Source organism: Bubalus bubalis, chromosome 1, assembly GCF_019923935.1.
Source record: "Bubalus bubalis isolate 160015118507 breed Murrah chromosome 1, NDDB_SH_1, whole genome shotgun sequence".
Lineage (NCBI taxonomy): Eukaryota > Metazoa > Chordata > Mammalia > Artiodactyla > Bovidae > Bubalus > Bubalus bubalis.
Window position 1 is genome coordinate 200742786 of NC_059157.1, and position 72089 is coordinate 200814874.

Consider the following 72089-nt stretch of genomic DNA (forward strand, 5'->3'; position numbering starts at 1 on the left):
TGGATCCCATAAATATACAGCCACAGGGGTCTTCTAAAGACAGGAATATGAGCTCTTCTATTCCTGGAGGTCTAGCTTCAACCCTGCCACAGAAAGCCCAGGCAACTTTCCACAGCCAAGTCCATGTCAATATCCCCCTAGGGACCTCTCCACCTCTCCCTAAAGAAAGCAACGATGGGAACAAAGTTCCATCAGGCCCCCTGCCAGAGGCCTCTACTCCCTGTGAGTCTATGCCTGTTTCCAGCCTCATCAGCCTTCAGACTTTAAGGACGCTCCATCTCCAATGCCTTTAACCTCACTTTCCTCCCATTCACACCTGTACAGTAACCTGGCCTTGATCACACACATGTAACTGCAGTCTTAATGGCATCTGTACATCTCCCACTTGCCTAAGTGTGACTTCTCTTTTCTCCTTGTCCTCTTTCCTTGACCAGCTTTTCACTTTGCATTGCACCTCATCTTCCAGTTGGGTCTTTCCTTCCAGCCCTCTTACAGGTCACAGGGTTTGCATTCAGTCTCCCATCTCTGACCTTCTGACGTGTCAAGAATTACCCAGGGTTTAGTCTCTGCCTCCCTTGGGGTCTCTTGGGATTCCCCAGCTGGCCTGGACCCCATCATCCCCACTGAAGAAGGGGCATAAAGGAGCACATTCACTGTTAACCCCAAACTCAAATTTTTGGACAAGTGTAGATGCTTCATGGCTTGTTTCTCTATCCTCATTCCTCAACCCTCAAGTCTGAGATCTGCTGTTTCAAGAGGAACATGTCTATGGTTGTATTCTGATTATATTGCTCTCCATCTCTGAATCACAACTTAAATCTGGGGCTTTTTTCACTACACAGCACTACATTACTCGTAGTCTGGAATGTACACTATTCATCTTCGTGTTTCCCTTATAGCTACTACAGAATGTTGGCAGAGCACTTGAAATTCATCCATCGGGTGCTGGATTTCTCCTGAATATCAACCTGCATGTTGCACAGTTTTACACCAGTAAATATAGGAGCCACCATCTTAACAAAACTTAGAAAAGTTAACTTGACTGCAGGATCTCCCTGAGACTTGAGTGTGGTGAAGTACTTGGCGTGTTCGCAGAGGAAGAGAAAGGATGTGCTCTTGAACGGAAGTCCCTTTTCCCTAGAAGGTCTTGACTGGTTAGTGCTAGTGCTCTGTGAAGCACACGTTTAGTGAGATATTATTCAACAAAATAAAGTTTCATATGTAGAGTAAGAAAAAGGCTTCCCTAATCTCTTCCTTCTTTATCCTCCCATTCCACCTTATTGATCTTCTACACATTTCCTCTTACTAACTCCACATCGAGAGCTGCCCAGGTGGCACAGGGAGAAAGAACCTGCCTGCCAGTGCAGGAGATGCAAGCGATGTGTGTTCCCTCCTTGGGTTGCAGAGATTCCCTGACGTATAAAATGGCAGCGTGTTTCAGTATTCCTGCCTGGAAAACTCCATGGTCAGAGGAGCCTGGCAGGCCACAGTCCATGGGGTTACAAAGAGTTGAATATGACTGAGCATCTGAGCAGGGCACTACGTTGAAGACTATGCTATTCAAACATATCCTACACTTTTCTCAACACCTGGGCTTTTCCCCCCTTTTTACCACCCTCCCATCCAAACTTCTCCAGTTGATTTTATCCATCATTGAAACCCACAGCCCTGCCCAAGAAATGTCTTCTTAACCATAAAGAGGACTTTATGGTTATTTGTAACTTTAAATGAAACTTCATGGTTACTCTGGCTTCTTGTTTAACTCAGTATGGCTTCCCTGTAGTCTCAGATTCTGTAAGTACCGTGTTATGACCTATATCTCGATCCGTTAGATACTGTGGGCCATGGGAACACCTTTCCACGATCAGGTTACAAATTCATTAAAGATTGCTGTCACATGTTGAGTCTCACCATGAACTGTGGCAGCCAGTCTTAGAGGCATTTCATTCATTCACCCTCTCATACTCCTCCTATCCTCAATCCATCATCCTGAGCGAGCACCAAAGCCTGTTCTGGGGCCAGGCTTTGGAAATAGAATGGCAAACAAGGTAGACGAAGCACATTCCCTGGTAGAATTTCTGTTCTAGTGGAGGAACGTGGATCATAAACATGAAAGGGATAAATAAGGCAATTTACAGGGCAATAATTCCCCAAGCAGATATGAAACGGTCAGAGGGACCAGGAAAAGCTGATTGGGGAAAAGAAGTTCGGTCCATATGCTTCTGTTTAGTAAATTAGAGACCACAGTAAAAGAGCTGGAGAAGGAAATGGCAATCCACTCCAGTGTTCTTGCCTGGAGAATCCCAGGGACGAGGGAGCCTGGTGGGTGCTGCCTATGGGGTCGCACAGAGTCGGACACGACTGAATCGACTTAGCAGCAGCAGTTGATACGTAGAAAATAAAACAGAATAATGGTCCAGAGGGCAGCAACTTGGGAGGGTATGAGTGCACTGAGTTAGAGTGGTCAAGAGCTTTTGTACATGCCAGTTCATTTCATGCTCAGAATAATACTCTGAGCCACTTCTTACTATTATCAGTGTGTGTGCTCAGTTGCTGGAGCCATGTCCAGCTCTTTGCAGTCCCGTGGACTGTAGCCCACCAGGCTCCTCTGTCCATGGGATATTCCAGGCAAGAACACCAGAGTGGGGTGCCATTTCCTCCTCTAGAGGTTCTTCCTGACCCAGGGATTGAGACCATAGCTACCACACCTCCGGCATTGGCAAGCGGATTCTTTATCACTAGGGCCCCCTGGGAAGCCCTGTTATCACCTTACACAGGAGCAAATTGAAGTTAAGCTCCACAGATTGACAAGGTCATTTAGATCTTAAGTATTTGGACAGGGTTAAGGTCTTTGATCACATAGGTTGTACATCACAAAACTCTCAAGAGAGGTATCCATGTCATAGTCTACATGAATGGTCTCTCTATTAGCTGGGATTTGATAGGTAGAACCACTAAGAGGGATGTGGGATAAGGGATCTGGTGAGAGATTGGATCTTGCATAATTATGAGAGCTGATAAAGAATCTCTGCAAAGTTGTCTCTTTGTCTGGTGTGGGAGGGAAGACAATATAAGTGACTAGGGCTCACAGTCCTAAGACAGTTTTATGTGAGTGGACGACAAATCGGAACCCAAGGAAAGCATGGGTCCCCCCAGCACAAACTGGATCGCACGAGGACAAATTGGAGCCCGTGTCTGTCTCCCTGCCCCCAGTCTTGAAAAAGCAAAGTGAAGGAGGAGCTGGTGCCCTTTCCCATGAGGCTATCCAGCACCGGGACCGTATCTTGAAGAAGCTGAAGGAGAGGGGAGGGATGGGGACTGTGGCCTGGCTACTGCTGATGCCCTTGAGGTGGGCCCTGAGGTCAGGGACGATGGCACAGGATGCAACGATGTGTGAGTGACGCCTGCTGCTTCCAAATCTTGCAGATTTCTCCTGTGCCCATCCCTTGCTAGAATCATACAAGGAACGGAATGACTGGAAATCTAGGTCAAGTTTAGCTAAAAGACACAGTGGCCCTGGGGTTTTCAATAGATGCACACTGTGCCCAGCCACACCCAGCATCCTTTGCAGCTGAGGTGGGCTTTCATCTAGACTGTGGGACTCCAAAAGTTGCAGGCTTTGACGGCATAGTCTTACCTCCATCAGATGAGATGCAGTGTGTCTCATATCCATCCATCTCATAATACCTACCACAGAAAGTAAGTGCTTACTAAATATTTAGTAAATAAATAATTCACACGGCATTGCATAAGCCTGACCTGAAAGTAACTACAGACAAAAAAATACTCTTACATTCTCTCAATTGCCTAGGCTGTAGCAAAGCACACAGGCTGGGAAACAAATAACCATTTTTGACCAGAGAAAAATAGAATGATCTGTTTGTCACTGACACACTTTGCTTTCCAGAGAGCAGGACTGTTTCCCGTTTCTCAGTGTAAGCATTTGTGTTCTGGCATCGCCAGACCAGCATTATCTGGAGACAGAAGCATCAGGATGAACCTGGACACTTGTTAGAAATTAACATTCTCTATTACTCACCTATGAAAAAGAACACATTTGAGTCAGTTCTAATGAGGTGGATGAAAGTGGAGTGAAGTAAGTCAGAAAGAGAAACACCAATACAGCATATTAACGCCTATATATGGAATTTAGAAAGATGGTAACAAAGACCCTATATGCGAGACAGTGAAAGAGACACAGATGTAAAGAACAGACTTTTGGACTCTATGGGAGAAGGCAAGGGTGGGATGATTTGAGAGAATAGCATTGGGACAGGGGAGCCTGGTGGGCTGCCGTCTATGGGGTAGCACAGAGTTGGACACAATTGAAGTGACTTAGTAGTAGTATGTATGTTACCATATGTGAAATAGATGACCAGTCCAAGTTTGATGCATGAAGCAGGGCACTCAAAGCCGGTGCTCTGGGACAACCCACAGGGATGGGATGAGGAGGGAGATGGGGTGAGTGGTTCAGGATCGGGGGACACATGTGTACCGTGGCTGATTCATGTCAATGGATGGCCAAAACCACCACAATATTGTAAAGGAATTAGCCTTCAATTAAAATAAATTATTTTTTTTAATAAGAAAGAAAGTGCAAAAAAAAAAAAAAAAGAAAAAGAAATTAACATTCTCATGTTTCACCCCAGATTCACTGAATTAGAAATTCTGGGGATGGGGCCCAGCAATCTGTGTTCAGAAAAGTCCACCCCCGCCCCAGCTCAACTCCAGGTGATTTTGAGGCATGCTCAAATTTGAGAATCACTGATCCAGAAATGTGAATTCCTGGGCAAGTGAGTAAAAGGAGAAGTGGAAGCAGGTTTCATTTGGTGAATCTACACATTCGGTGAGTCTACGAAATGATGCAAGAAACGACAAAGCTGTGATCGAGAGAATTCAGGTTAGGGAGGCCGAAGTGGGAAGGGCACGAAGCAGCCAGTAGGAGTGAGTGATGTTTGCAGCAAGCGACCCCGTGAAACTGCAAAGAAGAGACAGCGTCACTCGCAGGCAGCCTAGGGGACTTCTCCAGTGGGGTAGGGCCAGACCTCTCCACAGACGCTCCTGCTGGCTGACTTCCTGTTATGGGGCAATCTCCGGCAAAACTGAAGGGTGACACGTGGGTTCCCACCCTGTCACTCAGACACTCTGATGGAAAGGTTCATGAAACATCAATACAGCTGAATTGCCATCTCAAGCTCATGTATGATCACGTCTCTCCTTGGGAATATCCCTGTCTGTCCAGAGGAAAGCCAGTCCTTGTGGATTCAGTCATTATAAAGGCCAGGAGATGACTTGATTCTGATGAGGGCTGGTGTTCTCACCCACTTTCCCTCCATCTGTCTGAGGCTCCTCTTCAATCTAGTCTGAATTTCACGAGCTCTACATTCCTGCTCCATTTCCTCTGCATAGCCATGCACTTAGCTTTCCAACTCAGTGCGTGATATTGTGGGGGAATAATATTTTAAAATGTGAATCACTGTGGAGGTTTTTCACCCTCTGTTTCCTCTCTGCTCCTCTCCCCTATGATCAAAACCGAAGATCGAATTCTCTGTGGTTTTTCCGTCCCTCTACGCTAAGACTTTAGGGGACTTCAGCAAATGTATCAAAAGGCTGAAGAAGTAGGATTGAGCTGTAAACAAGTTGTCAGTGAAAAACATAAGGGGGAAGAAATAGAATTTTGACTGAGGACGGGAGAATCAAAAGGGAAGAACATGAGAGGGCTAGAATAGAGTTTCCATACAGTCTGGTAGTGAAAAAGGAGTTCAGAAAGAAAATGGCTTATCAGGGATGTCTAAGCCTATAGGAGCAGAGGAAGCTTCAAAGAAGGATGCTAGGCCTTGAACCTGAAAAAGATGAGGTAGAGAGCTTCAGGGACAGTGCTGACCTTGGTGTAACTCTGTGGACAAACGACCCATGACTCGTCCCATAGCATATTTTCCAAGCACCTTGTCACAGTGAAAATCCAATACTTTGGGCACGTGATGCAAAGAGCTGACTCATTGGAAAAGGCCCTGATGCTAGGAAAGATTGAAGGTGGGAGGAGAAGGGGATGACAGAGGATGAGATGGTTGGATGGCATCACCAACTCAATGGACATGAGTTTGAGTAAGCTCCAGGAGTTGGTGATGGACAGGGAGGCTTGGCATGCTGCAGTCCATGGAGTTGCAAAGAGTCAGACACGACTGAGCGACTGAACTGAACTGTTACTGTGTAAAATTTGAGAAGTGGAACATGGAAAATGGATATGGTCAAATTTTCCTCTGAAGCTATGAAATGGGTTGATTTATGGAAAAAGAATAGTAGTGTTTCTTGCATAATAATTATATGAAATTAATGCTTTCTTAAGTCTGCAGTTTTTTCTCACTATGATTATATCTTTTCAATTCCTTTATTTTGATAAATAATGTGCCATATACAGAAGACCTTTTATCTGGAAATAACTTAAACATTGCTAGCTTGGCTGCTTTTAGAGTTCATTTGCTAGCGACAGGGGGGAAAAGGAGGAAGAGGCATATTTAATCAAACACCGGATTCAGTCATTCTAACTGGGTACCTGGATTCTAAACTGGAAGGGCAGGCTAGCAGCGCCTCTGCAGTGCCCTAACTTGGGAGGTGCTCCTCCTTAGACGCGGAGAGGCAGGTGAGTGTAGATCACTACAGACAGAACGCAATAAAGAATGCTATTCTAGATAAATGAAATTAAGTCCAATCCACCAGAAAGAGAGAAGGAAGTGATTACATTTGTGTATTAGCGGATGTATCAGTCAAGCTCCTGACACAAAACAGATGGGCCATTTAAAGTAGAATAAATCTAGGAGGAAGATTTTTAACAAAAGTGTGGGTATAAGGAAATATGGAGCGACAAGACCTCACCCAGGACATGTAGGAAGCTGAGCTGTCCTCACCCAAAGTCCGAAGGAGACGGAGAGCTACCCGGAGTGGGGGTATCTGCAGAGTCAGAGGCCTCGCGAGGAACAGTGCTGTCCATCTGAGACAAAGCCGGGCGCGGGGTCACAGGAACAGCTTCACCCCGCTGACACCTTGCAGAGGTCCCCGCAGGCTGAACCCAGCCTGGTCACGGGACCCGAGGGCCCAGTTGAGGTACTCCATACTCGTTTGCCATGAAACCAAAGACATTTAAACTTTAACACTCCCAATTACATTCACTCCTTTTAAGGCCTAGTGCCTAATTTTATATTTTTAATTTGAATTATTTCTTTTAAAGGGACCACTCAGATTATATAAGCTTTGGACTCCACAAAATCTGGATTCACTTTTTATCCTGGGCTTCCCTGGTGGCTCAGATGGTGAAGAATCTGCCTGCAATGCAGGAGACCTGGGTTGGGAAGATCTCCTGGAGGAGGAAATGGCAACCCACTATAGTCTTCTGGTCTGGAGAATCCCATGGACAGAGGAGCCTGGCAGCCTACAGTCCATGAGGTCTCAAAGAGTTAGACATGATTGAGCAGCTAACAGCTTTTTTCTCTTTTTCACTCTTTATCCCAAGATCTGTTTTAACCTCCAAGCTCAGCTAGTTACTCAAGGTAGATAGATATGATATCTTTATATCCTAATTTACTCCTAACATGCTTTCAAATGCATTGTTCTTTAAAAAAAAAAAAAGCCATTAAAAATAAGTTCAAAGGAAGGAAAAACAAACAAAAAGAACAAACAACTTGGAGAGTCCTTGAGCATAGAGTGTTCCAGGCCCAGTGGGATTCCAAAATGAGGACAAGAAGCCTTGTCTAATCTGCACCAAGTGGTAATGTTTATATTTTATATTTATTTATTTTGTACGACAGTTCCTATTTCAGGTGAGTTACCTCAGGGAGAAAGTCCATTGCTAATGCTCCTTGTCTCCTACCATTTTTTTTTTCTTCTTTTCCCAGATTGTGAAATCTCAGTTGCTCTGGAGAGAAGATGGAACCAAATTAAAACTACAGTCATTAACACATCTAAATGCAAGCATCCTGCCTTACTGTGTGCATTCATTGGGAGTGAGCTCCAACAGATCCCAGAATTTGCCTCATTAATTAGGTGGAAGACTCACGCACCTCCTCGATACACCTTGGCATGGTGGGAGGAGCTGGGTCTCATGGCCCAGGTGGCCACGCTTCTAGGGGCTTCCTGTCCCTGTAATTTGTACACCCCCTGCAGCATGGGCCCTACTCCCATCTGTCATTAAAATAACCGTCTTCAGGCATCACAAGTGTGTACTTAAACTTAAATCCTATTTTAGAGGAAGAGCTCACATCTCTCAAAAAACTCCACTGGGAGTTAGGCAAGGCAGCTGAGATTGTCTCAGAAAAAGGAAGCCCATTCCGTTCTGTTTATTTTGTTTTGTTGCCCTGGGAAGCAACATCCTGGCACTTTTCTGGGCCATGTTGACTAATGAGAAGTTGTAGAGTTTGTGCACACGACCTGATGTTTTGTTTGGCAACCGCTGCCTGTGACTTCAGCCTCGGATTTTGGTGGTTGACTTTTCCCCTCAAGCTCCTGCAGGAGGGGGCTCTCCCTGAGACTCAAGCTGCACTCCACCCTCTCCGCCATTCTTCCCCAAGGAAGGAAAACTCATCTGATCCGTGAACTTGGGACAAAGACCTGGGAGCATTTGGAGCAGCGCCTTCCTCTTCCTCTCTCTTTTTTCTAAAATTGATTGTATCAAATTATAGCTCATGAATAATGTTATGCTAATTTCTACTATATAGCAAAGTGATCTGGTTGTACATATAAATACATTCTTTTTCACTATGGTTTATTACAAGATATTGAGTATAGCTCCCTGTGCTCTACAGCAGGACCCTGTTGTTCATCCATTTTACACATAATAGTTTGCATCTGCTAACCCCAAACTCCTTACTCTCCCCTCCTTGCCTCCTTCCCCTCCCACCCCCTTGGCAACCACCAGTCTGTTCTGTGTCCGTGAGTCTGATTCTGTTTCATAGACATGCTCATTTGTGTTGTACTTTAGACTCCACATATAAGAGATAACATATGGTATTTGTCATTCTCTTTTTTACTACTGCATTTAGTATGACAATCTCCAGGTCCATCCATGTTGCTGCAGAAGGCATTCTTTTGTTCTTTTTTATAGCTGAGTAATATTCCATTGCCTAACTGTATCGCATCTCCTTTACTCGTCTGTTGATGGACGTTTAGGTTGCTTCCTTGTCTTAGCTATTGTTAATAGTGCTGCATTGAGTACTGGGGGGCATGTCTCTTTTTGAATTACAGTTTTCTCTGTGTGTACCCCAGGAATGGGATTGCTGGATCATATTCATATAGGAACTCTATTTCTAGGTGTTTGAGGAGCCTCCCTACTGCTCCCCACCGCGGCTGCACCAACTTACGTCCCCAGCAGTGGCATAGGGCCGCCGGCTCAGTGGCATAGGGCTGCCGGCTCTCCTTTGCATCCTAGTCTGCAGCGGGCACCTGTGCTGTCTGCTCTCTGCCATCAGTGTCCCTGGGTCAGAGTGACCGTCTCGCCCTACTGATGGCTGGCTGTGTGAGGCGGGAATTGTCCCATAAGGACAGGCTGCCGGCAATTCCTCCTCTGCCTGCCTATTTTATCAACGAGAAGTGGCATACATTTCCTGACCCCTGAAGTTCAGCCTGGCCTTCTGACTTGCTTACACCATGAGAAGGAAGAGAAAGTGATGTTTTACGAGTTCTAGGTCTTACCCTGGAAAGGCCTGACAGCTTCCATTTCTCCCCCTCTTGGAATCTGGCCATGCTATGAAATCTCAGGCGTCCTGCTGCAGAGACAGAGAGTGTGGAGAGACAGCGCCACATGAGCTGAGGATCCACCTAGAGGAGAACCAAGGGCCACAGCCAGCTCCCGGCACCAGAGCCCGGGGCGCACCAGAGCTCTCGTGGGCCATCCAGCCCCCACGGCCGCCACCCAGCACGGCCACCACCTGAGCGCAGCCGTGAGGATGACTCCCAGCGACCCACACGTAGCAGCCGTGTCCTGTCAACCCGCAGACCATCAGAGGCAACAGAGCATTTCCGTGAGCGACGCTTTGGGGTACCTACACTAGCAGGAGATCATGTATCCCTTTCTGGTAATTTTAGGGTGGCTGCTGCTGCTGCTGAGGCACTCAGTCGTGTCCGACTCTGTGCGACCCCACAGACGGCGGCCCACCAGGCTCCCCCGTCCCTGGGATTCTCCAGGCAAGAACACTGGAGTGGGTTGCCATTTCCTTCTCCAATGCATGAAAGGGAAAAGTGACAGTGAAGTTGCTCAGTCGTGTCCGACTCTTAGCGACTCCATGGACTACAGCCCACCAGGCTCCTCCGTCCATGGGATTTTCCAGGCAAGAGGACTGGAGTTGGGTGCCATTGCCTTCTCCAATTTTAAGGTTGAAGACTTAGCAAACCCATTTGGACATATACTTAAATCTTAATTTGCAAACAGCTTTATGAATGATTAAGCTGACATCTTTTTAAATTTCCATGTTTTACTCTAGGGTTTGCTTGTCAATTGACTCTAAACTTTGGTGAGAAAGACAGCAGTACTGTATATTGACCGGTCAAGACTCCTCAACCATACTTTTGTATCTACCCAAAACCTTTGTCTCCTCCAAGAATCAGCCCAAAGGTCACCCTGAAGCGTCTTCATTGATTCCAGTGCTTCTCCTCTGTGTTTTCCCAGAGGACAACTTTATCACAACACAGACTTGCTACTTTGTTTTCCATGTTCCTCTGTGCTCACGGAAGTCAGAGGATATGTTTTATTTGAATTTACATCACCACCCTCAGCATCAACCCTAGCCCAAAGGTATGTTTTGGAAATGCTTATTGAATATAATACTTGAGAAACTTTACCTGACTTGCTCTAGTAAATTGCATGAAACTACTCTTCCCCAAATCTTTTTTTTTTCTAAAAAGTTTTCTTTCAAAGCTCTGGTCTACAGTTTCAAACTTATCTCTGCTACCTTTTTACGTATGTAGCTTTGGATAACCAATTTCCAGCTTTGAACTTCAATCTTTTCATTGTAAGATATAAATGACTGTTCATGAAGTTTCAGGAATGGATTTTTTGAACTGTTTTGTTGAGATAATTCACATATCATACAATTCACCTATCAAAAGTGTGCAATCAAGTGAAGTAAGTCAGATAAAGACAATAATCATATGATATGATTTATATGTGGGATCTAAAAAGTAATGCAAATTAGCTTAGTTATATAACAGAAATGTACTCACAGACATAGAAAACAAATTTATGGCTACCAAAGGGGAAAGGGTTGTGGAGGGATAAATCAGGATTTTTAGATTAACAGATACACACTACTGTATATAAAACAGATAAACTACAAGGCCCTACTGTATGGCACAGGGAACTATATTCAATATCTTGTAATAACCTATACTGGAAAAGAATCTGAAATATGTGTGTATATATATATATATATATATATTGGTTAATCAATTCATTGTACACCAAACACAGTGCAAATCATCTACACTTCAATTCTAAAATTTAAAATAATAAAAATGGACAGTCACCATGAGCTAATTTTTAAATACTCCCAATACCGATCAGCAGCCCCTTCCTGTTTCTGTCTGCCTCTTAACCCTAAACAAGTGCTAAGTGGCTTTTGGTCTCAGAGAGCTGTCCACTCTGGTACTTATCGTAAGTGGGTCACGCACCGCATGGCCCTGCGTGAGCACGCTCTTCCACGTGACCGCGCTGTCATCCGTGCTGTCCTATGTATCAGTGCTTTGCTCCTTCACGTTGATGAACAATACCCCATTGTTTGCTAACCACATTCTCGTTGGCCTTTCGTTAGGTGATGGATACTTGAGCTGTTTCTGCTTTTTGGTTTTAATGCTGCTATGCTGCTATGAATATTTGTGTATAAGCTTTTGTGTGTGCATAAAGTTTCATTTCTCTGAGATATATACCAAGGAGTAGAATTGGAATGCACAAGCATTCTAATTTCTCCACATTCCCATCGACACTTCTAATTGTCTACCTTTCTTGCTTGAGTCATCCTAACAGATGCAAAGTGGTATCTCATGGTTTTAATCTGTATTTTTCCAGAGAATAATAATGTTTAGCATTTTTCTTGTGCTTGTTTATCATTTATTTTTTTCCTTGGTGAAATGTCTATTCACATTCATTGTCCATTTTTTTTAAGTTGGGTCACTTGTCTTTTTATTGTTGAGCTATAAGGTTTCTTTACATCTTCTGAATTACATTTCTCTTATTAGATATATGATTTGAAATATTTCCATTTTGTGAGGTATCTTTGCACTTTATTGATGGTGCTTTTTGAGATGCAAAATTTTTTAATTTTGAGGAAGTGCAATTTACCTATTTTTCCTTCAGCCACTCATGGTTATGGGGTCTATCTAAGAGCAGCTTGCCTATTTTGCCCATGATGCATAGCTTTATGTGTTGCTCCTGAGGGTGCAACCTTGGAGATACACAGGTCACCCTGCTTTCCTCCCCTCTCCATCACCTCTAGGTTAACAGTAATTAGCCAGGCATCCCTGATGACCTCTTTCTGATCTCCCTGATAAGCTCCTGGCTGGTCTGCCTGTTTTGGTAATACACCCAATTGTTGAGTGTGTGTTAGTCACTCAGTCGTGTCCGACTCTTTGTGACCCCACGGATTATGGCCTGCCAGGCTCCTCTATCCATGGAATTTTCCAGGCAAGAATACTGGAGTGGGTTGCCTTTCTTGTTAGTCTTCACTAATTGCTAGTCATCTGCTCTATTGTTTTTAACAATGTCCAAGGCATAAGCTGCTACCTACTAAATGGAACCCTTTCCAGGGAAACTTTCTCCTCCCTTTGAATTGGTTATCACCAAAATCTCCATTGTCTTTGACCGTTCCCCACCCACAGCCCTATCTATTTGAAGTTGAACTTCCCTATGCTCAGTCCTGAATATTCATTGGAAGGACTGATGCTGAAGCTGAAGCTCCAATACTTTGGCCACCTGATGCAAAGAACTGACTCATTTGAAAAAGACCCTGATGCTGGGAAAGATTGAAGACAGGAGGAAAAGGGGACAACAGAGAATGGGATGGTTGGATGGCATCACCAACTCAATGGACATGGGTTTGGGTGAACTCCGGGAGTTGGTGATGGACAGGGAGGCCTGGCGTGCTGCAGTCCATGGGGTCGCAAAGAGTTGGATAAGACTGATCGACTGAACTGACTGATGCTCTGTTCCAAATAGAGGTGATCTCCTCACAGAGGGCTGTGGTGCACTCTCACAGCCTGCTTTTCTCCCTGGGAAGATCCTCAGGGTCGTTGTTCTGGAGCTGGAGCATGAGTGTTGTCCTCTCAGAACAGCACCCCTGCACCTGGAGTGGAGCACCGCATCCAGAAGGCAGCCCTATGAATGGGCTGAGATGAGGGCAGTAAGCATCTGATATTCTTGACCTCAAAACCTTGGATAGAGCTCCCACCCTACAAAGAAGCTCCAAACCTTGGGCCACACTGGAATAGAAATTCTGCCAGCGGGAACATGGGAGAGGAGAAATGCCAGTATCCTGTCTCTCCAAGAGGAAACCTTGGCCCTAGACTGAGCACCTGGAGGAGACAATGCCCTGAAAGGTTGCTTCTTCCACCAGAAGCAGAGCTTCCTCACTCTTAACCAGGTCAGAAAAGGAGTAAAGCTGGTTGTAGTTTGAATGCCACAGACTCTCACTACTCTTACCAAGACTTGGTAAAATTTTAAAAATAAATCTCTCTTCATTTGTTGCATGCCCTTAGGATAATTTCCAAAGGCTTTAAATATATTTTTCTTAATGCAATTTTCACCCGTTATGGTTGCTTTTGTGGAGGAAAGCATCTGCAGAGTTCTTCATACTGCCATTCCAACTCAGTAATGGATTTGTGTTCAGTTCTTTATGAGTTCAAAAAGCTTCCAGAGTCTTGTTCAAAATAGGAATTTTTCATGTTTGTAAACAAATCTGAATAGAAATGTATCAGCTTATTTTTCTTCCTAGTTGTATAATGAGTCAGAGTCGAGGGTATGAAATCTTCAAAATTAAGAATGGAAACTGACCAATGCAAATTGGGGAGTATCCAGAAATATTTAGAAGAATACCATTATCCTCACAGAAATGATCATGTAATTAATACTGCTACTGTAAAACCACAAAAAAACTGAATAATCTTGTGGTCCAGTCTAAATCTGAGATACAGTTTAAAAATTAGTCCAATGTATAATTTAAAGTGAAATTTGTTTTTTAAAGGCTTCTGTAAATCTGATAAAAAAGGATGCCATTTGATATCATTGTGTTTTTACGTTCTTATACCTTGACAATTCTTTCATGTAAGTCAGATTGTAAATCTTCTATTCTGTCTAAAAGCTCATTGAATTCCATCCCCCACCCTCCAGAAAACAACCTAAAGGGCTTTTCTCTTCTCTATTTTTTAAAAAATATTTGTATACATTCCTTTCTCTTCTACCATTAACCTTCTGCTTTTTCCAATGTCAATCACTCAAGCAATTGCCAGTGACTTGCTGTTCTCAAATGCAGTTATTTTCATGATTCTCTACAAGAAAGAGTCAGGATCCAAGCTGGCAGACACAGATTTCTCCTTAATAATGTAAAGGGATAAGAGGTTTTGGGTTCCTAGGCATTAATTTTATGCTTCCTGTTCACTAGAAAAAAAAAATTGTCAATGTTGAAATCCTTCTGAAGTGGTAAAAATGTCAATCATGGGAATGGTGGACTTTCGTCAACATGCAGTGTTGGCAAAAAACATTATCTGTTTTAACTAATCACTTATTTTATTCTCAACCACTTTGAGAAAACTAAGGCATTTAAGCAGACATTTTAATAATACCTATTTTGTAAAAATTAAATTGTATAGCTAGCATACAAACCACTTCTTTAATAGGTATTTAATTAATGTGGTTGTACTTCTATTCTCTGCCTACTCTTGGGGAGCAGAATTTATAAATACAAAGAATGGGAGAGTGTCATACCCTTTCTCAAGACTTCTATTGGCTCCTTTGGATCTGCCTGAAGATATTAAAATATGCCTAGAATGCTGGCAATGACTTTCTAGGAATTAGCAGGTGAGAAAAGAATCTGACAGTGGCTTAGGGTTCTTCACTAACATATTTACTGTACAGATGTACGTTGGTAGAATTCAAGCAAGAACTGATACAGTGTTCCACATTTGCATTAATTAACACAACGCTGGCAAGTGACACTGTGGATAATTTTAAAAATATTTTTAAACTCACTATTGTTTATGTTGACCTCTTGAAAATATAATATGGAAATATTTTCCTTACCAAAATAGTTTTTCTCTGTTTTATGAGCCTTCTGTCTTCTCATTGGAGGTTTTCTCCTAATTGTTTTCTATCTTGTAGAGTTAAAAATTGAGTAGAGAATAATTAAAGATAGACCAGTAGATAAATAGACTTATTTTGATGTTCCAAGGCACAAAGTTCATATAAAATACTAGAATCTAGAGGTAAGCACACTTGAGTTGGAGAATGTCTGTTCTTAAAATGTACACAGAATGGCGTTTGCTGGGAAAGTGAGTCTGGACTCTACAGGGCTAGGAGAGCATTCTGCCATCTGCAGACGTATTCTGCGTCATCAACACAGCTACCGTTTCTAGCACGTCATTGTCCGGTCTCACTAAGAAGGGCTACTGAGTGAGGAGAACTCAAGGGAAGCCGTTTTATCAAACACACAGTCTGTGTCTAGCTAGTTTAGCTAGGGTGGAGCTGTGGAAATTTTCTGGTTAAACTCCATTAAAGAAAGCAGTCGAACGTATATCCGTCTTTTTAACGTAGGAAGGCTCCTGCTTGACTTTGGTCATTGGCGATACGTAGTGCGAGTGGGGAATGGCATTGGCAGCTTTAAACCGCTGCGATTTCCCAGTCATCTGCTGTAGCGGTACTTGGCCTTTCTGACTAAGGCAGACTCTTTGCATTCAGTCATGGCAGGCACAGATAAATGCTGATTCAGTGCTTCAATCAACAAACTGTTTTTGAGTGCCTGTTATGGGGGAGAAGGTGTTGCACATTGGTGATGCAAAGATGCAAAATGTTGTAGCTGACCTCAAAGAACTCACAGAGTAATGAGAAAGGAAGAGGGGGGAGATGAGACAAAGGGACTGTCATGTAGTTGATGCTCTGATAAAGCAAAGCACAGCAGAATATCGTGGGGGAGCAAGAAGGAGGTAGGCTTAACACTTCTAACTACATGTAAAGAGGGGTTACCACAAAAGGAGGAGGAAGCAGCATGAGCACGAGGACCAAGCATAGCAGCGTCAGGGTGAAGCGCAAGCTTCCGTGTATGGAAGGACGCTAGTGGCTAGAGGGAAAGCCGTGAGAGGTGAGGCAAAGGCCGGATGGCGAACGACTGCCACGTGTGTTGGCACTTTCCCTTAAAGGCAATGGAAAATCAGGTTGTAGTTCTAAAATGGAGAAGAATGTAGCAATTTTCAGTTTAGAAGATCACACCCACCCTGCAGCTGTTGCTTTTGTGCCCAGCCCCACATCCCCTCAGCCCATCTGATTTTACTGCCCCTGAGATACCCTGCTCTGTGCTTTTCTGCCCACTTACCACCCCACGTGGGCACCATAGTGTTCACACTGTTCTGCCTCACAACTTTTTCTAAAACCATGCAACGTACAAGAGAGTTAATACTGAAACCAAGCAGGACCCTATGGGTCTCTTGGCCGTGAAAGCTGTTCTGAGTCCCCCATTTCTTGACTTCCCCTTCATTCCAAAAGGCAGGTTGAAACAGTTGTTGATGACGGAAGAGGGCAGATATGGAGACAAGGGGGGGATATCCAAGAAACGACAGTGCAGCCCAAGAGCAGGGCCCTGGGTCCACTCAAGAGACACAGATGACAATATTTTTGAGCTCTTCTGCTGAATGAAAGCCCCAACAACTGGAAGATGTCAACTACTTGATGAAGCACTCTTCACTCCAGAGAGAAGGTCACAATTTGATAACCCTGAGAGCCAGAGAAGCTCATCCAGAGACCATGTGAGGCCAGATTAAAGGGGTGCAGGCCCTGCACACCCCCCAGTCCTTCCCAGCAGCCCCACCCTTGAATCATTGCTGTACAACTCCTCACCAAGTCCCCCTTGACTGAGACACACAAGTTTTAAGGGACAAGTCCACTGTGTCCCTCTTTGCCTAGCAAAGCAATAAAGTGATTCCTTTTTACTTCACCCAAAACTCTGTCTTCAAGATTTGACTTGGCAGCAGGTACCACAGACATAGGCAAAATTAAAGACACAAATGGTATGGATCCAACAGAAGCAAAAGATATTAAGAAAGGTGACAAGAATACACAGAAGAACTGTACAAAAAAGATTTTCATGACCCTGCTAAGTCACTTCAGTCGTGTCCAACTCTGTGCGACCCCATAGATGGCAGCCCACCAGGCTCCCCTGTCCCTGGGATTCTCCAGGCAAGAACGCTGGAGTGGGTTGCCATTTCCTTCTCTGATGCATGAAAGTGAAAAGTGAAAGTGAAGTCACTCAGTCGTGTCCGACTCTTTGCAACCCCATGGATTGCAGCCCACCAGGCTCCTCCACCCATGGGATTTTCCAGGCAAGAGTACTGGAGTGGGGTGCCATTGCCTTCTCCATTTCATGACCCAGATAACCACAATGATGTGATCACTCACCTAGAGCCAGACATCCTGGAATGCGAAGTCAGGTGGGCCTTAGGAAGCATCACTAGGAACAAAGCTAGTAGAGGTCATGGAATTCCAGCTGAGCTATTTCAAATCCTAAATGATGATGGTGTTAAAATGCTTCACTCAATATGCCAGCAAATTTGGAAAACTCAGCAGTGGCCACAGGACTTGAAGAGGTCAGTGTTCATTTCAGTCCCAGGAAGGGCAATGCCAAAGAATGCTCAAATTACCACACAGTTGCACTCATTTTGTATGCTAGCAAAATAATCCTCAAAATCCTTCAGGCTAGGCTTCAACAGTATGTGAATCAAGAACTTCCAGATGTACAAGCTGGATTTAGAAAAGGCAGAGGAACCAGAGATCAAATTGCCAACATCTGTTGGATCGTAGAAAAAGCAAGAGAGTTCCAGAAAAACATCTACTTTTGCTTTATTGACTATGCCAAAGCCTTTGACTGTGTGGATCACAACAAACTGGGAAAATTCTTAAAGAGATGGGAATACCAGACCACCTTTTCTGCTTCCTGAGAAACCTGTATGTGGATCAAGAAGCAACAGTTAGAACCAGAAATGAAACAGTGGACTGGTTCAAAATTAGGAAGGGAGAGCATCAAGTTTGTATATTGTCACCCTGCTTATTTAAATTATATGCAGAGTACATCATGAGAAATGCCAGAGTGGATGACTCACAAGCTGAAATCAAGCTTGCCAGGAAAAATATCAATAACCTCAGACATGCAAATGACACCACTCCTATGGCAGAAAGGAAGAGGAATTAAAGAACCTCTTGATGAAGGTGAAAAAGGAGAGTAAAAAAGATAGCTTAAAACTCAATATTCAAAAAACGAAGATCATGGCATCTGGTCCCATCACTTTATGGCAAATAGATGGGAAACAGTGGAAACAGTGATAAACTTTATATTTTGGGCTCCAAAATCGCTGCAGATGGTGACTGCAGCCATGAAATTAAAAGACACTTTCTCCTTGGGAAAAAAGCTTTGACCAACCTTGACAGCATATTAAAAGGCAGAGCCATTACTTTGCCTACAAAGGTCCATCCAGTCAAAGCTATGGTTTTTCCAGTGGTCATGTAGAAATGTGAGAGTTGGACTATAAAGAAAGCTGAGCACCAAAGAATTGATGCTTTTGAACTGTGGTGTTGGAGAAGACTCTTGAGAGTCCCTTGGACTGCAAGGAGATCCAACCAGTCCATCCTAAAGGACATCAGTCCTGAATATTCCTTGGAAGGACTGGTGCTGAAGCTGAAACTCCAATACTTTGGCTGCCTGATGGGAAAAGCCAACTGACTGAGAAAGACCCTGATGCTGGGAAAGATTGAAGGGGGAGGAAAAGGAGACAACAGAGGATGAGATGATTGAATGGCATCACCAACTCAATGGACATGAGTTTGAACAAACTCCGGGAGTTGGTGAAGCACAGGAAGCCTGGTGTGCCGCAGTCCATGGGGTCACAAAGAGTCGAACATAACTGAGTTCGACTGAACAACAACAGCAACACAGAGGCTGAGTTTGTGGCATCAATATCCATTGTGTAACCCATACTGGGGCTTGATCCCATGCCTGGTAAGCCTTAATGAAGCTCAGGTTCTTGATGTCTCATCACAAAAGAATTCGGTGAGACACAAAGTGATAGGCGGGAAGTAGATTTATTTAGAGAAGCACACAGTCTACAGATAAAGTGTGGGTCATCTCAGAGGGCAGGAAGCACTGAAATAAGGCATGGTTAATTTTTATGGGCTTGTTTATTTCATAGGCTAATGAGTGTGAAAAATAGTCCAACTATTTCTGGGAAGGGGCAGGGATTTCCAGAAATTTGGCTACCACCCACCTTTTGGCCCTTTAGAGTTATCCTCAGAACTCTCATGGTGCTGGTGGGTGCCTTATTTAGATGTTAATGTTTTCTGCTGAGTATGTAATGAGGTGCAAGGTCCACTGGAAGTTAAATCTTTTACCATCTTTGCCCTAGTTGGTTCTAACCAGTTTCTGTCATGTCCTACAACTTTGTCCCACTTTTAAAGTTGTGCCCTGCCCACTTCCCTCCTGTTTCAAACTTATAGGAGACAATGGTTGGAAGAGAAATGTCCCAGCCTTTTACACTTTGGGCGAACGATTCTGAAGTTGCTTATTCTATATAGTTCCTGAGAGGTTCTGGGTTCCCACAGTGGTAACTAATTCAGTTCAGTACCTCCGTCATGTCTGACTGCGGCCCCATGGGCAGCAGCATGCCAGTAACACATCCTTGACTGATTCTTCCCTTCTTGCCCGTGTTGCTCTCCCCACATCACCATCATAGCTTCCTGGTGTCACCTCTGGATAAAGACACCAAATTTGCACCTCAGGCTCTGCTTTCTGGGAAATCCAAATTAAGATAAATAGCAAAGTCAAGTAAGATGTGTTATGTGTTAATTTTTTTTTTTAAGATAAAACGATGAATATCCAACAAACAGGAAATGAATGCTTGTCAAAGATTTTATTTAACTTATTAACTAATGAGGAAACTAATGATGAGCTAGTTGTAAGATGTTACAACTAGTTTAAAGGAGAATTCAAAACATTAAACAAAAACAGCTCAATATGTGTTCCTGAAGCTAATATACTGCAAAACTTGTGGCATTGCTTTTGTTTTTGGTTCATTTTTGGAGCAGAAAGGTCAACCGAGCCTTCACAAGGCAGGATAATTTGCATGTGTATGAACCGGATCCATTGATATTGCTCTCAGTTATCTATAAAGAGTTGTAAATAAGTCAAAGACAATGAAATGAAGAAATAACCCGGAAGCATGCCAAATGGGGCACTGGGTAAACTAATTTGTTCAAAGTCTTCTGCAACTTTTCTTAAAGATGAAAATAGGAAAAACCAGCAGAGAGCCCTGGGTAGGATCTAGTTGGACATCTACAGGGCAAATAAGCAGTGCCTTAACTAATTGAGAAACAGATAAACTTTCGAAAGGTAGAAAAAATGTCTTGTCAACTGTTTGGAGGTGGGGAATGTAGATTGGGAGGCTGAAAACTTGCACCATATTTGTGAAAGGTATTTAAACATTCTCACTTACTCAACCAAATTGAATAAATGGAAAATTATGTGAGTATAAAAAATGTCGAAAACTTTGGTGGGCAGGGGTAGCTGTCCCTAGCCAAATCTGGTGTTACCAACGTCTTACTGCTCTTCTTTAGATGAAGAAGTTAGGAAGTGGGAGGCTGCGTAGCTTAGTAGTTACGAGCATAGGTCTTGAAGTCAATCAAAAAAGTGTTGAGGTGTGATTTACCACTTCCTCTCTATCTATGTGTGTTTGAGAAGCTGTGTAGCCATTCTGAGATGCAGTAGCATTTTTTCCAAAGTTTATGTAAGAATTAACTGAAATATTGTTTGTAAAGATCTTATCTTGCTGCCAAGCAGGTAGCACGTAGCTATTTCTTCATACATACTACGATTATATAATCAAAATTGGAGGAATATTTTGGGCTCTGACTACAAGCACCAAAGGTCTGGAATCATACTGTTGCAGAATTAAAGTTATTAAGCCCTCTATGTGGATTTCCCAGGTGGCTCAGTGGTAAAGAATCTGCCTGACAGGAAGATTCATGGAGACGTTGGTTCAATCCCTGGGTTGGGAAAATCCCCTGGAGAAGGAAATGGCAGTCCACTCCAGTATTCTTTCCTGGGAAATCCCTTGGACAGAGGAGTCTTGCAGACTACAGTCCATGGGGTTACAGAATCGGACACAAGTTAACGACTAAATGGCAGCAGTGGATTTCCTATGTATAACCTGAACACTTTTATCTTTGAAAGTGTTTTGCTTTTCATAGTTAGAGATGATTTATATGAAGTTAGAACGTTTCTGAAAATAGGGAAAAGACCCATCACCACGATGCCCAGTTTAACATGAGTCATTCATGACTATACCAGCTCACAAACAGATGTCACTATCATTTTAAAATTCAAGCTGAAACGTTAGTGTCAAACTGATTAATCCAGTCATTCCTGATTCTATTCCTCCTTCCCCATATACCATGGCAGTTCAGTTTTGTGTTGGAAGAGTTGATGTGGTGAAAAGACTACACAGTATTGTGCAAGGGAAAAAAAATTTGGTACCTAAATTCATCTTAGTCAAAAATGCCATTCAGACTCGGAGTTTTGCATGGTCTGTCTCTCATGCATGTCTCTCTTTCTTCATAAGAATAACAAAATCTCCCAAGATATTACAAGCCTGACTCATCTTTGTCTTCTTCTAAGAATTATAAGATGTCATGACTGCTGATGTTGATGGCATGGGTGGCGGTGGTGGTGATGGTCATGGTAATGATGCCAATGCTGATGTTCACAACCATCATGGTGCCAACTCTGATGGAGGATTGTCATAACTTACGCTTATACATGGGCACTTGTTCCCTAGATAGGAAAAGGGTCGAGATTAACACATCTCTGACCGGACAGTCTAACTTGAGTATGCGATGGGGGTACGAGACTCCAGACAGGGGAGCCTCCATTCTCACCAAGGCATCTTATGACCTAGGTAGGACTCCGAACCAGCTGAGCCCCTGGATGAATGGAGAGGTTACTGGAGAGTCCAGATGATGGGAAGTCAGGAACCAGCAATGGTGGAAGGTCTTTCTCATGGTTTCATTGTTGGGAGGATAATAGAGCTTTTGGGTACAACGTGTGTGTGTGTGTGTGAGAGAGAGAGAGAGCACAACACTGATACTAAATAGAAATTTTTAGCTTATTTACAGCAAAATATAGAAATGCAGCAAAATATAGAAATGAATCTTGGGTTTGGACCAAGAATAGATGATGATGATAACAAAAAAGTAGGAGGTATGAACAGTCATAAAGGCTCTTTATGCCAGACCAGACCACCTGAACTGCCTCCTAAGAAATCTGTATGCAGGTCAAGAAGCAACAGGTAGAACAGGACGTGGAACAGCAGACTGGTTCCAAATTGAGAAAGGAGTACGTCAAGGCTGTATATTGTCACCCTGCTTATTTAGCTTATATGCAGAGCACATCATGCAAAATGCTGGGTGGGATGAAGCACAAGCTGGAATCAAGATTGCCAGGTGAAATATCAATAACCTCAGACATGCAGATGACACCACCCTTATGGCAGAAAGTGAAAAACTAAAGAGCCTCTTGATGAAAGTGAAAGAAGAGAGTGAAAAAGTTGGCTTAAAGCTCAACATTAAGAAAACTAAGATCATGGCATCTGGTCCCATCACTTCATGGCAAATAGATAGGGAAACAGTGGAAACAGTGGCTGACTTTACTTTTGGGGGGCTCCAAAATCATTGCAGATGGTGATAGCAGCCATGAAATTAAAAGGCACTTGCTCCTTGGAAGAAAAGCTATGATCAACCTAGATAGCATATTAAAAAGCAGAGACATTATTTTGCCAACACAGGTCCGTCTGGTCAAAGCTGTGGTTTTTCCAGTGGTCATGTACGGATGTGAGAGTTGGATTGTAAAGAAAGCTGAGTGCCGAAGAACTGATGCCTTTGAACTGTGGTGTTGGAAAAGACTCTTGAGAGTCCCTTGGACTGCAAGGAGATCCAACCAGTCCATCCTAAAGGAGATCAGTCTTGGGTGTTAATTGGAAGGACTGATGCTGAAGCTGAAACTCCAATACTTTGGCCACCTGATGCAAATAACTGACTCATTTGAAAAGATCCTGATGCTGGGAAAGATTGAAGGCAGGAGGAGAAGGGGTCGAAAGAGGATGAGATGGTTGGATGGCATCACAAACTCAATGGACATGAGTTGGAGTAAGCTCCAGGAGTTAGTGATGGACAGGGAGGCCTGGCATGCTGCAGTCCAAGGGGTGGCAATGAGTCAATACGAATGAGTGACTGAACTGAACTGATCCTGGGAAAACTTTACATTCTTAGAACAACCCCAAGATAGCTACTACAAAATACAAATACAAAAAATTGTTAAATATTGGAGAATTTAAGTAGGTCATGCAAGATGAAGAAGCAAAAGACTTACACAGCCAGGATTAAAGTGTGGCTCTGTTCGACCCCAAAGTGCCCCATTTAATAGTGATAGCAGACACTTTGATATCTGAACTCAATGCTGGGTGGAATTAAGGGGTGGAAACCCCAGAAGGCTAGCACTGAAAACTGAAAAAAGAGGCTCCTGAAGGAAAGTATTTCCCTCAGAGGTTTGTAATTCTGGGTCATAAAGCTCTTCCTAGGGGAGGAGAGGGTGAAGCACTTTCTTCTAATTAAGCCACGAGTCATTTGGAGGTGGGCACTCACACAGGGATGAGGACTAGGTGTCCCTATCAAAACAGCGCTGAGAGCTGTGAGCTGTGGAGGACCAGCGTGGAGTGATGAGGGAGCTATTCCCAGAAAGTGCAGAAGCAGGATAGGCTGCAGAGTGAGGAGTCTTCAAATGAGCAGGGCCATCTCTCTGTAGAGATGGAGACTGAGAGTTCCGTGCCTGCTTGAGAGTTTTCAAAAAGCTGACTCTGCCCTGGAGCCACCTTGAAATCCCCTGGTGCCTCAGGCAGCCTGACAGCCTGCCAAACTGAAGTTTGGAAGAGGTGACAAAACCTGACAGAATGTGAGCGCTGAAAGGGATCTCAGAATCATCTTGTCCCACGGCTTGCCAAGCTCTCGATGGGGAAGCTTTTTTAGCCACCCAAGTCATCACCAGAAACCAGGCACCCAAGAGAAAAAAACAGCCGCTCTTCTGGCTGGAGCTCAGTTGGGACACTCTTGTACAGTATATTCTTTTTCATTCCTCTCCATTTTCCCTCCAAGGTTGGTCTGTTCAACCCCAAGGTCGGCATGGCTTTAGAAGGGCTAGTTTGAAAACCTCTGAGAGTCTGAACACTTTATTTTTTGGTGAGCAAGCCGAATGCTGAGAAGACAAAGAAGTTTCCTGGAGGCCTTGATCGCACTTCTTCTGATCTCTGAATTAATATTTTTATTCACTTTATAGGTAGATTTCCCACACACTCTTCTATCTCTTACATATCTCATTAACCTGCAGAAAGGATGAGTATGTTGTACTACCAGTTCTCTGGCAATAATACTAATTCACCTGTGCTTTTTTTATGCCAGGATACAGGGAGCGGTTTATCTACATTATTATATCTTCACACTGAATTAGGAGCTAAGTTTCATCCCCATTTTACTGACAAGGAATTTGAGTTCAGATAAACTGTCTACCTGAGATTACAAAGAAGTCCATTAGGGAGCCAGAATTTGAAAGCAATCCACCTGACTCCAAAATTTGTCCTTCTTCCCACTGCATCTAATTGGGATTCCAATAGAGTATTTTATGTTCCTGGGTTCCCATCCCAAAAGTCTATCTGAATGAAGAGTATCCTATACTGAAATTCAATCCATGTTAAATCTCCTCTTTATTTCTCCCATACACACAGAAACATACATATCCAGACATAGTGATCATACAGGTTTATATTTTTTTAAAAAATCAATTCAACAGTTCCCATTCCCTAATTTTATATACTGGAGAAGCCAATGAAAATTGTTCTAGAGCCCCATGAAGCTACAGCTTCTGTACTTGGAGGAACAGTGTCCCAAAACCTCATGGAAGGCAAGAGACAAGAGAGAGGTAAAGAGAGGGAAGAGACAGTGCTTGAAAACACTGCAGTTCTGAGCTCAGAGCTCGCTCCACAGGGGTGCCAAGCAAGATGAGAAACTGACCCTATATGTTCAGTGGGAAAATCAAAAACTAGGCCAAGTGCACATTAGTTAATATTAAAGTGAGAGTCTCTGGAATTGTTTCTGCAAATCCCTCACTCACTGGTCTAATTAGGGAAAATGGAGGATCCCAATGTATCAGTAATTTCACACCAGTGGAATGCGTTGGAGTTACAGAAATGTTTACCTCAATAATCCAGGCGCGGGGTTATGCTTGCCTCCGAACAGGGTGTGAAGCAGGAGGGTAAATGAGCCACTGCCAGAGGCTAGTGAAGTTGCTCCTCAAACCAGAAAATCAGTGCCAGCCTCCGGTCTTTGGCCACGCTCAGCACAGTGTAAAACAGCACGACTCCCCGGATCCCATTTTCCCATTGCTACCTAGCAGGCTGCTTCTCTCCCACTCAGAACCCACCTTCATGTCAGGCAGGGGCAGAGAGGCAGGGGACGCTGGTCATCTGTCATTTCTGGCTAGGCAGCTCTAAGGTGGGGAAAATCAACTGTCCCCTCTTGTCTCCTTCTCCTCTTCTTTACAGTTAATTGTCTTAAAATATCTCTGGAAACGTGTGTGATGAGTGACTACAGAAAACAGCATCACTCACCATCCCAATATTTTTTGTCCCCAGCTTTTGTGCAATAATAATCATATTTGCATAGCTCTGTACGGCTTGCACAGCTCTTTTTTACCAGCATCAATTAATTACACTCTCATTTGAATCCAGCTGGGAACCAGGCAGCATTTTTAAGCTGGAGACGTAGAAACAAACTCTCAGACAAGTTTAGCAACTTTTCCAAAATCACACAGCTTATGTTTTGAAAAGCCAGAGTTAGATCCCTGGGGTCTTTAATGTCTAATTCAGCTGCATTTCCCTTGCTATTCTACTCTTAACTCTTCTGTCACCAAAACATTCCTTTTCTCTGTCTTTTGTTAATTGTGTCTCTCCTCATAAACATCCATCTTCCAGCCCAGGGTAAGGTAGTAGTTTTTTTTGTTTTTTTTCCCCAATCCTCACTGAGTGATTTTCCAATAATTTTTAAATACTCATCAGTAAAACATTTCTACAAGGTTATTAAGTCCTTCACAAGCATGTTAGAGGACCACTTCACTGGCAGCCAAAAAATGCATTAATACATTCTTGTGTGTGAAGTAGGTTAAAAATAATATGTACAACAGAGATAATGGAAACATGTTGACATTATTAAGGTTATAACACATTTGAAGTTACCTTAATTGTAATATCGAGCAAATTAAAGATTATCAAGTACTGTGTCCCTGAACACAGGAGCAGCATCTTTCCCCAGCTGACTAATTGCTGTGACTCTTGAGACCTCAGTGTGGTGTTTTCCTCCACACAGCGCACAAGCGGAGGCCACCACACCTCTTTAGAGAAACAGGCAGCTGTGCTTAAATAATAAATTAATTTATCAAGAGAACTCAGAGCTGCAGCCCTGATCCTTCAGCTCTACCAGAAACATCCTCTGCAGGTTGAAGGGAAGGAAGGCGCCTGCGATGCTCTGCTCCACTGAGTGTGTGTGAACAGGAGAACTGCTCTTGCTGTGGGACCTTGATGAGAGCCCGGGCGAGCCCGGCCCCTCCCCGCCACCCACGTATGACTATGATGCTGTGCAGGGCTCAGCAATACTCTCTCCCCAGACAGTAACGATGTTAAGCCCTGCGGGCAGGACGGTCTCTGTCACGGCCACCCGGCTCTGCTGAGGAAGGGAGAACAGGGCTGAACACATGGGCGTAGCCACCCCCCGTCTCATTTCCAGAAACAGGCAGTCGCTGGATTGGGCCATTGGGAGGGCTGTCAGTCTCCTACCCCATGATGAAGTGGACGGACCGCTGGTGGCCTGGGGGTCAGGAGAGGGGGGCTCATTCGGCCTTGGGTCAGAGACGCTGTGTGACCTCACACAGCTTACTTGTGTTCCTCCGCCTTCACTGGGGCCATTCTGTCTTTGACCATCTGAGACTGAAACTATACTTAGTTAGGTCTAAATCAGGGATGACAATTTAAGTGGGTTGCCGGTCCTGCCTTAGTTTGAGTTTCCCCCAGAACAGATCTTGAGGCAAGGATCTGGGTACAATAACTTCTTTTGGAGGTGACCCCAGGAAGCATGTGAAAATGTGAAGACTGGCTCTAGAAAGTGAATCCCACCGGAGTGTATTAATGAGTGGGCCACCACAGCGGGCACCAAGGACTCCATCCTGCCGGGAGCTCTCTGTGAACCTACCTGGAAACACGTCAGAATGGTCCCACTGAGGTGGCAAGAAAGGTGTGGTCTTTATTCAACAACTCCCGTCTCTCATCGGTGGATGGGAAGAGAAGAGCCTCGGGCCGACAGTCCCAGGAAGACACCCACACTGTCTGCAGGCAACCTCTGAGCAGGTCAAGGGATTGCGCTAAGGCTCTGAGGGCGTCTGCTACTGGTGGGCTCGTACAGGAACCATGAACAAGGAAACAGGCCTGTCAAGGAGGCCACAGGGAGCTGTAGGCGTTGTGCCAGGCTGGAGAACAGCCTTCAGTCTAAAGGGATTATTGGTTTAGGCAGATCTTATTAGGGTTCTCCAGGAACACAGACCCAATAAGACATGGAGAGATGTCTGTACAAGAGATTTATTAGAAGGCCGGGCTCATGTGATTGTGCAGGCTGAGAAGCGTCACCGTCTGCTGCATGCAAGCTGAAGAACCAGGAGAGTAAGTGGTGTCACTCAGTCTGCATGTGAGGGCCTGAGACCAGAGCAGCTGAGGGTGAACGTCCCAGTCTGGCCCAGAGACCAGCGGACCGAGGGGTCAGCTGTGTGAGAACCAGTCCAAGTCCAAAGAGCTGAGAACCACGTTTGCCAGCAGGCAAGGACAGGAGAGGATGATGTCTCAGCTCAGAGCAGAGAGAGCAAGTTCAGCCTTCATCCACCCCTTCGCTCTGTTCAGGCCCGATGACGCCCAGCCGCATCAGTGAAGATGAGTTTTTACTTAGTCTGCGGATTCAAATGCTAACTCCTTCTGGAAGCACCCTCACAAACACACCCAGAAATAATATTGTACCAGCTATCTGGGCATCCCTCAGCCTAGTCACGTTAACACACAAAATTAACCATCACACAGATGTTTCACTTTTTCAACAGCAGTCAGAAATCCAGATTTTTATGTAAAATGCTTCTTATTTTTAAATCTTAACAACTAACTCAAAATGTTAAACACACAGTGCTGGCTAAGAAAAAAACGTCGGGGATGCAGGACTGTGATGGTGAGAAAAAGCCTCTTCTTATGGCAATATAAAAGCCAGGGATCCAACTTTCAAAACGAATTAAATGGATGAATGTAGGTTCAGCTACTTCAGGATCATTTCTTTTCTCTATGTTCTGTTTCCAAGCCTACTTATTTGAGTTACTGGTCCCTACTTTCAGCCACCTACTTACTAGAGCCAGAAGAGAGATGTTTTAGATGTTTTTCTAATCTCTTTCTAACAGCCAAATATTTTTTTGTTTTATTTTCTGGGTGTTCTTGAATCCTTTTCTATCGTTTCCATCCCCAATGCCTCTGTTTCCTTAAATCAGGCACCCATCCCTTTTTCCTCTCTTTTGTGACTTTATCACTTTTACTACTGGCTTAGGCTGTGAGCAGATCATCCCACTGCTAGTAAGGTCTTCAACCTATGTTTCAAACTATAGGTAAGTTTCTCTCAAACACTGATCTGACGGTATGATATGTTTTCCCAAATTAAAACCCATGGGGCAAGTTCCGTTGGCTAATTATTCAGCCAAAGCATAAATCCCTGGTGTGGTTTGTGATGGGCATCACTACATTTGGCTGCATTGGCTCCCCCTCCCCGAGTGCAGGGCCACACCAGCCATGGGCTAATCCCCATGGTCTTTTACCCACTGGCTGCAGTCTCTTACCAGAACCCAGATTCATAGGCACACCCTGTCTCCATCTCCCAGTACCCATGAGCTACCTGGGCTTTTCCAGATACCAGATAACAGAATGACCCATCGTTCATGGAAAATATAAAGAAATATGAGCCCACATTCCCTCAGAGGGAATAGGATCTTCCAAGTTAGGCTCAAAGGAATAAAGTTTTCCAGATGCTTACACATGCCACGTACCTCTTCCACACTCCACTCTCTCTGGATCCATACACTTCCTCATTTATCCCACTCCCAGTATGAGGGCAGGCTACTTGTAATCAACAGTTACCCTTGACCGTTTCTTTCTAGGGACGCCATGAGGTGGCATTTCTTGAAGCTTTGGGAGATCTTTGTGCTTGCTCTGTGCAGCACCTGCCAATTAGCTCTGTAACCGTCCCCAGATGCGTTCGGGTGCTCAGACACGGAGGCACCAGCACGTCCCTTCAGTCTGTGCCCATCCTCCCCCGGCCACCCCACCCGGAGCCACACATCAGATTAAGAGGAGAATTACAGATACATAAATCTGACATAATAAATGTGGACAGACGGAAAGATCTCTCCACCTGACTATCTACTAATCACAAAGGGGACTGTTTGATCAAACCGAGGCAAAAAGGAAATATGGAATGCTACCAGATACTTATATGCCAGCTGCCAGGTGGTAACTATGACCCATTATAAACGTCCTAACAAGGGGGACCCAGAAATTCAGGGCACAATCTAAGTAAGTCCAACAGCTCTAGGACATCTGCAGTCCTGAAAAAATGCAGAATATAAGAGAGATTATAAAAGGGCCAAATCTGAGAACAGAAGAATACGGAGGTGGGAACAAGTCAAAGTGGGCCTGAGATCCTTTGCCCCTGAAGTTGGAACCAACTGCAGTTTCCCTTATTTTGTTCACGTAACCCCTTTTTTTTTGGAAAAGCCAATTGCATGTCATGTACCAAGAATGCCCCCTTCTCTCTCCACATGGGTCGGTGGTCCAGATGCTTCTCAGGTATCACCCCTGGAAGAGCCTCCGTCTCCAGAGTTTACTTCTTCTTCATTGACCCCGCTCAGAACTTTGCAATAGCTCATTTCTATACATGAACCTTCATCGCTCCACTAGATTTCGAGCCCTTCCTGAGGATGAACTTGACTTCTACAAACTCCCAGACTCTTGAACTACTGACCTTCAATAAAAGTCAGTGGAATAAAGGAGCAAATGAGTTTCAACTGAAAAGCTAGCAGCCACCTCTGGGCTAGATTACCCCATAGGAAACCAGGCACGTGGCTAAGATGCCAGCAAAGCGGAGGCCCCCCAAAATTAGAAAAATATTTTGAAAGATTTTATTTCATGACCTTATTAAAAAGTACCATGGGAGAAATTTCAATGTTATTGGATTTTCTTACTCTTGTTTTATAGTTCAGGATTGCTTTTATATTATTTTGAATTACATAGGGAGGCTTATCATCTTTTCAAAGCTTAGAGTCTTAAAAATCTAAATTCATCCCTGAGTCTCTCTCTTTTTTTTTCTCTTTTATCTTTCAACAGTTTAACCCATGTACAAGGTATCAAGAAACTACTGTATAACAAGCCTTATGTTCAGTGCTGGAAATTTAAAAACATGTTGTTTGCCACTTTTATTTCCATCTGCTTCGGTATTGTAATTTAATGTTATACAGGTTATATTTTTCTCCTGTCTAATGTTTTTAAGAAGACCATCAAGTATTTTCTTCTGGAATACACCTCCTTCAAGATCTTCACTCTAAAATTGTGCCTTATCAAGCATCTAGCCTCTGACAAGGAGGATACTGCAAATTTGTGAATGTATGTTTGATGGTACTCACAACTTTTCCCAAAATATAGGAATACATCTGTCATAATAAGCACTTAAGAACTCATTTTGGCTCTCTGAAATATTTGTTACAACAGACTCAAACTTGTTCAAAATTTTTTGCTTTTGATTTGCTCCCCAAGAAGCATAACTATTTGTTATTATTGCTGAGGAGATAAAATATGATGCGGAGATATCAATGGAAGAGACTTGTTTCCTTAGGGGCCTGTAGGAATAAAGGGAAGATATGAGATAGTAATCTACAACCATAGTGCTTTGCTGCATGCTGGTGAAGAATGCTAACGTTTTTGTCAAATTCAGTTGATTAATGGCTCCACCCTTTTTTGTTGATAGAGATTCTTAAAAATGTGCAGGTGTTCCTATATGTGAAATTGTTTTGGTGAAGGAAAGAGACAGTTCAGATAATTTTTTTTTTTAATCCCTGATGATGTGCCCAAAGGCACATGCAAAAAAGGGTTACCCAACCCTATTCACATTAAAGGGACCTGGAAATATGAGACGAGTGTATCAGTCATGATTCCCAACAGGACGATCACAGTCTGGAAGCCACGTGGGTTTCCTGAGCTGTGGCATTCATTAGATCAGATCCACCTGGTTCATTTCTATGTCCTGAAGATCAGAAGGCAGAGGGGATGCCTGCCCAAGTTATCAGTGAGGCCTAAACCATAGTTTCAGTTCAGTCACTCAGTCATGTCCAACTCTTTGCAGCCCCATGGACTGCAGCACGCCAGGCCTCCCTGTCCATCACCAACTCCCGGAGTCCACCCAAACCCATGTCCAACAAGTCGGTGATGCCATCCAACCATCTAATCCTCTGTTGTCCCATTCTCCTCCTACCTTCAATCTTTCCCAGCATCAGGGTCTTTTCAAATGAGCCAGTTCTTCACATCAGGTGGCCAAAGTATTAGAGTTTCAGCTTCAACATCAGTCCTTCCAATGAATATTCAAGACTGATTTCCTTTAGGATGGACTGGTTGGATCTCCTTGCCATCCAAGGGACTCTGAAGAGTATTCTCCAACACCACAGTTCAAAAGCATCAGTTCTTCAATACTCAGCCTTCTTTATAGTCCAACTCTCACATCCATACATGACTACTGGAAAAACCATAGCCTTGACTAGATGGGCTTTTGTTGGCAAAGTAGTGTCTATGCGTTTTAATATGCTGTCTACATTGGTCATAGCTTTTCTTCCAAGGAGCAAGCGTCTTTTAGTCTCATGGCTGCAGTCACCATCTGCATAGTTTAATACCTTTTAAAAATAAAACTTTGTTCCCAGTACTGGTGTAGTGGCATATGTCCACATTAATGTGTAAAAAAGCAATAGCACAGAATTTTCGTTCATTTTGCAATGGCAAAAACTGCTTGTTCCCTGAGGATATCTGCTTTTTAGCTCCCCTATTTATTCCGATTTGTTGATCTCAAGATACAGATCAAGAAAGTGTAAATCCAATGTTGTCAGATTTTTTTTTTTTGAGGATGTAAAGCGTGAGGAAGATGACAGTATGATTAGCCTAGGTAATCTGCTCCCTTATGTCCAGCGGAAGCTCAAACTGGAGAAAATGCTACTGGTGGCCAAGGAAGGAAGGGGAAGCAGACAGACAGGAAAGAGAGACGCAGTGCCTACTACGTGCTAGCCGCCACCCCCACCATCTCTGAACCCTGTAGTAAAATTAGTGTTTATTTTACTGATGAAGAATTTATACTGGAAGTTAAAAAACTTGACCAAAGACTCATGGTTACCTACCGAGTGAGAATTCAAGCCAGGAATGTATGACTTTCCCCTATATCAATACCACCTCCCCACTGAGCCTAGGCATGATAGCCAGTTACGATACTGAACAGAACGAACAAAAGCAAGCAGACATGCATCCGAGTTCTTACATCTTGAGGCTTTTTTCCTCCTCCTCTTCCTTCTCTTTTCACCTTTTTTTATACTTAAAGTTTCCCATTCCTGGTACGAATTCCAAAATGCACCCAAACTCTTGCTCTATTCTCTCACAAAAGATGAAATGACTGTTTCTCCAGACACTTTGAGTTGGAAGTGTGGCAATCAAGACAAGTGACAGATGATTTTGTAAGTTAAAAAGAACTGTAATACATCTTTGGAGTCTGATATACATGTATTTGAGCAGGCAGGGCCACTGCTTTTTGTTTATGTTTTTCCAGCTTTATTTATTGAGACATAATTCACATCTAACATTGTGTAAGTGTAATGCATGCGTTGCGGTGATCGTGTTACCACGGTAGGGTCGGTCACCACGCTCATCCTCATGCATAGTTACAATCTGTGTGTTTGTGGTGGGGGAGAACTTGTTACTCTCCTAGCGACTTTCAAGCAACAATACAGTATTGTTACCTATAGTCACAGGACATTCTCAGAACCATTCACCTTATAGTGGGAAATGTGTATCCTTTACCCATCTTTACCCTTTCACTCCCCACAACCCTGGCAACCACTGATTTACATTTCCATGAATTAGGGTTTTCTAGATTCTACACAATGAGACCATGCAGTATTTGACATATTTCACTTAGCATAATGCCCTTAAATTTCATCCATGTTGTTGAAAATGACAGGTTATCCTTCTTACTTTAGGTTGATTAATATTCCGTTATGGGGTTGCAAAGAGTCGGACATGACTAAGTGACTGAACTGAACTGAACTGATGTATATATGAAAATTAGTGCTCCGTTATCTATATCTATATCCGTATCTACTTCTATACATAACAAACTTTCTTTATTCATTTAATATCGATGGATGCTAAAATATTTCCACATTTCAGGTTCAATTCAGTTCAGTTGCTCAGTCGTGTGTGACTCTTTGCGACCCCATGGACTGCAGCACTCCAGGCCTCCCTGTCCATCACCAACTCCTGGAATTTACTCAAACCTATGTCCACTGAGTATGTGATGCCATCCAACCATCTCATCCTCTGTCATCCCCTTCTCCTCCTGCCATCAATCTTTCCCAGCATCAGGGTCTTTTCAAATAAGTCAGTTCTTCACATCAGGTGGCCCAAGTATTGGAGCTTCAGCTTTAGCATCAGTCCTTCCAATGAACAGTCAGGACTGATTTCCTTTATGATGAACTGACTGGATCTCCTTGTGGTTCAAGGGACTTTCAACAGTCTTCTCCAACAAAATAGGCTGTAAATAATACTACAATGAGCATAGTCATGCAGATATATTTTTCAAGACCCCAATTTAATTTCCTTTGGATATCTAACCCAAAATAGAACTGGTAGATCATATGATATTTTCATTTTTTTTTTTTTTTTGAGGAAAATACAAACTGTTTCCACAGTGGCTATTTACATTCACACCAACACTGCATATGGATTCTCTTTTCTACACATCCTTGACAACACTTATTAGCTCTTGACTTTTGAATAGCAGCCATTCTAAAGATGTGAGATAATATCTCATTTGTGCACTTGATTGCATTTCACTGATGACTTGTGGTGTTGAATATCTTTTTGTATACCCATTGGTCATTTGTATATATTCTTTGGGAAATATCTATTAAATTACTCTCCATTCAGTTCAGTTCAATCACACAATCATGTTCAGCTCTTTGCTACCCCATGGACTGCAGCACGCCAGGCTTCCATATCCATCACCAACTGCCAAGAGCTTGCTCAAACTCATACCATCAAGTCGGTGATGCCATCCAACCATCTCATCCTCTGTCATCCCCGTCTCCTCCTGCCTTCAGTCTTCCCCAGCATTAGGATCTTTTCCAGTGAGTCAGCTCTTCGCATCAGGTGGCCAGAATATTGGAGTTTCAGCTTCAGCATCAGTCCTTCCAATGAATATTCAGGACTGATTTCCTTTAGGATTGATTGGTTTGATCTCCTTATATTCCAAGGGACTCTCAAGAGTCTTCTTCAACAACATAGGTCAAAAGCACCAATTATTCCCTGCTCAGCTTTCTTTATGGTCCAACTCTCACATCCACACATGACTAGTGGAAAAACCATAAGTTTGATGGTATGGAGTGTTGTCGGGCAAGTAATGTCTCTGCTTTTTAATATACTGTCTAGGTTGGTCATAACTTTTCTTCCAAAGAGCAAGCATCTGTTAATTTCATGGCTGCAGTCACCATCCACAGTGATTTTGGAGGCCAAGAAAATAAAGTCTGTCACTGTTTCCCCATTTATTTGCTACGGAGTGATGGGACCACATGCCATGGTCTTTGTTTTTTCATCAAGAGGCTCTTTAGTTCTTCTTCACTTTCTCCCATAAGGGAGGTGTCATCTGCATATCTGAGGTTATTGATATTTCTCCAAGCAATCTTGATTTCATCTTGTGCTTCATCCGGCCTGGCATTTCTCATTATGTTCTTTGCTTATGTTAAATAAACAGGGTGACAATATACAGACTTGACATACTCCTTTCCTGATATGAAAACAGTCAGTTGTTCCATGTCCAGTTCTAACTGTTGCTTCTTGACATGCATACAGATTTCTCAAGAGGCAGGTCAGGGGGTCTGGTATTCTCATCACTTTCAGAATTTTCCACAGTTTATTGTGATCCACACAGTCAAAGACTTTGGCATAGTCAATAAAGCAGAAGTAGGTGTTTTTCTGGAACCCTCTTGCTTTTTTGATAATCCAATATTTATTGGCAATTTGATCTCTGGTGCCTCTGCCTTTTCTAAATCCAGCTTGAACATCTGGAAGTTCACGGTTCATGTACTGTTTAAGCCTCACTTGGAGAATTTTGAGCATTACTTTCCTAGGGTGTGAGATGAGTGCAATTGTGCAGTAGTTTGAGCATTCTTTGGCATTGCCTTTCTTTGGGATTGGAATGAAAACTGACCTTTTCAAGTCCTGTGGCCACTGCTGAGTTTTCCAAATTTGCTGACATATTGAGTGCAGCACTTTCACAGCATCATCTTTTAGAATTTGAAATAGTTCAACTGGAATTCCATCACCTCCAGTAGCTTTGTTCGTAGTGATGCTTCCTAAGACCCACTTGACTTTGCATCTCATGTCTGGCTCTAGGTGAGTGATCACACCATCATGGTTATCGGGGTCATGAAGATCTCTTTTGTACAGTTCTTCTGTGTATTCTTATCACCTCTTCTCAATATCTTCTACTTTTGCTAGGTCCATACCATTTCTGTCCTTTATTTTGCCAATCTTTGCACAAAATGTTCCCTTGGTATCTCTGATTTTCTTGAAGAGATCTCTAGTCTTTCCTAGAGATCTCTTGTTTTCTGTTGTTTTCTACTGTTTCTATTGTTGTTTTCTACTGTTTTATATTTCTATTCTGTTTTTTCCCTATATTTCTTTGCATTGATCACTGAGGAAGGCTTTCCTATCTCTCCTTGCTAGTCTTTGAAACTCTGCATTCAAATAGGTATATCTTTCCTTTTCTCCTTTTTCTTTAGCTTCCTTTCTTTTCTCAACTATTTGTAAGGCCGCCTCAGACAGCCATTTTGCCTTTTGCATTTCTTTTCTTGGGGATGGTTGATCACTGCCTCGTCTACAATGTCATGAATCTGCATCCATAATCCTTCAGGCTGTCTATCAGATTTACTCTCTTGAACCTGTTTGTCACTTCCACTGTATAATCATAAGGGATTTGGTTTAGGTCATACCTGAATGGTCTAGTGATTTCCCTACTTTCTTCAATTTAACTCTGAATTTTTGCAATAAGGAGTTCATGATCTTAGCCCACAGTCAGCTCCCAGTCTTGTTTTTGCTGACTGTGCAGAGCTTCTCCATCTTTGGCTGCAAAGAATATAATAAATCTGATTTTGGTATTCACCATCTGGTGATGTCCATATGTAGAGTCGTCTCTTGTATTGTTGGAAGAGGGTGTTTGCTATGACCAGTGTGTTCTCTTGGCATAACTCTATTAGCCTTTGTCCTGCTTCATTTTGTACTCCAAGGACAAAGTTGCCTGTTATTCCAGGTATGTCTTGATATCCTACTTTTGCATTCCAGTCCCCTATAATGGAAAGAACATCTTTTTTGGAGTTAGTTCTAGAAGGTCTTGTAGGCATAATCTACAAGTTCTTGGGCACAGTCAATAAAGCAGAAGTAGATGTTTTTCTGGAACTCTCTTGGTTTTCAGTGCAAGTGAACTGTTCCGTTTCAGGATCTTCAGCATTACTGATTGGGGCATAACTTGGATTACTGTGATACTGAATGGTTTGCCTTGGAAAGGAACAGAGATCATTCTGTCTTTTTTGTGACTGCACTGAAGTGCTGCATTTCGGGCTCTGTCGCCTCTGAGGGCTACTCCATGTCCTCTAAGGGACTCTTGTGCAGGGGCTAGTGGTCAAAACCATCCTCAAGAAAAAGAAATGCAAAAACCAAATGGTTGTCTGAAAAAATGAAAGTGAATGTCACTTAGCCATGTCTGACTCTTTGTGACCCCATTGAGATGTCCATGGAATTCTCCAGGCCAGAATACTGGAGTGGGAGTGGGTAGCCTTTCCCTTCTCCAGGGGATCCTCCCAACCCTGGGATCGAACCCAGGTCTCGCTCATTGCAGGTGGATTCTTTACTAGCTGAGGGCAGTGGTGTGCTGAGCTGAGCTGAGGGGGCAATGCGTTCAGAGTGTAGCCACTCCAGGAATCCTTCTGGTGGAGTCCTTCTATTTCCCTCTGTAGTCCAGGGAGTGCTCCACCCTCACCTCTGAATCCTTGAGTTTTCACAGTGGTGTCTTGTCTGTGGGTGGTTCCTAGCTGGTCCTCTGAATCCTTGAGTTCTCACAGTGGTGTCTTGTGTGTGGGTGGTTCCTAGCTGGTCGTCTCATGAAGGGAAATGAAGTCAGAATGGACCTCTGTCACCTCCTCAACGACATCGCTGTGTTAATATTCTCTGCAGCCAGGATGGCCAGGAGACTCACTAGCAACTCAGTTTTAGAAAGAAATTTCGCCTATCATACCTTCTCCAAAAATTAAGGTTTTCTTCCTGATTTTTTTGGCAAGCAGGGAAATTCTGTGTGCCAGCAAAACAATGAGTTATTCAAGGTCACATAGCTAGTAAGTGGAAAAGCCAAACATTCAACTTAAGGTCTGCCTTATTCTGAAGATCATGCTCCTAATGTACTCTGCCATAGTGCTGATGACCCTCGTGTTCACCTGATGTTAACCCATCACCCACACATCTATTCACATGTATACACACATGCATATTTTCCCTTGGGAAAAAAGAGGGATACAGTTTTCTGATTTTTCCTGAGGCTACCTCTCGATCTGTGCTATCTAATACCACATGGATACAAGCCACATGCTGCTATTTAAACTTAAAATAATTAACAGTACATAAATTTAAGATACAGGTCTTCAGTCACACTAGCCATATTTCAAGCGTTCAGTCACCTCAAGGGGTTGCAGCTCCTGCATTGGAGGATAGCACAGATAGAGACCATTCCCATCACTGCAGAAAGTTATATTGCATGGTGCTGCTTTAGTGTGTTCAATTGGACTTGCTGGTGGTACCATGGATAGGAATCCACTGCCAACGGTTCAGTCCCTGGGTGGGTTCAATCCCCGGGCCATGAGTTCAATCCCTGGGCCATGGGCTCAATTCCTGGGCTGTGGGTTCAATCCCTGGGCCGTGGGCTCAATCCCTGGGCCGTGGGTTCAATCCCTGGGCCGTGGCTCCGTCCCTGGGCCGTGGGCTCAATCCCTGGGCCGTGGGCTCCGTCCCTGGGCCGTGGGCTCAATCCCTGGGTGGGCTCAATCCCTGGGCCGTGGGTTCAATCCCTGGGCCGTGGGCTCCGTCCCTGGGCCGTGGGCTCAATCCCTGGGCCGTGGTTTCAATCCCTGGGCCGTGGCTCCGTCCCTGGGCCGTGGGCTCCGTCCCTGGGTGGGCTCAATCCCTGGGCCGTGGGTTCAATCCCTGGGCCGTGGCTCAATCCCTGGGCCGTGGGTTCAATCCCTGGGCCGTGGGTTCAATCCCTGGGCCGTGGCTCAATCCCTGGGCCGTGGGTTCAATCCCTGGGCCGTGGGCTCCGTCCCTGGGCCGTGGGCTCCATCCCTGGGTGGGTTCCATCCCTGGGCCGTGGGCTCCGTCCCTGGGCCGTGGGCTCCATCCCTGGGCCGTGGGCTCCATCCCTGGGCCGTGGGCTCAATCCCTGGGCCGTGGGCTCCGTCCCTGGGCCGTGGGCTCTGTCCCTGGGCCGTGGGCTCCATCCCTGGGTGGGTTCCATCCCTGGGCCGTGGGCTCCATCCCTGGGTGGGTTCCATCCCTGGGCCGTGGGCTCCGTCCCTGGGCCGTGGGCTCCGTCCCTGGGCCGTGGGCTCTGTCCCTGGGCCGTGGGCTCCGTCCCTGGGCCGTGGGCTCCGTCCCTGGGCCGTGGGCTCATCCCTGGGCCTTGGGCTCAATCCCTGGGCCGTGGGCTCCGTCCCTGGGCCGTGGGCTCCGTCCCTGGGCCGTGGGCTCCATCCCTGGGCCGTGGGCTCCGTCCCTGGGCCGTGGGCTCTGTCCCTGGGCCGTGGGCTCCGTCCCTGGGCCGTGGGCTCTGTCCCTGGGCCGTGGGCTCCATCCCTGGGCTGGGAAGATTCCACGTGCAGTCAGCACGCCACAACTACTGAGTGCACGTGCTGCGACTGGGGAGCCCGTGAGCCCAGAGCCTCTGCTCCGCAACAAGAGAAGACACAGCAGTGAGAAGCCCGTGCACCCCAGTGAGCAGGGGCCCCCACCAGGTACAACTAGAGAAAGCCTTCAGGCCGCAGCGAAGACCCAGCACACCCAACAATAAATAAACATTAAAAACAATCTATTCCTTTGACATCTTATGTAAAGAGAACTGGTCATAACAGATCATGTCATGTAGGTCTCATCAGGTGTCATTATTTAAAGACACTAACTTTCTCCATTAGGATGCATTTACTTTGGCTGAAAAAAAAAGTTTTAATTCATTTACACACATCGTAAATCACTTAACATTTTTCCTGAGTATTTGCTATTTACTTGGCACTGTGAAGAATCAATTGAGTACAAACACAGTCCCTTTCCTGGGAGTAGCCCCTAAGCTAATGCCAGAAGCAAACATAAAAATAATGTAATTTCTGTGTCGTCTGGAGCATGGTGTCACAGAAGTGCGTGTAGCAGCAGCAGGGCGCAGAGACGCCCTGACCGGGGGCGCTGCCACCGCCGCTGGAGGCACTAGGGCTGCCCTCTGTTCTCTGACGAGTCCAACAGGGCTGCCGTCAACAAATAACTCAGTAGGAATTGCACAAATTTCCCTCGCCAGTCCATGTTCAGCGGCTGTCCTTGGACGTGATTCTTTTCATTGCTGCGGAAAATGGTACCAGGCAGCTGCGTTAAACTCCAAGGAGCCCTCTCCCCAAAGCAGGTGGGCATTTCTCTTCTTTCTATTGCTCTTTTACAACAGAGGCTACCATCTTCCAATCACCCCTGAGACCCAGGAAGTGGAGTACAAACAGACTTAGATCAGATGGGCCTCCCACTTGTCCCCAATAAATCATCTGAAATTAAGAGCACTTCCATTTGGAGCCAAGCGACATGGGAACGCTAGAGGGTAAATGCCAGGCTACACGGAGGACGTGAGAGCTGGCCCACGGGCAAGGGGGAGGCCCCACACTGCGCTGCATTAAGATGCCACTGTTATTATAAAGGAGAGTGAGCAATCTTTATCCGGAGTCTGTGTGTGTTGGATTGTGGCTTTAAATAAATAATTCCTAGCTCAATGTTTCAGTCTCCCTTGTCTAGTTAGAGTTGCAAAGGGGAAAATGAAATGGCAAAGTTGTACCATTGGATTACCCCAAGGAAGGATCTTAATATTTGACTTGCAAACTCTGATTAATACTGCATAGGTAATGCTTTTCATGAAAGGCAGGGATGGTGATCCACATGTTGTTTGGGGAAAGGGAAGCCAATTGCACAGAAAAGAAATCCAAAGAGTTCCTCCTTGGGGTCAAAGAGTCACCGTGGCTATCTGAAGTTTCTGTAATTCTTTACTTGAAAAAAAGGGAGCCCTGAGCCATCAGCAGAGAGAATCATGACAGCGTTTAGGGAGGGTGCTCGGGTGGGGGTGTTTCTTCCACCAGACCATGGAGTCTGCTTCACGTTTTACTTGCCACCAGTTCTGAAGCTCATTTGCATATAAAGCATCTGGAATAAGCAAAACTAATTTGAATCTTCTTTTATAAAATGTTAGTGGGATTAAAGGATCAGGTAGCTGGTTCCCTTACAAGATTCACTGGAGGGAAGTCAGAGACAGAGATAAAATCATTAGGCCAGTCCCACACTGGCAACTGTTCCCGTGTAAACTCCGTCTCTGCGAAGGCGGTATTGATCTGGCAGCTTCTCCTCCCGCTTCCGGACTGCAGAGTGGTCTACAGCACGAGAGCGTTAACTGCAGGCACACCTGTGGCACTCTTACCTTCCGCCACTTGCGCAGGCCCTCTGATCTTCAGCCTCCCCACAGGGCCGTGGGCACCCCCCGAGTGCCCTACTTAAACACCTGGGCAGGCCATCTCTACGGTTTTTATCAGAGACCCGTTTGCCGGGCTGCACCTCGCCCACCCCTGTCTCTGGGAGAAGGCAACATCTGGCAAAAGCGGCAGGGCCCCACTCGTGTGTCTAAAAGAGAGCTTGTTTTTAGGTTTACCTCGTAAAATTCGTAACAAAACACAGGTTTGCAGATGGCAGGAATCTTAAGACCTTGCAGTTAATTCTAACTCTTTCATTTAAATAAAAGAAAACCCTCAAAACTCAAAGAGGCAGACACTGCTTCAGGGTCATAGACCTGGTTAATGACTGAGTCAGACTTAGAATTCAAGATTTCTTACTTTGAGATTATGGTTTTGTCCCTTTTGGGCCCATTTGATTTATGTTTTTAGAACAGTTATTGAGAAACACCCATGAGAAAGGCAGAGAAGGTACTGGCAACCCACTCCAGTACTCTTGCCCGGAAAATCCCAGGGACGGAGGAGCCTGGTGGGCTGCCGTCTATCGGGTCGCACAGAGTCGGACACGACTGACACGACTTAGCAGCAGCAGCACCACCATGAGAAACGATCGCGTCCTCACCCTGGGGAAATACACTGATGACCAATGCACAACCCTGTCCCCAAGGGTTTATGGTTGAATAGCATAAAATGAACACAGTTCAGTTCAGTTCAGTTCAGTCGCTCAGTCGTGTCTGACTCTTTGCGACTCCATGAATCTCAGCACACCAGGCCTCCCTGTCCATCACCAACTTCCGGAGTTCACTCAAACTCATGTCCATCAAGTTGGTGATGCCATCCAGCCATCTCATCCCCTGCCGTCCCCTTCTCCTCCTGCCCCTAATCCCTCCCAGCATCAGGACCTTTTCCAATGAGTCAACTCTTCACATGACGTGGCCAACATACTGGAGTTTCAGCTTTAGCATCAGTCCCTCCAGTGAACACCCAGGGCTGATCTCCTTCAGAATGGACTGGTTGGATTTTCTTGCAGTCCAAGAGACTCTCAAGAGTCTTCTCCAACACCACAGTTCAAAAGCATCAATTCTTCAGCACTCAGCCTTCTTCACAGTCCAACTCTCACATCCATACATGACCACTGGAAAAACCATAGCTTTGACTAGACGGACCTTTGTTGGCAGAGTAATATCTCTGCTTTTTAATATGCTATCTAGGTTGGTCATAATTTTCCTTCCAAGGAGTAAGCGTCTTTTAATTTCATGGCTACAATCACCATCTGCAGTGATTTTGGAGCCCCCAAAAAATAAAGTTTGACACTGTTTCCACTGTTTCCCCATCTATTACCCATGAAGTGATGGGACCAGATGCCAAATATCTTAGTTTTCTGAATGTTGAGCTTTAAGCCAACTTTTTCACTCTCTTCTTTCACTTTCATCAAGAGGCTTTTGAGTTCCTCTTCACTTTCTGCCATAAGGGTGGTATCATCTGCATATCTGAGGTTATTGATATTTCTCCTGGCAATCTTGATTCCAGCTTGTGCTTCTTCCAGCCCAGTGTTTCTCATGATGTACTCTGCATATAAGTTAAATAAGCAGGGTGACAATATACAGCCTTGACGTACTCCTTTTCCTATTTGGAACCAGTCTGTTGTTCCATGTCCAGTTTAACTGTTGCTTCCTGACCTGCATATAGGTTTCTCAAGAGGCAGGTCAGGTGGTCTGCTATTCCCATCTCTAGAAGAATGTTCCACCATTTATTGAGATCCACACAGTCAAAGGCTTTGGCATAGTCAATAAAGCAGAAGTAGATGTTGTTCTGGAACTCTCTTGCTTTTTCCATGATCCAGCAGATGTTTGCAATTTGATCTCTGGTTCCTCTGCCTTTTCTAAAACCAGCTTGAACATCTGGAAGTTCACGGTTCACATATTGCTGAAGCCTGGCTTGGAGAATTTTGAGCATTACTTTACTAGCGTGTGAGATGAGTGCAATTGTGTGGTAGTTTGAGCAATCTTTGGCATTGCCTTTCTTTGGGATTGGAATTAAAACTGACCTTTTCGAGTCCTGTGGCCACTGCTGAGTTTTCCAAATTTGCTGGCATATTGAGTGTAGCACTTTCACAGCATCATCTTTCAGGATTTGAACTAGCTCAACTGAAATTAATGAAAGCCAAAGAAGTGGCCTAAGAAAGGGAGATAAAGCTATGTCAATAGAAGTTCAGAAGAAGTAGAAAATGGATAGGGTTTTAGGGTTCTAGGAGATTTGAACACAGAAGGGTAACTATCCATTATCATACTGGGTGAGTTCTTCCATTGCTTCAGCCCATGAGAGCAGGCCTTCCACCTTCCTAAGGAACCCCCTGGTAGGGGACCATGTTCCTTCTAAGGAGACCACGGGCCGCAAGCGTGCATGGGGATGAGGCGTGATGTAGCGCAGCCTAGCGATGCCTGTCCTCCCCCCGTCGCCTTCCTTTTGTTAGGCTTCCTGGACCTTCAGAACCTTTCCCCTGGGACTGCTGAAGAAGTGAAGAGTCTTGCGGAAGATCTCCTGATCTGCTCGTTTGCTGAGCATCTCTATCATGAATGGCTGCTGCAGTTTGTTAAATGATTTTTTTTCTGCCTCTATTGAGATGATCTGATCAAATGGTTTTTCTTTTCTTAGTTTGTTAATATGTGGAATTACAGTGATTGATTTTTGAACATCAAGCCAACTGCCAGTAGATTCTTCCCAGACCGTTCGCCTGCTGTGTCCCCTCTCCTTCCCTACCCTCCCTCTCCTTCTCCCCTCCTTCTTCCTTCCTTCTTCCCTTCTTTGTTCATCTTCCTTTTCCTCCTCTTCCTCCTGCCTTTTTTCAGACTATTTCTCATGCCATTTGTTTTCATCTTCTTCTTACTTAATATGGGGAGTTCTCTTAAAATGCCATTGTTTTATGCATTGTGGGTACATTTTCCTGGACACTATTTGATCCAAGGTCTGTTTCTTTTTGCAAAGCAAGGTATAGTTCCAAGACTGTGCATAAAGTCCTTTCATCACCTCTGTGGCTCTACAGTGCTGAGAGAGATGGAGACAGAAAGGATGCAGTGAGTGCGTCTGTGTGTGTGTCTGTGTGTGCGCATCTGTGTGTGCATCTGTGTGAGTGCGTCTGTGTGTGTATCTGTGTGTGTGTGCATCTGTGTGAGTGCGTCTGTGTGTGTATCTGTGTGTGTGTGCGTCTGTGTGAGTGCATCTGTGTGTGTGTCTGTGTGAGTTCATGTGTGTGTGTGTCTGTGTGAGTGCATCTGTGTGTGTGTCTGTGTGAGTGCGTCTGTGTGTGTATCTGTGTGTGTTTGCATCTGTGTGAGTGCGTCTGTGTGTGTATCTGTGTGTGTGTGCGTCTGTGTGAGTGCATCTGTGTGTGTGTCTGTGTGAGTTCATGTGTGTGTGTGTCTGTGTGAGTGCATCTGTGTGTGTGTCTGTGTGAGTGCGTCTGTGTGTGTATCTGTGTGTGTGTGCATCTGTGTGAGTGCGTCTGTGTATCTGTGTGTGTGTGTGTCTGTGCAAGTGCATCTGTGTGTGTGCGTCTGTGTGAGTTCATCTCTGTGAGTGGGTCTGTGTGACTGTGTCTGTGTGTGAGTGTGTCTGTGTGAGTGCATCTGTGTGAGTGTGTCTGTGTGTGTGCGTCTATGTGAGTGTGTCTATGTGTGTGTCTGTGTGAGTTCATCTCTGTGAGTGCGTCTGTGTGAGTGCGTCTGTGTGTGTACGTCTATGTGAGTGCGTCTGTGTGTGTGTCTGTGTGAGTGTGTCTATGTGTGTGTCTGTGTGAGTGTGTCTGTGTGTGCGCGCATCTGTGTGTGTGTTTGTGTGTGTGTGCTTGTGCTGATGGGGAGATTATGGCTCAGCTGGGCTGTGTCTTCCTTCTGCAGGGTGACCTGGGCTCTGCTTCCTCTCCTGACAGGTTGTTCTACATCTGGTACTAGGGTTCACCTCCCTATTTAGGGATGTTACTTCCTTTCTAAGAGAGGTATCACTAAGCTTTAACTCTTTTGTCTTAGCATGGAGGCTTTTAAAATGGCAAATCACACACGTTTTGACACTAATTTAGTAGGAACAGTTTTCACTCATGGGATTTTCTCTTGGTTTCCTATTGGGGTGAGTTCGGAGGGAAATGTTAGGATGTTTTATTCAATTATTTTAAAAATTATCCTATTCCATTCATAGCACTTATGAAATTGTGAGACAGAATCCTGAAAGGTGGACAATCCAGAGATGTGTGCAACAAGATCAGACCGCCTCATTCTCTTTCTCGCCTGCCGCAGTTTGATGTTCACCCACTTCCTTGTTTGATGATTGATAGTCTTACGTTTGTTTTAAACTAAACTTCATTTGTGTATTTAGATATTTGCTTGTTTGGCTGTGCCAGGCCTTAGTTGGGCAGGCAGGCTCTTCCTGGTGTTACTCAGGATCTTTCGTCGCGGCGAGCACTCTGGCTGTGGTGCAGGGGTTCAGACCACACAGACGTCAGTAGCTGCGGCGCGCGGCCTTACTCCCGCACGGCGTGTGGGACCTTATTTCCCTGACCAGAGATTGAACCCACATGCCCTGTACTGCAGGGCAGATTCATAGCCACTGGACCACCAGGAAAGCCCTTTAAACCAAAGTTTAAGTAATTGCACCATGTATTTGAGGCAGTGAATTCTACGATTCGGCTTCACCCTTGTTTATACTTCACAGAATTTTCTGTTATTTTTTAAAGTGGAAAGCAGAAATACATGCACTGTTTGCACAGAGTCGGACACGACTGAAGCGACTTAGCAGCAGCAGCAGCATCCTTGTGCAATTTATTTTATTTTATTTTTTTAATTTTATTTTTAAACTTTACATAACTGTATTAGTTTTGCCAAATATCAAAATGAATCCGCCACAGGTATACAAAGTAATATATGCACATCGCATGCACAGAAGGTCTTATAATGAAAAGTTAGTGGTCGTGAAAGTCGCTCAGTCATGTCTGACTCTTCCTAACCCCATGGCCTACACAGTCCGTGGATTTTCCAGACAAGAACACTGGAGTGGGCAACCTTTCCCTTCTCCAGGGGATCTTCCCAAGCTAGGGATCGAACAGAGGTCTTCTGCATTGGCAGGTGGATTCTTAACCACTGGACCACCAGAGAAGTCCCCGAACCCTCTTCCTGTTGAAGAAAGTGAAGCAAAAGTGAAAGTTACTCAGTCATGTCTGACTGTTTGTGACCCCATGGACTATATGGTCCGTGAAATTCTCCAGGCCTGAATATTGGAGTGGGTAGCCTTTCCCTTCTCCAGTGGATCTTTCCAACCCCAGGGATCAAACCCAGGTATCCTGCATTGCAGGTGGATTCTTTACCAGCTGAGCCACAAGGGAAGCTTTGTGAAAATAATGAAAAGTTAGGTTCTTCTATTTCACAATCCCAAAGGTGCAATTTTAGCAATTTCTGTATTTATTTGTTGATTTTTCTTCTTACTGTTAAATAATAGGGTTTTACTGCATCTTTTGAGTTGTTAAATTTAGATGATACTTAGGGACTCTGCACTCCAGATGAACCACTGAAAAGAAATGGTCCTCAGGTCAAAGTCTATCCTAAATTGGATTCCACGGGAAATCATTCTGAGAAAGAGGTTTACGTGCAGGAAGTTTGTTGAAATGGTCCTTTAGAGTTGTCCTCAACTGCACAGAGCAAGGGAGAAGGACATTTATATATCCTCGTAGACCCAGCACGGGCTGCAGGCTGCCTTTGAAGAGGGGCCTTAACTTTGGGGGAGGCAGTTTCATCCGGCAGATGGAGATTTTTAGAGCGGGACTCGCTTGTGAACCACCAGCAGGCAAGTCCCTGTGTCCTTAATCCTAAAGAGGGGCCTGAGTGGCACACCCTAGGAAGGTATCCACTGCTCTTTTTTATTAAAATACCATGAGGTCCTATTTAGACTATGGGCTTTTTGCACATGTTTGATTCTCTTGTAGTTTCTGTCTAACTCAGTTTTTCTTGGTGATAAAAGAAATAGACATATTCTAGTCTGAGATGAGCAAAGTGCATTTCTACAATTTAAAAATTACTCCTTATGGAAAAGAAACCCTAGCATCACTAGTGTCCAGCGTCAAGCACCTTTTCCTTTCTCAGCTCATTTTCATAAGAGAAGACCCCTCATGGTTCGGTTTGAGGATTAATGAGATTATCCCCAAGCTGACTCTCATCAAATAAATTTTTCACCCAAAAAAAGAGCAGACATTCTGTTCACACTGCTATACATAGCTCACTTTTTTAATTGTTATGCATAGATTGGCTTATTTTAACATGATGTAGATGAAGCAAATGAGAAACGTGGAGATGAAGAGTTAGACATTTTTTGAAAGTAATAATTTCAGCTCAAGCTAAAATGATTGAAAACAAGATCTGGCATCCCCACTATGTGTTATGGATTCCCTTCTTTATGGATGTATTGGGATTTTGAGCACAGTTAATTAAAGAAATTCAAACGCTCTGTTAGTGAAAAAGGTTAATAGTTGGGAGGGTCAATATGTATGCTTTTAGCTGAAGTAAATGGCCAAATAAATACATAACTTTTTTCTATATTTAGGTTGGCCAAAGAGCTAATTCATTTTGCAATATTGCTCTATTTGACTGGAATCCTCTGTCTCCCAATCTAATCTTCTTTTCAGCTCTTAAGAAACATTGTCTTCTGCTCACTTGTGTGTTATCACAATGACTCAGAGAGTAAAGGATCAACTGGAAGAAAAGATGCATCAGCCATGCATCTATATACTTCTAGCTCTGTCTTCGGAAAGTATCTGCTGAATCCACATCAAATTATTTGCATTTGCTATCTTTTGAGTATGGAATTATGGGACACTTCCATTTTCTATCCTGTGCACATTGTACGTCAACTTTGGGGCATATTTTCTTGCTGTATGATTCCTGAGGTATTTCAGTTATTTCCCTGAACTGTGAAGGAAAATTGTTGGATTGGTAGATTTATCTTGTACTTTGTTAGACAGCGTAAGAAGTGATAACTTTCTTTATTAAATTAAACAAAAGCATTTTTATCTTCTGCCAGTGAGTATTCACAAACATTTCTTGGTCACGTGACTATTCACATTTAAATTTTCAATGAACTTTTCTTCATTTGTATTATTCTGTTCTTTGGATTTTTTCAAATAATAAAAATATTTCAAATGGGTCATGAAAATGTCTTTGTGGATATAGATTTTTATCCCATTTCACTTTGACTATTTTTCCTAACTTCTGAGGAAACGTTGGAGGTTGACTACCAGCTTTTCCTCTGAGAATATGGTTAGCAACAGATTTTGGAGAGAGAACCAGAATGATATCTAAAATGAAGATCTACTGGATTCTACAGTCATACCTGGGCTTTACCTCCCACTTGTCCAAGGAGAAGATGGCCTTTCATAAGAATATTTGACTTCCCTCTAACTACCATGAGGATCATCAAGGTCTCAGGAGACTTAATTATTGACACGTAAAGGCCTGAAATTGGATGACCTTTTACGTTAAGGAAAGTCATATTTTTGGGACTCTTCTCTTTTAAAGGAAAACAATAAAAATCTAGAATTAAAATTTAGCATTCTTAACTGAGCATTGCAGCCATAGAAAATAGCTAATTATTCACTGAGGGTGATATAGTAGAAATCAGATTTGCTGATTAACAAATAAACTTACAAAATATTTCCAAAAGGTTTTCTTATAAACCTGCGAAGAATTCATTTAGTCTCAGAAACCCCTCCAGATCTGCAAGTTACTCTGAGATCTCTAATATAATCCCCTCAAACACATTCTTAAAATCCTTCAGAAAGCACTGGTAGTTATCAAATATATTCAAATATTTGGTAAGAAAATTAAAATATGAAAACTAATATAGCAATTGCCCTCAAACACAGTTTTCCAAGTAGATCTTGGTGATTCAGAAAAAAAAATCTATGAAGACTCTTTGGTATTTAAATGATAGGCGTGTATTCTGACAGTGTCTTTTATAAAAATAAACTGGTCCAAGAATATAATAAAAATAATCCATATAGACTAGCTATATTTTATCTGAAAGACAGGGAACAGGAAGAGCAAAGTTACCTGCAAGGCTATTTTCAACTAAGTAAAGTTGGTGTATAAAACTCACATTCCTAAATCAAGCATTTGGGGAGAGTATTTATTAATTTATAAAATAACTCACCATAGAATATTTTTTAAAATAACTCTGCTTATGCATTGAAAATATGAATCAAGGAAATAATTTTTAAGTTCATCTTTTTAGGAATGCAAATTTGACATGAAATTAAATGTAAATGATTGTTTTAAACATTCCTTTTCAATCAAACTCGCTGCACACACATGCGTGTATGCATTCACGCATTATGTATGTAAATATGTACATATGTGTAGAGATGACAATGACAATATTTGTATTATAATTCACCAAAGGAAGTAAACTTTGGGGTCTTTAACAAATTTATATGGCAATAATACACACAGCTAGTTATGGCTACAGAACGAATAGCTTCCTTCCGTTTTTTTTTTTAATTGACAAAATAATTACAGCAATGGCATTTGAGTATGTATATTAAAAATGTAAACAATATGGATGGAGATATGTTACTCTAAGCTGTCACCTCTGTTCCTATATTTCCCCAAGTGATACCAAAGATTTTTATTATTTGTTAGATCACTTTGGTATAGGAGTTTCTTCTATAAATGGACACAATAATAATTTGTTGGCCAAAAAATCCGTTTGGGTTTTCCATAACAACAAACAGAAAAACTTGAACAAACTGTTTGGCCGACCCCATATATAGTTGTATATAGTTTCATTTTGCATGAATTTTTAATGGTAAAGTATCATATGAATTTTTCTGTAGTGCTCTTGTCTCTCAACAGTATGTCCTGATAATATTTTCATATTGTTTACATGAATTGACCACATTCAACCCAAATTACATGTGAGGTTCTGTTGTTTAGCTGCATCTTTTCCTTTTCATTCTGATGAGAAATTTCCCCCAAAATGTTCTTACCATCACAAGAGTAGATATCAATGCATTTTCCTCTTTATGCCCACGTGTCTCCCACATCAGATCATGACAAGTGGAATTCCTGTGTTCATTTATTTAATTTTAAAGAATTCAGAAAAATCCTGTCAAAGTGGCTGTGCAAATTGATGTATTCATCAGTGGTATTACAAATACCCATTTCCTTACGTTTCACTGCCTCTTCATGTCATTAAGCTTTGCGAGTTTTATCAGTCTCCTTGTGTTCTGTGGCATTCCCTAGTTATTAATAGTGCTAACCATCTCTTAAGTGTTTGGCATGAATGGTCTGTACACATTCTTTACCTGTTTCTTTTTTTTCCCCAGTTGCATTGATTGTCTCTTTCTCAGTAATTTTTAGGAGTTTAAAAATATAGTATTTTTGGTTAAAAACAATGAAAATACAGTAACCCCAATCTGTACTCGTGAATTGTTTTCAGTTTCTGTTGTGTCTTTTGTCTCGCTGACATTTTCTTCAAGTGTATAATATAGTAGAGTTTTTCCATAATGGCCTTTTCAGTTTATGTCCTATTTAAGAAGACCTAGCCTGTTCTAAGATTCTAAACACTTTTGACACAGTTCCTTTTAAATAGATTTATATATGTAATTATATATAAATATAATATGTACCTAACTACCATCAGGATCATCAAGGCCTCAGGAGACTTCACTATTTAATCCATTCAAAATTTTGTTTTATTGGGGGAAATGGTAAGACATATCTTACTAAGATCTAAGATTATTATTTTATATTTTTATAAAAGAATCATCAACTGTCATAACACCATCTGTTTTCACAGCATGCAAAATATACAATTCTCATGTATACATAGATCTGTGTCTGAGATTTCTACTACTTTTCACTGGTCAGAGTTTTTTATACATCAACACTAATCTGCTTGTACTGCAGAGCTTTATAATATCACATAAAATTTGGAAAGAAGGGAGCTCTTAATATTTCCCATGTTCCAAGAGATCTTGGTTTCAGTTGTATTCATTCTCTTTCAAGTATCTTTCAAGTATAGAGAACTCGATTCTCAAGTCACAGGAAAGATCACAATGAAATTTTGATTGAGATGAGATTAAATTTATGGTTATGTTGAGGGTAATTGACATTTTTCAATATTAAGTCTTCTCATTAGCCTGACTATTTCCATTTCATTGGTGGTAGTCTTTTAAGAGCTTCTAGATTTGTTTTTGTTATTTGCATGTGCCTGTAAAATCTGCCTATTCAGATTTTCATTACCATCTTGAGTCAACTTTGGAAATTTGTTTTTTATAACATTCACTTCATCTAGGTTTTGAAATTCATTGGGATGACATTACATCTCTGTATACACTGTGTAGATCACAATACACTGTGGAAAATTCTGAAGGAGATAGGAATACCAGACCACCTAACCTGCCTCTTGAGAAACCTATATGCAGGTCAGGAAGCAAGTTAGAACTGGACGTGGAACAACAGACTAGTTCCAAATAGGAAAAGGAGTACGTCAAGGCTGTATATTGTCACCCTGCTTATTTAACTTATATACAGAGTACATCATGAGAAAAGCTGGGCTGGAAGAAGCACAAGCTGGAATCAAGATTGCCGGGAGAAATATCAATAACCTCAGATATGCAGATGACACCACCCTTATGGCAGAAAGTGAAGAGGAACTAAAAAGCCTCTTGATGAAAGTGAAAGAGAAGAGTGAAAAAGTTGGCTTAAAGTTCAACATTCAGAAAACTAAGATCATGGCATCTGGTCCCATCACTTCATGGGAAATAGATAGGGAAACAGTGGAAACAGTGTCAGACTTTATTTTTCTGGGCTCCAAAATCACTGCAGATGGTGACTGCAGCCATGAAATTAAAAGACACTTAACTCCTTGGAAGAACCAACCTAGATAGTATATTAAAAAGCAGAGATATTACTTTGCCAACAAAGGTCCATCTAGTCAAAGCTATGGTTTTTCCAGTGGTCATGTATGGATGTGAGAGTTGGACTATGAAGAAAGCTGAGCACCGAAGAATTGATGCTTTTGAACTGTGGTGTTGGAGAAGATTCTTGAGAGTCCCTTGGACTGCAAGGAGATCCAACCAGTCCATCCTAAAGGAGACCAGTCCTGGGTGTTCTTTGGAAGGACTGATGCTGAGGCTGAAACTCCAATACTTTGGCCACCTCATATGAAGAGTTGACTCATTGGAAAAGACTCTGATGCTGGGAGGGATTGGGGGCAGGAGGAGAAGGGGACAACAGAGGATGAGATGGCTGGATGGCATCACTGACTCGATGCACATGAGTTTGAGTGAACTCCGGGAGTTGGTGATGGACAGGGAGGCCTGGTGTGCTGCGATTCATGGGGTCGCAAAGAGTCGGACACAACTGAGCAACTGAACTGAACTGTATTGATACACAGGTATGACCTCTAACATAGTTGCCCTGAATAAGCACTATTCCTCTGGAACCAGACACTCCAGAAATGTTGGTCTCTCGAGAGAACAAACTTTTAATTTTATTGGCTAATATTAATACCTATGGTTTCTTTTTTGTTGTTCTTGTTTTACTATTTCTCTAATCTATCTTTTATCTTTAATTCTACTTTTTGGAGTTTTTGCTGATATTTTTCCAGTTTTAGGAAGCTATTATATTTTAGCTCATTTCTATTCATACTTTCTCTATTTCTAATACATGCTCTTCAAGTTATAAACTTCCCTTAGACACTTTCCTGGTACCATACCATTGGTTGACATGTAAAACGTGTGATGGCATTTACTTATCATTTCTTTTTCTCTGTAACTTTGGGTTTTGTATTCATAATTTAAAATTGCATAAGAATTAAAAAAAGAGTACAAATACTGCTTAATACCTCTTATCTAGATTGCTAGTTGATAACATTGTTCTTCATTTCCTTTATTGTTCACTATCTGGAGATAACCAAGCATATGTATATATCTTTCTGTATAAACATGTATATGTGTATATATGTAGATGTATGCATACCTATTTTTTAAAGAATTTGAGAGTCAAGTACAGACATTCTGCTCCTGCACTCCTAAGTACCTCTTACATGATCACAATTGGATTTTCAAACTTTGAAATATAACATTGATTTAATTTTATTATCTGATCTTAAGACCATATTTAATTATACTAATTACCCAAAAAATTGTTTTTCTGGTCAGGATGTAAGCCAGTCTTCTTGTTGTATTTCTCAAAATTCCTTTAATCTGGAAAATTTTCTCAGCCTTTCTTTGTCTTTCATGACCTTGAAATTTTTGAAGAGTAAAGGTCTATAAGCAAAACTCTTATCAGTAGGTTCATTTCTCATGGAGCTACGGGTTAACCATTCTGAAACTACTTCTTAAACTTGAGGAAATGAGTGAATATATTGTGATTAAAAGGGTCAGGTCTCTGACAGAGAAAGAAGTCGTAGGTATGAGAAAGCAGAAGATGAAAATGAATTCTGCCTCTGAGAAGCCTACTCATGAGAAGCTCATGAGTAGTGAGGCATGCCTAGCCCTTGGCTTTTGAATCCAGTTCCTCACGAAAGGAACCGGGGCTCCTGGGAAGCGGTACTTACAGAGCTGGGGCGGGGAAGGCATGAGGCGAGCCTAGGCTATCTGTGGCAGGAAACCAGTGCTCACAGAAGGACAGAGTCACGGCAGAAAGACGCAGGAGCCACCTTGAAGTTTTCCTGTTGTTAGAGCAACGTTGAGGTCAAAATCATGATTATAAAATTTTTTTCTGAGTAAAAATACAATTCATGAACTAGTATAGATATAGACAGTTAGATGATGGATAGCAAGGAAGAGAGGAGAGAGGGAAGAAGGGAAGGAAAGAAGATAGGAAACTCTTCCTTACGATGAAATGCCATTTATTACTAGGTTGTCTATACTATGAATTTTATTTTTTCTTTAATTGAAGGTTCTCAGAAGTTGTCGTTTTAAATGGTCAGCTGAATAAGTTTGGATGATAAGGTGTGTGTGTGTTGACCATGGTGGGAGTAACTTTCTTATTATTATCGATTTCTGATTTTATTAAATTATTATCAATAGAAGGGGTCCAAATGATTTTCACTTTTGTGAATTTGTGGGGATATCATTTGGAGCAAAAAGTATAAGCAATTTTTTGTGAATCTTCTCTCCATGTTAAACACGACTGTCATTTAAATATGAATTCTCTCATTTAAGCTGTAAAGTACATGCAATGGCATATATATACATATAACTACACATAAAACTTATTTTTCTCACTGTATAGGAAGCCCTGCGGGCAGGCAGTCCGCACTTGTACAGTGATGTCACAATTTCATTAAGGTCTTAGGCTCCATTCACCATTCTGTTACTCTGCTTTCATCAGGCTCCTTTCTTCCTCATGGCTACCTCTGTTCCCAATATAGGTTTTCTCTCTTTTTTTTTCAACTTCCGGTCTCATATGATTTTCCGTACAAGAGCAGGAAAGACGGCCCTCTGGCACTTCTCTCAGAAAGACTGAAAACACTAAGAAATCCCGAGTAGCTGTCCGCACATATCTCATTGGCCAGCACTGTGGTAAGTGGCCAAGTGGAGCTTAGGAGAGAGATCTCAGGTGCAGAGCCTGTTTGGGCAGTTCCAGCAGGGGATGTCACTTGCAGTTTTGGGGTGGATGAAATGAACTCCCCAAGGACAGTATGCAGAGAACAAATGATTTAGGCCAAGGATCAACACCAGTGGAAAATGATGAACAGAGTCTGCAAAGGAAATGGATAAGAGCCAGCCAAGAATATTGGGCAAAAACCTGGAGACTTTGGAATCCTGTAGCCATGGGAAGGGAATATTTCAAGAAGGACTGGGAATAAATAATATCAAGATTTGTATCATGTATTTCTGTCCCATGTCCATAAATATGGTGTTTTTCACCTTTTCTTTTTTTTCCTGTGCCAAGGCACAACCAGAAGGCATCATTCCCCAGCAAGGTGCCCCCTGGCATACAACAGGTCAGCCCTGAATTTAGCTGTCGTTAGACCTCATCCTCTTCTATTTCATACTTTCCTCTGGAAACATAAAGAAAACGTTGTAATGGGATTTTTGAAAAGGAAGCTCAAGTTCATTTTCCAGCATGAACGCTCTGTAAGCCATTTTTTCAGAATGACCACTTCCGGGGATGTGTCTAAACAGCAGCCCTTTGGGGCCAAGCAGAGGGCACCATTCCTTGCTTATATTTTGTTCTCTTCCTATCACACTCAGCTCAAAAAAAAAAAAAAAAAAAAAAAAAAAAACAACAGCAGGGGGAAAAAAAGGAGGGGGCTGGAAAAAAAAAAAAAAAAGCCCTTATCTGCACAGTTGTGATGAATAGACTTGATTGGGCTCTCACACAGCAGGCAGGTGATGGCCATTGCCTGTCTATTTCAGGACTAAACTTTCCACTGGCCACAGGTGGTTTTCCTTTTTTGGCTCTGCGGCCTTGCCATCATTAAGTTTGCCTGAAGCAGCAGACGGCTTCTGGGAGACCAAAAGATGGGGGAGGCAGGGTGCAGAGACAATCCAGCTGACATTTTAAGCAGGAAATGCAACCATCTGAATGTAAAGGAGATAAACCCTGTCTCTACACAGACTGTTCACTCAGGGGAAATTGAGGTAAAACATTACGGGATTCAGAAAGGGGGATGCCGGAGTCATGCCTTTGAGACCACCCTTGCCCTTGACACTTTATTTCTAGGAAAGCCTTCCCTCACCTAGAAATGCCAAAAGAGGGGAGCAGGATGCTCTAAGATATACTGGAAATGTATAATTTGGTGGAGACGTTTCTCTTTCTTATATTTAATAATTATTTTGGATATAGGATTGCTCCTTGGAAGGAAAACTATGACAAACCTAGACAGGGTATTAAAAAGCAGAGACATCACTATGCTGACAAAGATCAGTATAGTCAAAGGTATGGTTTTTCCAGTAGTCATGTACGGATATGAGAGTTGGACCATAAAGAAAGTTGAACACCGAAAACTTGATACTTTCAAATTGTGGTGTGCAGAACACTCCTGAGAGTCCCTTGGACTGCAAGATCAAACCAGTCAATCCTAAAGGAAATCAGTCCTGAATATTCATTGGAAGGACTGTTGCTGAAGATGAAGTTCCAATACTATGGCCACCTGAGGCGAAGAGCTGACTCATTGGAAAAGACCCTGATGTTAGGAAAGATAGAGGCCAAAAGGAGAAAAAAGTGGCAGAGGATGAGATGGCTGGATGGCATCACTAACTCAGTGGACATGGCTTTGAGCAAACTCCAGGAGATACAGAGGACTGAGGAGCCTGGCGTGCTGGGTCACAGAGTCAGACTCATCTTAGGGACTGAACAACAACTTAGCCTAACAGTGCAAAACAAGCACAAAGTCAGTAGTGGGGTTTCTCATTAATATAGGCAGACTTTGTTACTGAATATCGAAAGTATCCTGGAAGTATGGTTTCTAGGATGCTGAAGACCACATCATACTCGTTTTGTGTTTGTTTTGTATTGTTAGGCTAGTCATTTTTGTTCAGTCCCTAGGTTGAGTCTGATGTGACATACAAGGTAATAGGGAAGTGATTGCATTATCTTGTTTTTATACTAGAATGTACGTGAATGACATGGTAGCCTGAAATCAGGTTTTGGTAACAGGTCATCTCTAAATTAGATAGGACATGATATTACAATTGCATAGGCAAATATCACTAAGAATTTTACATGATTCTGGACTTTCTTCATCCTGATGAGTTTGTAAACTTCACCCTCGAGGATATATGAGCAAATGTATGCAAAATGCATGTTGCATTTCTGAATATGAAGATTTTTAAGCCAGAAGAGGAAAAAATTATGTGAAATAAAATGAATGCCATTGCTTATATAATTCCTAAATATAGCTTAAAAGTACAGATTCAGAGACTTTTTAAAATATAGGGATCGTGGTGAAAGTAATTTTGTTTGCTTATTTTTGGGTTTTTGCTTTTCAGAGTAGATGGATTCTTTTCCAGTTGTTAAAAGGCAATTTTGGGGGCACAGAAAATCATGATTCTTAAAGATAGAGTATTTTATTTAAGATGACCTTAAAAGTTTGGCTTCCCTTGTGGCTCAGATGGTAAAGAATCTGCCTGCAATGTGGGAGACCTGGGTTTGATCCCTGCGTCGGGAAGATCCCCTGGAGAAGGAAATGTCAAACCACGCCTGGAAAATTCCATGGACAGAGGAGCCTGGCAGGCTACAGTCCATGGGGTTGCAAAGAGTTGGACACGACTGAGCAACTTCACTTAAAAGTTTATGATAATCCAATCACTTATTTTGTGATTGAAATGTGTTAGTAAGAAAATGAGAAAACATTATCCATGGTGATATACCTGTACTTTTAGAGAAGAAGATGATGCCCTCAAATATTAGAACAAATGTTTTTCAGAGATTAGCCCAGCAAATTGTCACCTTTGCCAAAGTTAGAGCTGAGAGATTCGTCTTCCAGGTCCCTGTTCTAATCTGCTGGATGGTCTTTTTTTTCAGTTATCACATAAAACCATTCATGTAGCTCCAGAGTGTGTGGGTGAGTCATTTTATTTTTTAATCAAGGGAGCCAGGGACATTCCGACAGCCATTCTCTAACTTATCGCCAAGACACTGTTACTGCAAAGTCATCACCTCCACCCCATCCCAATGGCAAATTGATTTCAAATCAGATACATATGGGTCTTACAGAAGCAATGGGTCTCGATACATGACTACATGTTACAATAGGAGTAGGTGATGTTTATATGACTGTATATTTGCATGTGTTGTTTCCTTTACAGAGGCAACGCTCCCATGGGGAGCTCATAATGTAGATTGTTTCCTCTACTCAGATGCTGCTGAAGAACCTCCACATTTGGAACCTGGGATGGGTTTTCTCAAGCTGGAAGCACTTAAGGACACTCTAGGGGAAACCTGGATGCTGATCGGCAAGTATTGGACTTGCATGTAGAATCATTGCTTGGAGGAGCTAATGATGATAAACAGTCATTGACTTTGAGTTTCATCCCAGAATATGTGTGCTGGGCTAATGGATAGCAGAAAAGGATTAGGCAGTTCAAGTATGCATTCCAGTGGGCACACAGGCAGGCTTAGCCCATTAGAAGACTATGTCCTGGTATGGGATGTCACTCTGATACTTTCAAAGGTGGACAAGACAGGCATATTTTCAGGAGTTTTAATGTTCATATTTATGAATTATAGAAGTGTACAATTCAGCCCCTTTGAATAGATTAACAAGAAAACTAAAATGAAAGAAATCATAGTTATAAACTAGCAGTCTTAAAACATAGTAATAGAGATATGAAAGGAATATCTCTATTTCCATTTCTCCATTAACAGTTTTGCAAGGGCATATTCTTCATGCTGGCCAGTTTCTTTGGAGGAAGTTTCAAAATTATGGGCAAATCAATCATGTTTATTAAAGAAACTTGGTTGAAGCCTATGCTGCTTGGGAAGTATTCTGATTTTAGGACATAGAAGGAATGGCTCTAACTGTTCCTAGAGCTTAGAATACACCAGGGAAGGTTGTTATTGTTGTTGTTGTTCAGTCACTAAGTCACATCCGACTCTTTGCGACCCCATGGACTGAAGCACACCAGGCATCCTGGTCGGTCCTTCACTGTCTCCTAGAGTTTGCTCAAAGTCACATCCATTGAGTTGGAGATGCCATCCAATCATCTCATTCTGTGTCATCTCCTGCTCCTCTTGCCCTAAATCTTTCCCAGCATCAGTAAGGAAAATTGGCTCTTTCCAGTGACTCAGCTCTTTGCATCAGGTGGCCAAAGTATTGGAGCTTCAGCTTCAACAACAGATCTTCCAATGAAAAGTCAGGGTTGATTTCCTTTAGGATGGACTGGTTTGATCTCCTTGAAGTCCAAGGAACTCCAAAGAGTCTTCTCCAACACCACAGTTCAAAAGCATCAATTCTTCAGTGCTTAGCCTTCTTTATGGCCCAACTCTCACATCCATACACAACTCCTGGAAAAACCATAGCTTTGACTATACAGTCCTTTGTCAGCAAAATGATGTCTCTGCTTTTTAATACACTGACTAGGATTGTCATAACTTTTCTTCCAAGGAGTAAGCAAGCGTCTTTTAATTTTATGTTGGCGGTCAACATCCACAGTGATTTCTGAACCCAAAAAATAAAGTCTGTTGCTGTTTCCACTTTTTCTTCATCTATTTGCCATTTGAAGTGATGGGACCAGATGCCATGATCTTAGTTTTCTGAATGTTGAGTTTTAAGCCAGCTTTTTCACTCTCCTCTTTCACCCTCATCAGGAGGTCCTTTAGTTCTTCTTTGCTTTGTGTCAGGGAAGATAGTAAACACAAATATAAACAACAAGAGTGTAGGATGAAATTCACTAAGGTCAACAGAAGAAATACAGAGAAAAAGCTATGGAAGCTGAAGGTACACAGAAGGGCTACTTCTAGCCACTGGCAAGGAAGGAAGACCTCTTTATAGCGTGAGATGAGATTGCTGCAGTAAAGACTCGGTGGTGGGATGTCCCTGGCAGTCCAGTGGCTGAGACTTTGCCTTCCAGTACAAAGGATGAGGGTTTGATCCTTCCTCAGACAGCCAAGACCCACATGCCTCACAGCCATAAAAAAAAAAAAAGGCTAAAACAGGAGAACATTGTAACAAATTCAATAAAGACTTTTAAAATGGCTCACATCAAAAAAACAATCATTAAAAAAAATAAGGAATAGGTGGAATTTGAGTATGTAGAGTTGAAAGAGAGAGACAGAGGAGTGTTAGATGGAGAAACCAATGCCTTCAAAGGCTTGGAGAGCCAGTGGAAAAACAACCAAGTTCTGGAAACAGAAGTTCAGTTTGACTGTTTTATTTTTCAAATTAATCAGCTTGCAATTATATTTGGTTAGGATGCCTAGTGAAATGTATCTGCTTGAGAGAATATGTTTTACCTACTTGACATACAAGATTAATTAAGGTCTTGGTAAGAGAGAGCAAATGGTTATGGAGACCCTACAGAGCAACTAAGTCCATGATGGGAAAGAAAGAGTGTTTACCTGGGGGGGGTGATTGCAGTAGTGAGTCCTGCATCCCAAAGAAACCCACTTGGAAGTAAGTTTGTTCAGCATGTGGATGTTCAGAATGTTGCTGAACATTCCTCAGGTAAATTCTTTGGGCCTTTAAATTTTATTTTTTTTCCTCAGTTATTCATTAAAACTTATTCATTTCAGTAAAGATATGCCTATTTTTTGCTGGTTTACCATGGGGTCACTACTGTGCCTCGTTTTCAGGAAAACGTGGGTCTGTCTTCCGAGGTTCAGCAGCGAGTGCTATGTCCTTCACGAAGTCTTCTTTCCTCAATCCTTCCCTGCAAGTGTCTATCTTACTGCCTATCAGACACTAATATAATCCCTTGGAACCTGTCTGCTTTATCCCAGCCCCCACCCTGAAAGTGGCACTTACTCATCCCCAACATCACACAGTACATGAACCAAGAACTTCCAGATGTTCAAGCTGGACTTAGAAAAGCTGAGGAACCAGAGATCAAATTGCCAACATTCTTGCATCACAGAAAAAGCAAGAGAATTCCAGAAAAACATCAACTTCTGCTTCATTGACTACAATAAAGCTTTTGACTGGGTGGATCACAACAAACTGTGAAAAGTTCTTAAAGAGATGGGACTACCAGACCACCTTACCTGCCTCCTGAGAAATCTGTATGCATGTCAAGAGGCAACACTTAATATCGGACATGGAACAACTGACTGGTTCCAAATCGGGAAAGGAGTACGTCAAGGCTGTATATTGTCACCCTGCTTATTTAACTTATATGCAGAGTACATCATGAGAAATGCTGCGCTGGATAAAGCTGGAACCAAGATTGCCAGGGAAATATCAATAACCCCAGATATGCAGATGACACCACCGTTATGGCAGAAAGTTAAGAAGAACTAAAGATCCTCTTGATGAAAGTGAAAGAGGAGAGTGACAAAGCTGCCTTAAAACTCAACATTCAGAAAGCCAAGATCATGGCATCTGGTCCCATCACTTTATGGCAAATAGATGGAGAAACAATGGAAACAGTGAGAGACTTTATTTTCTTGGGCTCCAAAATCACGGCAAATGATGACTGCAGCCATGAAATTAAAAGATGCTTACTCCTTGGAAGAAAAGCTATGACCAACCTAGACAGCATGTTAAAAAGCACAGACATCACTTTGCCAACAAAGGTCCATCTAGTCAAAGCTATGGTTTTCCAATAGTCATGTATGCATGTGTGAGTTGGACCATAAAGAAAGCTGATCATCAAAGAACTGATGCTTTTGAACTGTGGTGTTGGAGAAGACTCTTGGGAGTCCCTTAGACTGCAAGGGGATGCAACCAGTCCATCCTAAAGGAGATCAGTCCTGAATATTCATTGGAAGTACTGATGCTGAAGCTGAAACTCCAGTACTTTGGCTACCTGATGGGAAGAACTGACTCATTGGAAAAGACCCTGATGCTGGGAATGATTGAAGGCAGGAGGAGAAGGGAATGACAGAGGATGAGATGGTTGGATGGCATCACCAACTCAATGGACATGAGTTTGGGCAAGCTCTGGGAGTTGTCAATGGACAAGGAAGTCTGGTGTGCTGCAGTCCATGGGGTCACAAAGAGCTGGACACAACTGAACGACTGAACTGAACTGACTGAACATCACACAGTAAGTTCTCAAAGAACGTTGCTGACTGGCAGAGGGAAAGTGAGGAATAAAAAAATTAGTGATTAAAGGATTTATTTTTAAATTGCTATAGTGTTTGCTATTTTATTATGAGCCATATGTGACTGTGTTGATCCCACTTCCCTTCCTATGAAGAGCTGGTGGTCTGACTGGCTAACTCTTCTCGAGGACGTAGATGTCTACAGAGCATGTATCATCTGTTCACCTGCCAAGTTCACCTAGCACGCTGGGCTTCACAGTCAGTGTGGTAAGTGTGTGCCCCTGCCACCTGCTTCACCAGAGTCAAACAAAAGGATCTACTTACCAGACCTGGGGTGTGGTGTGTTGGGAATGAGGGAAAGTGTTGTTGTGGTGGAAATACTGTCTCAGTTGGACAATAGCCTGCCCACTCTTTCAGAAGCATTTCTGATGGTTTCACAGTCAATTCTAATTTGTTCTCTTTCTAGAATTCGCTTCCTCTTCCTTCCTTTCCTCCCCTTTGGTTTTCGTTGCCCACTCTCACTGTCTTGGTATCTTCTTGACTCTCAGTAATGCGGATGGTCTCCAATTTCCTCCACTTTTTGAGTATTGCTTTTTTTTATAGTAGCCTATAAACTACCTCATTAATCAGATAGTGTAAAATCCAATTAGAGACATTAGAATCCAGAAATACAAGTGTTAAGGAATGTGTTTCTTGATTGACAAGGAAGCCAAATAGACCCATCTATTTAGAATCTTAGCAACAATTAGCCGACTTAGTTTCATTTATTGTGACATAAAAAATCTGGTTTATCGAGAGCTCTATTGAAGAAGATTTCTATGATATGCACCATGAGAAAATATCTTCAAACTAAAATGATTGTTTTGCTGTAATAAATTGAACCATATGTACACTATGTTATTCAATCTTTTTTCTTCAAGGCATAAATTGATATTAAAGAACATTTAAGTCATAACACATGGTTATCCAGGCATGAACGAGGCAATAACCCATATAAGTTGTCAAGGTGAAGCCAAAGCATTTATTAGAGGTTTGTGTTGTTTTTGAAAAGTGCATGGTTGGATAAACATGGATTAGTGCTATTATGCTGCTACGATGACTCAAGTGTGTTTTTACAGTGTCAGTAATTTTTATGTTTAAAAATCACTGGTGCAGTATATTAGCTATAATTTATGTTTATCATCTTGTGTACTCTAATAGGTTTCAACAAACCATTTAACACTTCAGCTTGTGCATATACATTACTTAATAGGTATTTATCTTAAAAAAGAGATACTTAACGGGACTTTCAAAGCTTGCAACTGCATGCTAAGAGAGAATACTGCAGTGTTTCCATTAACTTTCTTCTCCCTGTTTGCAGTTAACTTTGAGCATTCTGGCCACTTGCCTCTTTGTGCAACGTGCCACCGGACGACACAAGTGGAAGCGAGTGTGTTAGTGTCCTTGTCAGCGGGAATGACATCACGTTCTCCCGGCACGGAGTGTCCGTCACACTTGCTAAGTAGGGTGGCTGCACGATATAGCCAACACAGCTGAAAATATGACGAAGGTCCAGCCATCAGTTGCCACATTGGGGTGTCCTTTCATGGGGTCTAGTTTGCCTCCGACTGTAGCTACGTCTATGAGGAGTCTTGCAAACTGTGTGACCTAGACTCTTGTTTTAGAAGAGTCTCCGAGAGAACCCTAGAGGCTGAGTAGATGGGAGGAGGGATGGCAGGGAGTCCCAGTCACAGGAGGTTTGCTGCAGCAACACAAGAGGGGACTTCATTTATCATGACACTATTGATCCTTCTAGAGAGTACTATGCTTATTGTTTCTGCTGCAATGATGACCTATTTCTCTTTTGGATATTCTAGGTAGATGAATTACTGTGTTTAGTCTTTTCATAAAGGAGATTGATTCACCTTTAAAATGCACCCAAAGTTGGTGATGCAGTGACATGCTTTTGGTCTTTTTTTTTTTTTTTAAGTTATATACTTTTTGGTTTACTGATAGTCATGATAGAAATGGATTTGGAGGGGATATGCTCATGAAACTCTAGCTACCACTTAAAAAAATGGTGCCACTTTATTCATTTGTGACATGGCTGGATGAGAGTTTGTTTGGAATCTTGAAATTATGAATATACTGATCCACTCAGTAATAAATTTTTAGAGACTATAAATTCTCCTGAGTCAATCAAGCACATCAGTTGGCTGAGTTAGCAAACTAGGAGGATTTATTACTCCCTGGAGACAAATCAACCGGGATGAATTGTTTACTATTGAGAACTACTTTTTCCCTTGTAAAAGCAGTGGTGATACTTTGACGTCTTATCAGAGAGAACTATTACATCTTGATGATCTTTTCAGTACCGGCAACCTCCGGTAACTGGACCAAAATTGTTTCCTAAATATTTCAGACTTCACTATTTTCATGACAACATCAAAATTACGTGGTGAACACCATAGGCAGTTTATGCAGAAATGTATGTGGAGTGTGTTTTCAATGAAGAGAATTAAAGAGAGACTTTCATTAGCATCCTGGATGGACAGTTACATCATTTCAAATGGATCAAGAAAAATAATGGTTTAGCTCAAAACTTCCATTAGAGGGAGAACTTTCTAGAATGATGTAGAACTTTCTGGAATGAATCAACTTCTGGATCTGAGCTATCCAGTACATTAGCCCCTAGCCACACGTGGCTGTTGAACACTTGAAATGATCAACCTGAGATGCTAGTACAACTGAACAAGTGAATTATCAATGTATTTAATTTCCCCTGGTGGCTCAGACGGTAGAGTCTGCCTGCAGTGCAGGAGACCCGGGTTTAATCCCTGGGTTGGGAAGATCCCCTGGAGAAGGAAATGGTAACTCACTCAAGTGCTCTTGCCTGGAGAACCCCATGGATGGAGGAGCCTGACAGGCTACAGTCCATAGGGTCACAAAGAGTCCGACAGGACTGAGCGACTTCATTTTCACTTGCTGGAAATAACTATAGGTAGCTAATGATTGCCATATTGGATGATGCAGGAGCATTAGCCCCTTTAAGAAAAAGCCTGAAGAACAATATAAGCACTGGGTTAAAGCAGCAGTTATAGATGTTGGCAGGCAGGTATCTGCTTTTAAAAGACAGTTTAGGACAAATCAGAAAACTTAAGGGAAATGAAAGCCATACAGATTTTGAAATCTAAATAGCAAGAGATCTTACCATAAGAGTGAAGTTATCCATATGAAACTTAGTAGCTTTACAAGTGGGTAAAGATAGGACTGCATTTTATGAAACATGAAGCAGATGAAATATTTTTAACACATATATTTAGAAAGTAGAGAGCATAATAACAAAACATTTTAAACTACTTAGGTGTCAGTATCGGATGTACACCATGGTTATCTTCTGACTGACACTTTTTCCTTTCCTCTCTCTATTCAATCCTCCCTACAAGTACAAAGGTAATACGCCTCATCTGCCTAAAATTCTTCAAGAATGCTACAGACTGAAAAATAATATAAGTGTCAAAGTATAACTGAGTCACCTTTCTGTGCACCTGAAAACACGGTAAGTCAACTACACTTCAGTAAGATATATGTATGAAGAAAAAAAAAGAAGAAGAAGAATGCTACAGACAATGTGTGTGTCTCCCTCCAAATCACGTGTTGAAATCCTATACCCAATATAAGAGTTTTAAGATGCAGGGGTCTTGGGAGGTGATTCGGTCCTGAAGGTGGAGCCCCATGAACGGGATGAGTGCCCTTGGAAGAAGAGACAGAGGGCTTGCATCTCCTCTCTGTCGTGTGAGAGCACAAGAGGACAGCTGTCTGCAAACCAGCAAGGGCGCCCGCACCACATCCTGGCTCTGCTTAGCACCTTGATCTGCAACTTCTCAGCCTCCAGAACTGGGAGAAATGAACGCTGAAGCCGCAGTGTGTGGTATTCTGTTATCACAGCCTTAGACAAAGGCTTCCCATCACCTCTTAGTTACCTTCCAAAATGATGAGCGTTCGACTTCTACCCAGGGCACAGTAAAGTGGATGAATTTCCTAGGGGTGGTCAGAAGGGTGCACTCGGAGCCCAGAAACCGTCCACAGCGCCTGATTTAAAATTCTGCCTTCAACACATTTCCCCACAGAAGCATGCAGACCACACATAAACACACTTCTTTTTTATTTTTTAATGGCGGCAACAGCAGAACCCAAGAACATGTCCCTCAAGGCTGCGCAGAGCATCAAGCCTTGAGGTCTGACTCTCTTCGGCGCCCCCGCAGTCGCTGCGCGGTCCCTGGAGGGTGGGAGGTCACGGGGTCTAGTGCACGGCACGCGGGTCCTCCACGCTCAGGCCTCGCGTCTGCAGTGATGATCTCCGCTGAGGACTTACCAACCCTCCGGCAGGAACAGAGGGTTCTAGAAGCTGCTCCCCGCTCCGTCCCCTTCCAGTCTAGGGGAGGTGCAGTCTCCCCGTAATCACGATCCAGCCCGAGGTGACTTCTCTCCCACTGCTGGTTTTCTTCGTGGTAGCTAAGTCCAGACAGATAGTGCTGTACCTCTGGGGGGTCCTACCCGAGGCCGGGCCTCCCCTGAGCGTTTTCCATTCAACGCTCACTTCCTTCCTCCGGTATCCCGGCACCGGTCCAAGCGAAGACTTTCCAGGCCGACCGTCGTCGGCCCGCTTCTGGAGCGGAGCTGGCTCAGGGCGAGAGGACAGACGCTGGGCTCCGAACGTGCCCTGGCTCTGTGTGCTCTGGGCCCCAAGCACATTTCTGCTGCTCAGTCTCCTCGACAATAAAGTGGATAAAAACAGTACCTATTTCGGAAGGCGGGTGTGAAGGCTAAATGTGATTTCTCTAACACACTTAGAGGTCTTGGCTTATCTGAGATGCCAGGGTATGTTTGCTATTATTATTTATGAGCCTAAAGCCCATTTGCTATCACATCATACTCTGTGCTATCAAAGAGAACTGGAGGAGGACATGGCAGCCCACCCCAGTGTTCCTGCCTGGAAAATCCCTTGGACAGAGGAGCCTGGGGGGCTGCAGTCCATGGGGTCGTTGCAGAAGAGTTGACATGACTTAGCCACTAAAATACAACATCAGAGAGCACATAGCTTTTGTTTAGAGTGGAAGGTCCCTATCCCCATTTTTAAATAGCTTGTGTGATGGTCTCTGTTTTATGCAGTGGATAGGCTGTCCTTTAAACAAGAAGTTCTTATGTTTAAAAAGCAAAATAGCATACTTTGTTCTTTTTCCATTGTCAGGAAGGCAAGTGTCGACAGCCTCACAGGAGAAGTCGTGGAAGCTCCCCTGTTTGTGTATTGAATGGATTATAAGAACCCAGATAACATCTTAAAGACCAGCAGGCTTATGATTGTTTCATTTACCTGTGGAGAAACTTGGGAAATTTGGCTACAGTCTCATTGTTGTTCTATTGTAAAAGAAAAGGGGGTTCTTTGTGGACATTCCCCTGTTCAAGGTGCAGATAAACATCTGCCTTGGATGAGAAATAATGTGAAGCTCAAATCTGAAGACCCTTTCCTATCATCCCAGAATTAATTTCTACATACTTGACAAACAGCCATAAACTCTATTCTTTAAAGGCAAAGAGAGCCAGTGAGCTGAAGAAAACATGCGAAGAACCGAGTCAAGCAATTCCAAATGTGGAGACAAGTGAAGAAATATTCTGCCCACCATCTTGGGCTTTTCTTATTTCTAATGCCATACCAAACAATCCTGTGACTGTGTAACAGCAAGAAACAAATACCCAAATGTAAAATCTGTATCTTTGCCTCTTCATCCAAGATATCCAAACTTATAACTATCTAAAGATATTAGAGTCTTAAACTTCATAGCAATCATTTTAAATCCATTTTTTACTAAACTCCCACACTGCTCTTCATTGTGCTTTATGTATAAAGGTCTCCAGAATCATTGCTGAGCAGTTAAATGAAGAAAATGGCGTGAATATTTTACTACTTTAATTTATGGGTCTTAAAATATCAGTATTCTTAGCAAATAGGTGGCACTCACAACGATTATCAATCATTTTTACCTTTATTCCCACTCCACTTACTTACACATTCATTCAGGCAGCTATTCACTTGACACTCAGTGCGTCTGGCACCTGCTAAGCATCGGGAATGCAAAGGCAGATGGAGTTTGACGGGTGTGTGCTCAGTCGTGTCTGACTCTTTGCGACCCCATGGACTGTAGGCCACTAGGCTCCTCTGTCCATGGAATTTTCTGGGCGAGAATACTGCAGTGGGTTGCCATTTCCTTCTCCGGGGGACCTTCCTGACCCAGGGATTGAGCCTGTGTGCCTTGCATCTCCTGCACCACCAGGTGGATTCTTTACCACTGCAACCTCTGGGAAGCCAGATTTCAGAACACTCGAGTGGGTTGCCGTTTCCTGTTCCAGGGGATCTTCCCAACCCAGGAATCGAACCCAGGCCTCCCTCACTGCAGGTGGATTCCTTACCAACTGAGTCACCAGGGAAGCCCCATAATACTTGGTAACTGTCCTCAAAATGCTCACTGGCTATGGACCTAGAGATGATCATACCAAGTGAAATAAGTCAGAAGGAGAAAGACAAATATCATGAGATATCGCTTATATGGGGAAGCTAAAATATGGTGTAAAAGAACCTATCTACAAAAGAGAAGCACACTCACAGATGTAGAGATCAGACTTGAGGTTGACAAGCGGGAGGGAGGTTGGGGAGGAAGGCAGTGCCTGAATTTTTGTGCTAAGTAAACATCAGTAGAAAATCAGGGAAGCAAACCTAGAATCTACTGCTCATTCTGTATCCCCATGACAGCTGGAGACTCAGAAGAACTTCTGGATACAGCGTATTCTTGGCTGTTACAAGCAGAATGAGAGGTTCTCTGAACATAAAGATGGGTTTGACGCTCACGGTGGGAGAGTGATTTGTAAATATATAGATTAAGTTTCCCCATAAAATTAGGTTGCAAACCAAGAATGGATGTATTTACTAAGAATGCTGATGCAAAAGTACGTTGGAACGGAAAGGTGTGTTATTTACTTACATAAATATGGCTCCAGGTCTGCCTCTCTGGTTATTACAGGCAGCAGGTAAAGAAGGTCTGTAATACCTGATGAGCTGTCTCTCACTTTGGATCTGCCTGATCTCATCCCGGGTCAGCCTCTGGAGACAGACACTGGAGCTCCGTGGTAGCAAAGTCCAGCACATGGATCTGAACTGGAGTATGAGCCTTGGGAGTGCATTGCTGTGAGCTTCCAGGCACCTTTCCTTGCTGACTTACTATCTCTGGGACCTCAGGCCGTTTCTGTGAAGTCCCTGAGCTTCCGTTTTTCTCGTGGGTAGAATGAAGACACAAATTTTTAACCTTGAGGATTCCCCGTGATAATCTGAGCATTATCAGAATGGGGAATTTGCCTTAGCTTGCACTGATGCCCAACTCCTAGAAGAGTAGGCTCTTCATAAATAGCTGTTGAGTGAATTAATGAATGTGTGTATGTAAAAGATGTAAGAGTGTCTAGAATCTAATAGGTTCTTAATAATCATGTATTGGTTCATTTTCCCTTCCATAAATCAACATGGGCGTTTCCTCCTCCCAACTCCCAAGCTCAGCTGAATGTCCTGAAAATGGACAGAGAAAGTATCATCGAATGAAATCTTGTTGCAAACCAATATTCCACAGTGTTCCACCTGGTTTCCCAGGACAGTTCATAGAAGCTATTTAAGAGTATAACCGTGTCAGGTCTGAGAAGGTTGGGGGATGTGGCCTTAAACAGATTTCTTTACTCTGGGGCTGTTCAAAGCCCTTTCTGTTCGTGTATGCGTGTGTGCGTTCTCCGCGCAAGAGGGGATCACAATATACAGCTTCCCAATCACATTCGATTAGAGGACCCTTTGGTCACAGAGTATCTCAGGAACCTCGTATGAGCATAACTCCTTGGGAAATGTGGATTGAGTCATTAGCTTGAAGAGCAGACACAAAGCAAAAAGCATTTATTTTTATAGGACAGTAAAACGCTTTTTTTTTTAGGTCAGGGAAGGCTTATTTAAAAACGAGATGTGGAGTTCTCACAACCCAAGACAGTCATCGAGGAAATTTCATTTCAATGAAGCATTTAAATGAGTGAAAACAAATGAACATAAAATAAGTATATAATAACACCTTGGGAAAATTAACCATCTCTCCATTTAACATCTGTCACATAGATAATCGTAGCAACTAGATTGATTATGGAATAGGAAACTGGAAGTTTAAAAAAGAAGCAGCTGAGTTTGCTTATATCACCTGCAAAGGGACTACTTTCTTTGGCAGATTAATATTGCACAAAGGTTTGAAGTTTCATTAAAGAAGCCTGGTTGGATGGTGTTAACAGTCAGTTACAGAATGTGTGTGTGTAATCAGACAAAACATTGCATTAGGCTATTAGAAGATATAATGGTCTTAGTTATGCATTCCGGATCGTGCTATGCCTTAAGTGACGTCTTTTCACAAGGAAACTATCTAACATTGTGGCATATCTGTAACAATGAAAATGTAATCAGCACATTAATTATAAAATGGCAGGTAGATTCCTCTGCATCATGATTTCGTGTTAGTTGGGAATTTTTTTTCTTTTGCAATTTTATAATACTTCAGTGTCTATTGTAGTTTTGAAATGTGTACATGTTTGCATTTTCTGAAACGTTTGGTTATGGATAATGAAAGAATTTTTTTTTTAATGAACAAAACCAAATAGCACAACAAATACCTTACATTGAATTCTTTTTTTACTTAAATTCTATATCAACGGGTGTCCACACCGGCAGATTACACTCCTTTCTTTACATGTAAACTTCCTGCCGAAAGCAGGTCAGAGTTAACAGTTGGAGCAACTTGGAGACTTGTTTTTTAAACAATTAGTTTTATGTTCTTTTAAATAATTGCTTCATTATATTTTGTACATCTGTGCAGGGGTTCGATGACAACGTTGGTAAATTTCCAAATAGTTGTAAAACTGGGGAATACCGGTTAAGCAATAATGTAACCCACTTGTGGGCGGGAGAAGAGTCTTTATATAATAGCAACCCCGCCCTCCCCAAATTCCTTTAACAAAAGAATTAATTCTACTCTGTGAGGAAATGGTTTTGATCCAGGTGAGGATATCAGACACTGTATTTTTAAAGAAGATAGGCTGTAAGTTGCTCAGAAGAGACTGACAAAAATGATAAAAGATTTGGAAAACAAGACCTATGAGAGAAGGTTAAGAGCATGGGGATATTCATTCCAGCCGAAGGAGGCTGAGGGGAGAGATAACTGTCTGCCTAAAAGTTAAATAATGATACATGCAAAGGAGGCATTACTTATCATTAGTGGAGAGAGAGGGCGGTTAAAAGAGAAGAACTATACCAATTTTACTTAATATTAGGAACAGTTTTTGTGATACAAAGAGCAATTACATGAAAGAGTTAAATGCCAGGAAAGTCTAGGCTTTGCAGCCATGGAATCAAGAGTGAGTTTGTTGCAAATCCTTTAGAATACATTTGAAACACACTGAAGTTAGTCTGTGGCCTGGAAAATGGGCTGGAACGCAGCTCCTCTGTTGAAAATGATGGTGTGAGTTCTTCACTGCTGTAATAATTTGTTTAGTCAGGAAGGAAAGGTGTATCAGGACATTCATAGATCCATAAATCCTTCCTAAGGGACAAGCATCAAAATTCAGCAAAAATATTCTTAAATATTTGACTTAGAAATTACTGATGTTTTCAGCAGAGAAGCATAGTTAGCAAACACGAGAGCTCTGTGTAACCCTGACTTGGGGAAACCACACAGCTCTCAATCCCAGACCACCTGGTCCAGATCGAGTCCACCCCACTGCCCAGCCCAGGCGCCAGCCTGGGGCAGGACATGTCTGCTGCATCCCTGGCCACGGCGGCTGGCTCAGGATAGGACCCTGA